We start from the raw sequence: 72,089 nt of genomic DNA on the forward strand, positions 1-72,089 counted from the left end.
ATCTCATCGGGGTCTCTTCATCTTTTTGTGGTGCAGATGTCCAATTTGATAAAGGTTACCATCGCTTAACAGGTCAGTCACATGTTGGGATCTATCTCTGCTCCTACTGCATATGCAGCTGATCTTCCAATGAAAGATGCTGCCTTCAGACAGAATTCAGCAGCACGCTCTTCTAGTTCAGTTCATGTTACAGCAGGGATGATCCACGTAAGTGGCATGACACTTATTGATAGCGATAAGATTTGGTCATTGGGAAAGAGTGGAAAAGCAGACCTTCTCCTTCCATATGGCATGACAATGAGTAATGTGAATTTGATCAGCAGCTCCTTTGAACCAATGGGCAACACACTGTCGAGCAAGGCTACAGCGGTGATATTTTTCGCAGTGGCTTCTATTTCTTCTTTCTCTGGGTCATGCTTCTCTCAATGAGCTGCAAAATTGGAAGCTACATCTATACGAGATAATTGGTTTAACAGTTGGAGAGACTTTTCTTGCACTTCATATTATTATAAATAAGACTCCATTAAGTTTGTTTCAGTGAGGAATATGGATGTTTATGATATACAAGTTTATTCTAGAAGATTAACAACAACTTCAAAACAATGAAATTCAATACAAGATCACAGCAATCATGGTTTTGCAAATCTAACCAAACTCCGCAAAACCTCTTAACAACATGAGTACATGCATCACATCCACCCTGCTTCTAAAGCATAACACCTTACTTGGAAGATTCAAATAATGCATAGTATTTCTGATTTAAGTATCTTATACGCCAGATATAATTAACTAAAAATCAGAACGTTAACAATATGGATGACTTATTAGACGCCCTTTGAAGAATGCCAAGCATACAAGTGTTGATATGTATGCCAGATTATTACGCTTAATACTATGTCACGTGCTTACAATTATTAGAAAATCATCATCAGATTTATACAGTCCTAATCGTTGTTATACTGCCCATTGCAAATGGAAAACTATTATCCTGAGACGAGGTATTTCAAGTTCATTTGAAACCACATCTAATTAAGCATACACTTTTTTTTTTTTTTTTAATTTTCCATAGCTTTGTACTCAAAAATTGTATATGTAGCAGTTTGGCATTATAAGAACACATCTGAATTTTTGTTCTGCTTTAACTTGGTAATCAGGAAAAAAAACACGTTATTTTGGCTATAATTTGGGATCTGCAACTGATATTGAAGAGTCGGATGTTAGTGGCTTTGATGGGGAGGATACTTCTTGGATCTCATGGTTTTGTAATCTGAGAGGGAACGAGTTCTTCTGTGAAGTTGATGATGATTATATTCAAGATGATTTCAACCTTTGTGGTTGGAGCAGCCAAGTCCCCTATTATGATTATGCACTCGACTTGATTTTGGATGGTTGAATCACTTTTTTTTCCCCTCAATTCTCATCAACAAACTTGCTGATTATGTCAAACTGGAGCACGAGAAATCAGAAATCATTATTGAAAGTAAGTTTTTTATTCTCCTTTCGGTGTGTGCACAAAGCGTTGTTATAGAATTGTTAGAATGATTGCTAGGGCAGGACACTTATCTCACTACTCAGTAAAGATTCCTACCCCTCTTTGATAAATAATGAATCGGCCTTTCGACGGGTTTGATGAACCGAGAGTTGGGGGCCACACGAAACCTGAAAAGCGGAATTCCTATCCCTGGTATTCCCAGCTTGAAATATGCTCGAGGCATTTGTTTATTGATGCTTGATCTAACGTTATTTTGAAATGACGTTTTGTGGTTAAAGATGTTATGCTATGCTCTTCCAATCTTCTCCTCCTCATCATCATCACCTTCCATTCTCCCCCAATAAAGATTTCAACCATGATTGCAATGACACTACAAAAGGATCAATGAAGTTGGTATGTACACATTGGATAATTAATTGGAACTCGGAAACTGGATGCACATGCAATGGACTAACTTCAAAAAATAATTAACCGGAAATCAGAAACTGGATGCAAATACATGCATTGAACTAATCTCAAAGAATAATTAACAGAAAATCGAAAACTGGATGCAAATGCATTAAACTAATCTCAAAAAATAATTAAAGGGAAATCAAATACTTAACCTCAAATAATAACTAACGGGAATCGGAAAATTGATACAAATGCATCGAACTAACCTCAAAGAATAATTTATGGGAAATCATAAACTGGATGCAAATACATCGAACTAACCTCAATGAATAATTAACAGAAAAATCGGAAACTGGATGCAACTGCATTAAAATAACCTTAAAGAATAATTAACGGGAAAACAGTAATCTCAGAATAATCATAAACTGGATGCAACTGCGCTGAACTAACTTTGAAGAATAATGATATATCAAAAGTATTTAACAGGAAATCAGAAACTTGATGCAAATGCATTGGGGGGGGGGGGAATCAAAACTTGATGCAACTGCATTGAAATAACCTCAAAAAATAATTAATGGGAAATCGGAAATTGGATACAAATGCATTGAACTAACCTCAATGAATAATTAATGGGAAAATTGGAAACTAGATGCAACTGCATTAAAGTAATCTTAAAGAATAATTAACAGGAAAACGGTAACCTCAGAATAATCATAAACTGGATGCAATTGCGCTAAACTAACCTCGAAAAATAATGATATATCAAAAATATTTAATGGGAAATCAGAAACTGGATACAAATACATTGAACTAACCTTAAAGAATAATTGACGAAAAATCGGAAACTGGATGTAACCGTACTAAACTAATCTCAAACAATAACTAACAAGAAATTGGAAACATAATGCAAATGCAGCAAACTAACCTCAAGGAGTAGTTAACGGGAAATAGAAAATTGGATGGAAATGCACTGAACTAATCTCAATGAATAATTAATGGGAAATCATAAACTAGATGCAACTGCATCGAACGAATTAACCTCAAAGAATAATTAACGGAAAATCGCAAATTGGATGCAAATACATCGAACTAACCAAAAAATAATAATTAAATGTGAAATCGCAAATTGGATGCAAATGCATTGAATTAACCTCAAAGAGTAATTAACGGGAAATCGAAAATTAGATGCAACAACATTGAACTAATCTCAAAGAATAATTAACAAAAAAATGACAACTGGATGCAAATGCATTGAACTAACCTAAAAAAATAATTAAACTGGATGCAACTATACTTAACTTAACTCAAATAATAATTAACAGGAAATCGAAAACTTGATATAAATGCATTGAACTAATCTAAAAAAATAACATAGTTGTATTATATGTAGTGGGAATATCTCGACAAATATAATTTTGCATTGAAAATGGTGTTTATCATATTTTTTTTTCTTATGTTTGGGAATTCCTTGATTTTCAAGTAGCTTCAATGACAACAAAAAGAAGACCAAGTTAAGAGTTTTATCAAATGTGTGTTTTTTTGGGATTTCACGTTGGATAAAATTCAGATGAGTGATCAATATAATATTCATATCTCATAGTTCTACATAGTTTCTAATATTTTTCATAATAATTTAATATAACAATACCCGTTTGTAGGACGGGTTCGAAAACTGGCCTTATATATATATCGATTCTTCGGTATGAGACCTGATGATATTTTATACAACTACTTTTTCCAATTGCACAAAAACCGACTAATTGTGGAAGCATAGTGCACGGATTTACTGCTAAAGTTTCCTCTTATACATAGTAATGCATGCCTCTCAACTCATATACTTTATGTCTTTATATATGTTCTTTAATTTGAAATACCAATTGGGGACTTGGGGAAAGTGGGTCAGATGAGTTTCACATGATTTGGAACATAAAGAGGTGTCTTAAGAGCATTCCCAATGTAAGCCGTTTTGAGGGAAAATAACAACTTTTCACCTTTATGAGTCAAAATCAATGGCCCAATGCAAGGGTGACAATGAGGGTAGCATTTGCTACTGAGATAATTGTCGACTTGTGATATTCGAACGAAATTTTTTATTCCGTCTCGCGTGTTTTTTTTCGTTTTTTTTTCGGATGTTTCATTCCTTCCAGTGAGTTTTTTTCTTTTTTTTTTCTCGGACGGGATGTTTCATTCTGTCACACATACCGTTCCGTGTGTTTTTTTTTCCCGATATTTTTCATTTTTTATATTTAGACATAATAAAATATTCCGTTCGAATTTTAAAATCACATTTGCATTGGGCAACCACTATTAGCTTCTCACCAAGAAGGTACTATGAGGGGAAATAGTCCTATGCGGCGCCTATGTGGAGGTAACAAGTTGTTTGCATTGGGAATGCTCTAAAGTTTAGAAATTTTCTACACTAGTGTGATTGCTTCGTTCTCCATACTACCACGTGGAAAATATAACTTGATACCACCATAACTAGTTCCAAGCAAAATTTAGGACAGAAAAAAGAAGAAGGAAAGTGCAGGAAAGTAAACAACCGCCTCTACTAGATTGAGCACCATCTTCTCCAACTCTCTACCTTCTCTCGTTTGCTCTCCATCATTATATTATTTTTGTTATTGTGGCAATCTCTCTCTTTTTCTTTATTATTCTATCAGATAATATCATTTAATTAGAAAAAAGTGCAACAAGTTTACACCCTAGGCCAATTCATAAATTTAACATATTTTCTAACTTCAATTTAGAACTTAGCAAAAAAACAAGGTTTTTCTTTGGAATTGAACGAATTATTTAAATATTTTGTTCTAACACCCAATTGATTTGAAATTCTCACATTAAGGACTCAAATCTTTGTTTTAACATCACAAAATTTTATAGTGGTGGTGGGTTAGAGAGGAGAAAATGATTGGAATGAAGAAGAAAAAAGAGAAATAAAAAACAAACAAAAGAAAAGGAGGTAAAGGAAGGGAAAACGATTGCGGCGGCGACGACAACTAATTGGTATCTTAGTGGTGGCCGGTGCTTATGGTCTTGTGGAGAAAGAGGCTTTTTTTTTATTGGTTTATCAATTTATCCAGTTGTTTAGGTTGTATTCCACGTGGGCTATTTCTATTGGCCTACACTTTGAGTGTCACACCTTGTGTTACAATATAATTTCTATTGTAAAAAAGTTGGCCTTAATTTTATCCGTGGTGACAAACCCCAAATTGTGTTGGGCAGACCCTTAACAAATACAGGCACGTGGGCTATTTCTATTGGCTTGTGTAACACTAATGTCACACCTTGCATGTGTTACAATATAATTTCCATTGTAAAAAAGTTGGACTTAATTTTATTCAGGGTGACAGACCCAAAATTGTGTTGGGCAAAGCCTTAACAAATATGGGGTCTGCAATTGTTTTGGGCACAACATACGGTTTAATACAACCCCACAAAAAAATCCAACTAGAAAAAAAAAAAAAAAAAAAAAATGAAAACTGGTTATAACCGATTTCTCTTCTTCTCTTCGCCTCCTATTCTCTTTTAGCCACCATTTCCCAACGACGCCATCAATTCGCACCAAGCACGTGCAAACAAGGGTGCGTCGTTATTGTTGTTGTTGTTGTTTTAACATAATAATGGTTATGTTGTTGTTATTAAAGATTTGGAGGCAGAAGAAGGAACTCATCCGTATGCCGAAGATTCATAGACATCCATCCTCCTCTAGAGTTTAGTTTTATATATATATATATATATATATATAATTTTTGGGAGACTTGTTAGTTGTAACCATAGTTTGGAATTTCAGAATTTTTGAAATTCCGACAAATCTAAAAACCGAAATTCATTAAATTTCAACTCTTATCATATTCGGAATTTCGGATATTTCAACTCTATATTCGGAATTCCGTTTTTTTGAAAAACTGATATTTCGAACGGAATTCCGAAATTTCGTTCGGAATCACAAACTATGGTTGTTACTGGTACTTAGAAAATTAGTTCTTAGGCTAGTAGCAGTAAAAAGGATAAACGGTGTCCTCATAACACGAGTCGATTCAAGGTTCTTAGAGCATTTGCAATGCAGGTGATAGAGAGGGGGTAGTGATAATTATCACCTACTTGGGTCCAAAACTGCTGTGCAATGCAGGGTGATAATGAAGGTGATAATTATCCCCAGTTCAAAACGAGGTGAAACCAACCACCGAGTTTTATCACCGACTTGTTAACCGGACGGGGATGTTGGATTCCGTCTGATTACAAAACTCACCGTGACGGAATCCAACATCCCGTCCGAGTCCTAACGGCTACCAACGGTCAAAAAGTCAGAACGGTCAAAAAACGGTCAAAATAAAAAACTTTGGTATATATACAACATTTGTTTCATTTCAACTCACACTTCCAACAATCATATATCATATTTCTTCTTCTTTAAAATCAGTTCTTAAAAAAACCAAATATCAAATGGCATCAACTCAAGCATCTCAAGCAAGTGGTAGCACTCAAGCAAAAGCGAGAGCTCACTTTAGCATGTCCGATGATCAAGCTCTATGTCTTGCTTGGATAAAAATTAGTGAAGACTCTATTGTTGGTGCTTTCCAAAATGCAAAAGGATTTTGGAATCGTGGTAACAAACGAAGTTCAATCAAGCACGGGTCGGATAGGTCTCGATTCAATTAGCGGAAGGTGGAAATATATTTCAAAAAATGATGAACAAATTTGTTGCAATTGTGAATGCGGTGGAGGCTCGACATGCAAGTGGTACAACAATACAAAGCCGGTAATTACAACGCGTTGTCAATTTGGAATTTATTGATTATCTTAGTCTTAGTCTAATTATTTCCGCCTTCGCCTAATTATCTTAGTGTATTTATTATTTCCATTTTAGTCTTAGTCTAATTATTATCTTAGTCTAATTATTATTGCAGTTTAATTATCTTAGTCCTAGTGATTATTTTAGTCTAATTACCACCATTTTTTTTTTTTTTAGTTGTCCGAGGCAAGGATGACGCACCAACTACAAGAAAAAATCGCTTTTTTTCACTTGATCATTGTTACGTTATACTCAAGGATAATCCAAAGTGGAGTAACGCTTTTTGAGGCAAGGTCAAGCCGCCCCACAAAGGGAAAAGGTCGCAAAAATGATGGTGAAGATTCAACTTCTAATTCACCAAGTGTTGGTGGAGTTGAATTGGAGGGTTCTCAAGAAATAGAGCGTCCAAAAGAAATGGAGCGTCCTCTTGGATCGAAGAAAGCCAAGTCCAAAAGGAACCAAGAAAAATCATTTGGTATGTTGGAGGGTTACTTTACACGTTTAGAGGATACATTTGCACAGGATGCAAATGAAACACAAAAATGCTTAGAACTTAGGGAAAGGGAACTTGCATATGGTCAAAGAACTGTGATGGCAAGAGAAGAAAAAAATCGGATTCAAGCAGAAAAAAATCAGGTTCAATTGGAAAAAAATCGGCTTCAAAAGATGCAATATGAAGCTAAGATTTTAGCGACCGATACAAGTGTCCTCCATCCCGATACCGCTTTTATAATCGAGCAACAACAAGCTGAAATACGTGCTGAATGGGGAAGGGCTAGAGGTGGTTCTAGCTCTAACTAAGCTTATGTATTTTAATTATCTAGTATTTTATTTTAATTAAAGCACTATGTATTTTAATTTCACTGTCTTTTTAATTAATGCACTATGTATTTTAATTTCATTGTATTTTTAATTAATGAACTATGTATTTTTATCTAACTGTTTTTTTTAATTAATGCACTATGTATGTTCTGTCCAATATAATTATTTTCATAGAAATACAATTACCAATCAAATTAAAATACATTGTAATATAGTTCATTAAAATACAACTGATTAAATACGTTGGAACTACATAGGAAATACATTAGGAAATACATTAGGAAATACGTTGGAACTTAATAGTTCACGTTAGGAAATACATAGGAAATACATAGGAAATACGTTGGAACTTAATAGTTCACGTTAGGAAATACATAGGAAATACATAGGAAATACGTTGGAACTTAATAGTTCACGTTAGGAAATACATAGGAAATACATAGGAAATACGTTGGAACTTAATAGTTCACGTTAGGAAATACATAGGAAATACATTTTCATTTCCATTTTAATTTTCGCCTCCTTCTCCCTCATCTGGATCCGACCAATTTGGATCATAAATTGGTACCGGATCTGCTGTTTCTTCAATGCCAGTCCAATTAAAAACATGTTCAACTAAGTCCTTTTGAAGATTAGTATGTGTAACTTCATTTCTGATCTTATTTCTTGCTTCAATCATCTGATAGACAAAATGAAAACCATCATCTTCCCGAAGAGAGCGGGTATTGTTTCTTTCCTCGACCTTTCCAATTCCAAACTCCACTTTCACGCTTCATTCTCAACAATCATATTATGCATTATAATGCATGCCTTCATTATATCTCCAAGAACAACAACACTATGACAACGCCAAGAAGCCTTAACAATATGCCATCGTGCTCAAAAACTCCAAACGCCCTTTCAACATCCTTTCTTGCAGCTTCTTGACGTTGAGTAAAGATCTTTTCATGCTTATTTCTTGGATAACGAATGGCTTGAACAAATGTGCCCCATTTTGGGTAAATACCATCAGCAAGATAATATCCCATATCATAGTCATTACCATTCACATTAAATGCAATCACCTTGCTCTAATGATTCAAAACATGAGAACGATGAAGCACGCGTTAATGTCATTATCTCGAACCCAGTAGGCGAAGAAGCAATGCCGATCCAACAATGTTTGTCTCAAGCAACGGCTTCAAGTATCAAAGTTGGTTCCTTCTTGTACCCTACATGTGTTCCAGCCCATCCACTTGGGCAATTCTTCCACACCCAATGCATACAAATCGATTGATCCAAGCATTCTGGAAAACCCCTTGCTGCATTTTCAGCTAATATCCTAGCATTCGCCTCAAGTACTCTTCCTCAAACGCCGTGATAATTGCCTTGCACCAACGCTTCATAGATACATTTGCTGTGGGAATCTCCAATTTGTAAATACTCATCCGTTGAATCGGAAAGAACAACCGGTTGCTAATTGTGCAACCGCAGCCTAGTCCCTTTTGTAACCCGAAATTGCTTGCCGACCCAATCCATCCACCTTGTCTTTAAAGTAATCGTCGAATGATGCAACAAGATGCAACATATACATAAAAGCTCTCTTGTCATCCTGTACCCTTCGCCTAAACTTATGAGGAGGCCACCTACAAGGTGTTGTGAAGTAATCCCTCATTATCTTTTGTTTCTTGAAATCACCACCATCTCTAAACGTGTACTCTAATCCATCCACCGCGTTTGTCTCAGATCCACATCTTCAATTTCAATGGCTGCTTGCCCCAAAGGATAATAATAACAACCTCCTCCTCCTCCTTCGCCTCATCATATCATTATGCTCATCTCTTACTCTTTCCATGTAGTCATCTTCATCAGAAGTACCAGAAGACGACCCGGTGAAACCAGAAGACGAACTATTACTACTAGATCCTCCCCATAACCTTTGGTTATATGTAATTCTTTCTTCTCTAGACATTTTTCCTATTTTTAGCTTGGTTGTGGGGAAGAAGATGGCTATGTTGTTTGTTTGATATAAAAGATAGAAGAGTAAAACTAAATATGAAAGGTAAGGTCACATATGATAAGGTCACATGTGATACTTTGATTTTGGTCCACTTACCAATTGACAACACATTTTATTAGATTTTTGTTCACTCTCCAAGTGACAACACATTGTATCCAAATGTCTATCCATGTACCCTCAATAATTCCAAATGGGCCACCATCCATAATTGCATTGTTTGGAATAGTAAAATGCGCAGAAAGGAGGGCTTAAAAACCGGGCCGGGATGTTACATTCCGTCTCGGTCTAAAAACCAGGGCGGGATGTTACATTCCGTCTCGGTATCCCCATACACTATATTCCGGCTATAACTGGCCGTAACCAAACCACCTGCAAAATGAGTGATATTCCAAACTAAAAATTTCTTTCAACAAACAATGACCGAAATTAGTGAAACAAATGTGAACGAAAAACGAATGTTCCATTTTTGGAAACATACTTAACTTATAAGTTTTAATTTTTTTGGCCATAACCTCATTTGTTTTATTGACATATTCATATAAAAACCTGCTAATATACTTTGAAAATAATAAAGAAGACAAACAACAATCATGAACAACACCCAAGTCTAACACGTAAACTTCGGTAAAAACTAACTTATAATTTCTTAAAAAATTGGACATAACCTCCTTTGTTTAATGACATATTCATATCCAAAACTCATCAAAGAAAAACCTGCTAATCAAAAATTCATTACAAACAACAATCCCAAACGCCATAAGACAAGTAATGGCGCACGGTTATTATTAAAACTACAAAAAATATCTATCGAGACCTCCTCCCCTACGAAGGCCGGTCAAGAGCTCTCCCCCACGTCGTTGTCGCCTCTACGGTTGAGCTTGAGCTTGAGGTACTCCACTTCCAAAGATTCTCCAACTCTTGCACACGCCTCAAGCTCCAAAGTTCGACACGCGTTCTTCTTGTAAGTACTCAAAACTGCGACGAGAGGACTCCATGAAGGACTCACGATAGCATAAGTGAGAGAGTCAGTAGTTAAGGAGCTCGACCTTACTTCATCCCGTTTAACAAAACAAATGCAAGTTAGGGGTTATAGTGAATACTAATAATAACAAATCATAAATAAATTCAAATCATACTAACCTCGGCTAACCGCCGAATCAGATCGACAAATCTGCTACCATCATGGCATCATCGGTGGAATAGGTATTCTCATATCTTGCCCCCGAAAGTAATCATGCTCCAATGCCAAAGGTCATCATCATCAAATATCTCGTGGAGTTCTTTTCGGCATCCGAATATCATGAAACACCCCTGGCCGTGGATGCGGGCAACTCCACTCCTCCCGAAATGAATGTCGGGCCTCAATGCTCCGTAGTAACCCCTTCAAAATTGGTGCCCCGTATAACGCACCCTAGCAAGAGACCTCGACCAACCCTCTTCCAATATAAGTCATAGTCAGCCGTGAAAACCGAAAAGTCGATGCGTCGGCCACTCATTTGGGTTTGCTCTATAGTGTGAAAGAACGGCGGGAAGAATATCGAGGTCATTATATCCATAGGTGGTGGGTAAGGTATAACAATCTCTCCGGATACTTGCCGCCAACATCCGTCCCCAAAGGTACCATGCGTTGGCCGACCCTATAAGTATCATTCAGCCACGAGAAAGAAACCTTGCTCTATGACACATATATGATAGTCTACGGTATTTTCGGTGTTCTCTGGAACATCCGGAATATCCGCGATAAGGGTCCGAAAGATGAAGGACTCGCCCGGGGTTGCCACTTCAATTCGACTAGCTCCTAAAAGCTCAATCTGGCGACGAGTGTTATGAATATTATGTGATAGGTCCCCATACCCCTCGCCTCACGATGAAGCCCCCATGCTTGAATACGTGGAATCGGTCATGAGTCTCATCCTCTTCCAACCTCTTCAACACAGGATGCATCACACCTAAAATGCTCGCATTTTACCAATCTTGTCATCAATAGATAAAATACAATATCAATATATATATAAACATGTCAACATTAATAATTAGATAAATAAATGAAATGAAACAATAACTTAATAAATAAGACTTACCGGTATAATCCAAACAAAGCCGCTTCAAATTGCCTTTAGCGGCTTTTCGTCTCAATCATGAGGTCTAGCCACCAAAAGGTATGCTAAGATGGATTGACCCGGTCCATAATCCCACATCCTCTACGCCCGAGACAAAGACCATCCACCCGATACGTAAATAACTATCGGCATATCCAAATAATACCGCACCAACAAAGTAGAAGAGGAAGGCACGCATACTTACGTGGATCGACTCCTCACCAATATGATAGTCTTTCGGCTTCTCCTTGAGTCTATTCAAATATCTCACCGTAAACCAACTCATATTTATAGCTCCTCCCTTAAACTTAAATTCGATAATCTCAAAAACTTCGTCTTGCTCATCATCTTCAACCAAATCAAAACATTCAAAGAAACTCATCGCCGTAGTAAAACCTCTAAAGTTTCATCAAAAAGGAACGGCATCTCCATAACCAATTGGGATACCCGTGAGCATTGTGAAATCAAGAGGGGTAATCCCAAGCTCACCCCATGGGAAATGAAATGTGTGGGTAGTTGGCCACCACCGCCAACTATCCCAAACAACAACGCCTCGATCATTTTGTCCCAAATTACAATTAAAAACTCCCAAATGGTGTGGCCGGATATAATATCGGTAATCGTGACAAAATTAGGATCCGTTTTTGATTTCATACAACGCCACCACGACACAACATTTGAAAGTGCACAACGACTTTCCATAAGTGTACTTCCTACATTCAACAAACACGCAATACGATAAAATTCAAACTAAAATAAACTAATATAAACTAATACAAATTCAAACTAAAATAATAATGACAAATTCAAACTAAAATAAACTAATATAAACTAATACAAATTCAAACTAAAATAATACGACAAATTCAAACTAAAATAAACTAATATAAACTAATACAAATTCAAACTAAAATAATAATGACAAAAATTCAAACTAAAATAAACTAATATAAAAACTAATACAAATTCAAACTAAAATAATAATGACAAATTCAAACTAAAATAAACTAATATAAACTAATACAAATTCAAACTAAAATAATAATGACAAATTCAAACTAAAATAAACTAATATAAACTAATACAAATTCAAACTAAAATAATAATGACAAATTCAAACTAAAATAAACTAATATAAACTAATACAAATTCAAACTAAAATAATAATCGACAAATTCAAACAACAACAAACTTGATATAAACTAACATAAATAATAATAATTAACTTAAAAAAAAAAATCAAAAACTTACTTGAGATTCCGCCACTCGATTTGCTACGTGGGACCGATGTTGACGCTTAATGGTGGGTGGTCCTCGATTTTAACGCGGTGGAAAATTAAACCCAAGTTCAATTTCGTCCCTCCTCGCCCACATTACGCGTTCTCGACGACGATCCCTTTTGCCCCTTTTTTGGAAATTTTGACATTTCCAAACCATCTGAATGCTCTTGATGTGGTGAGCTTGGTGGGGATGGGTTGGGGGATGGAGAAGTCATTATGAATGGAAATTTGTGTTCAAAGGTTGTGAATGGAGGCTACAAAATCGAATTTTGGGCTGGAAATGAAGTGAAAATGGAGCCCGCTCTTGGTCTGTTGGTATTGAGCCATCGGGGCGGGATGTTACATCCCGTCTCGTTATAAAATATCAGACGGGATGTTACATTCCGTCTCGTTATAAAAACTCCAGACGGAATCTAACATCCCGTCCGAGATGTTTTTTATCACCTTTGCATTGCACAGCTTCACCTTGTTTATCACCGGGTTGGTGATAGAGGGGGTGAAAAGTGAGGAGGTGGCGGTGATAGAGGGGGTGATAGTTATGACTTGCATTGCAAATGCTCTTAAGTTAGATTTTGGGACACCTAATAAGTCGATGGAGATTCGAAGCCTGGGGGATCACTCTCTGTTTGTGGGATATAATAATAGTTCCTTCTTCTTAAACAGTGCTCCTGTTTTTTCTCTTTTTAAAACAGTTTCTATTTTTTGGCCATTTTTATTGACCAAACGACTTAGTAATGCCGCTTTAGATTCTCCCAGACGATTTGGTTATATCGAACTGACTTTTTGTTTTACCAAACAACCTGATGGTGCTGCTTTATACCCTCCTAGACGACTTGGTGATGTTGAACGAAGACTAGACCAACGACTTGACAGTGAAACATTTTTAGGTAGTGAATTAATAGTGAATTGTTGGGAAGTGCTTCAAGTGATCTAGCGAAGGCGATGGGAATTGCTTCCAGCATATGGTGAAGTCGGTGGGAAGTGCTTCCTACGATGTGGTGGCCCAAGCCAAAACTTTCAGGTGATTTGCCTAGCTTTGTGGCGAGAAAGATAAGAAAATTGGATTGGGTACCACGTCATCGAATTGAGTCCAACAAGATAAACTAGTTTGTACAAAGTTGATGAAATTGTCACTTATCTTCAGTCTAATTTTGTTGATTAAAGAATATCAAAACGAGTAGAAGAAACCTTGGAATCTATGCAAAGAGCAAAAAATTTTACTGCTTCAACTTCTAAGGACAACAAATAATGTCTTTAGATGAAACGATGATGATGACATGAATAACCCGCCTTCTAGAAGCCCGACTCGAAAGAAGCATAAGAATAATATTGATGATAAGGAAGAGAAATTACATCAAAGCTAGAGAATTGAACACATTAGGAAAAGGCAAAAAGATTGCAAACTTCATTCTATCGCTAGAGAATTGAACACATTAGGAAAAGGCAAAAAGATTGCAAACTTCATTCTATCACTAGTTAGAGTTTAGTGGGTGTATGGTGAAGGGCTAGAGGAGGTTGCAATAGGTTACTTTGATGTAGTTAGAAGATGCCCAATACAAAACATGATTTTTAGGACAATGACAAACTTGTAATATATATAGGGGTAGGTTCCGTAACACTATTTAATTTTCAGTTTTCTAGCTTTACCTACCTACCCCCCCCCTCCCCCCCCAAAATTTGTAAAAAGACTTCATTGTCTTTTGTCCTTTTAATAGTTTTCTAATTTTACCCCCCAGAACTTAGGCTAATTAGTTTTATCCCTCCCAGTTCTTTCATCTAGAGGTTTACCCCCCATAACTTAGGTCAATTAGCTTTACCCCCCTAGTTCTTTCATTTAGAGGTTTACCCCTCCAAGACCACAACACATCCAAGTCAACTGAGTTTGACCGTAATATTTTTGGTCAATACAAATGAAAAGACTCTAATGCCCTTTTTTAGGTATAATTACATAAATAGCCTGTGACTTTGGCAAATACAAAATTTAAATTCAAATCATCTAGGACACATGTCACGATCTTGTGAACTATATCCGACGGCTATACACCATCACTACCATCTAGGGGTGCAAAACTAGAAAACTATTAAAAGGACAAAGGGCAATGAAGTTTTTTTACATGCATTGACCAAAAAAATAACAGTTAACTTGGATGTATTGTGATCTTGGGGGAGTAAACCTCTAGATGAAAGAACTGGGGGTTAAAAGCTAGAAAACTATTTAATTTTTATGTAACGTTTTATACAATATCCCCACCGAACCCTTCAAGATGTTTTAAGGGCTAATTTTTAGTGGATGAGATGTTCTTACCATGGATATGACCTCCACAAAAATTCAGGTCTATTGTTGATTTTTAAGTTTGCCAAAATAGGATTACAAAATTGATAGTTTTGGACCGTTGATAAAAATTCATAAGTTGAGAACAATTTTTCTCATGGTTAGGAGTTTTCAAATGAGTATATATTTTGTGGAGATGATCACTATAGTGTGAAGATCATATCTACAAGGAATCAAGGCTTAATTCATATTTTTCAAAGAATATTATATAAAACGTTATATAAAAAGTGTTGTAAACGGATATATATAAAATGGAAGGTGCCTATAGCGAATATCATTTTATCCCTTAAGGGCAACTTTCAACAGGTTTTTTTATGGAGTCCAAATTTGTCCACCAGCTAGTTTTGATGGTAGAATCTACGAGTCCGAATTTGTTCACCAACATATTTGTTGGTGATATTTACCAGCGCTAAAATTAGCCCACGTGTCAGCGAAATCATTTAATAAAACTCTTCATTTAATTTTTTTTTAATTAACAGAAAATATTCCAAGAAATAAATATTTCATCCAAGATTTTCTCCCCAAACCCTTCGTACTCTCTTCCACTTCTTTTCTCCCAACTCTTCCTCTTTTTCTCCACGTTTTAATAATTTTCTTTCTCCCCAAACCCTCCATACTCTCTCTCCCACTTCTTCTCTCTCACTCGTTCCTCTTCTTCTCCACTAGTTTTAATAATTTTCAACAAGGGGGTCAAGCAAGAAGATAGGAAACTACTATGATTTTTCCTTTCAACCACAAACAAAATCTTGAGCCTTACACATGGATTTTTGTTTCTTGTGTTACTACTCTTTCAGTTACTATTTTTATCTCAACCGACTAGAACAAATTCTTTCTTGTATCCAAGTTACTATTCTTTCAGTTACTGTTTTTATCTCAACCTACTAGAACAAATTCTTTCTTGTCTCCAAAGAAGCCGAGAAAAATGTCCTCATCTGGCCACTACAAGTTACATGCCTAATTTAGTACAGAGTACAAAAACAGAGGATATTACTTTGTTTTCAGTAGGCATTATACTTCAGGATAAATCTCCACCATTATAATTGTACTCAAGTTATTAGACATATTAGCTATTGAAATAAGATGAATTGATATCAATACTAGAACAAGAACAAATAACATTGCATAAATTATGAGCATGTTTAACACTGTTGAATGTCATTCCAAATATTGGTTCCATTAAAAAAAAAAAAAAAAAAAAAAAAAGTAAGTACTCGTAGAGAAGAGAGAGGGATGGAGGGAGAGAACAGAAGTTGATGGGAAGTGGGAGAGAGAGTGCTCCAATATTTTGGAGAGAAAATCGTAGAGAAAATAGTTATTTCCTTTATTAGTTTTTTGCATATCTATTTTTAATTAGTTTCTCTAAAAAAAAATAAAAAATAAAAAAGAGTTTTAGTAATACACATGGACAGCGCTGGTGGATTTCACCCGCCAAATATGCTGGTGAACAAATTCGGACTCAGAATCTACTATCGTCCCTAGTGGCCCCTAGTGGCCACGTGTAAAGAAACATTTGTTAATAAAACTTTTTATTTTTTATTTTTTATTTTTTTTTTTTATTTTTCTAAACGATATATATGGAAATAATTAAAATAAAGATGTGCCAATATTTTCACCCACAAAAGATGCACTCTCTCTCTCTCTCATTCTTCATCTCCTCTACCAGATAATATCAATAAACAAGAACTAGGAAGATGATATCATTATCTTGAGTACATCAGATAATTGATTAGTCGTTACTATTAATCTTTAAGTAGTTAAGACATTGTCAAACACTATTTCTGGAGGCGGAAAATTCTTACAATTGCGTACTTTTAATGGTGCTGAGGATTTTTTAGTTTGACTTGCACGCAATAAGATGTTTTGGCTTTTAGGATAACTTTGGGATGAATTCTCGCTTGTATGTGCTTATTAGAAATTTGGAATTTGGAATAGATGTTCGCTTCTAACCTTCTTGCTTCAGCCATTAAGTCTTATATTTCTTCGTCTTCTAAAGCATGACAGTGTAGGGGTGCTGCATTAAATTTTTCCTCAGATTTTCATTAAATTTCTATAGACTTGGCCTTTTCTAAAGTGCAACTTAAGTATCAGCACATTAGACAAAGTTGGGTAGTCGAGAGAGTTTGAAACTAACGACGGTCCTTTCTTCCTTTCACATGGTCTCAGGCAATGAGGCAAGTGTTGAAAACCAAAAAATGTGTTAACTTAAGGTACTTCAATATATGTTGTACACTTTTAGAAAGTATGATTTCCCTATATGTGCATATTCCCGCCCTCTATGTTTCTAACTACTTGTCTTTCCTTATACTCAAAAGTGGAAACCTTGTATATATGTGCGAGTAAACCATGAGTGGAGAACAGAAACGGGGAGAGAGAGAAGTTGTAGGGAACTTCTTTTGTGGAGAACGCAAGAATTAACGGAGAGAATCTTGGAACAATTTGATTTGTTAAAATTAATAATAAAAGGAAAAATGGAAATTAATGATAGCTATGACACGTGGGCTACTAGAGGCCTGGTAGATTCTACCGGCATAAGTGCTGGTGAACATATTCGGTCTCTTTCTTAAGGGGGTTTAAAATGCTGTTGAACCACTTGAACCAACTTCTATGTTTCTCTCTGTTTTACTCTTATGAAACTTCTTCGCTTGGAGACTTGAAAATATCGCTATCACATATCAAACTTCAAGTCCTGAACTAGCAAAGCTTCGCTGTAATTGTCATATTCAAACCTTAAATTTCTGGTACCAACTATATGATGCTAATTGCTGATTATTGCCCACTTCTACACATTTTATTCCTGCTATTTCCCCTGAATGCTATGTGGTAAACTGGTAATTGGCCTTTGAGGTCGGCAGGTAGCACGAGTGCAATTCTGGACTGGAGTTGCTTACAAGCAATTGGCAAGTCACACATGTTCCTTATTGTGAGCAATAAATGGCCTACCAATGCACTCTATGTTTGTCCATCGATTTAGAGCAACAAATGATTCCACCAGGGACCAACAGAAAGACATTTTAGGTCTATCGGTCTACGACCCCTTCCCCTTCCATGATAAGGACCATTATGAACCGTCAATCAGCTTCCCAAGAGATGTATGAAAAAATAAATAAATAAAAATTGCCTGTGCCAAGCACATTTCATTCGTATTGCCAATTTGACTTCAAAATATTGACACTACAAAATAGCTCAAGTTTTAGCAGACATCAAAATATTGACACTACAATATTCTAAGATATCATCATATCAATGCAACTACTATTTTAGAAGACGCAAATGAAATATCATGGCCGTTGTTAAGGAAACTCGGCGATGCCTCAAAATATAAATGCACGATATTTTGCAATTTGTAGTGCTCAAGTGCTCAACTACTCAATTTCTAAACTATCCTTAGCTTGGTGGAAAAGACTTCAGTCCTCAGCGTTTAAGACCAAAGTCTGTCGGGTTTTGGTTGGTTTTTTATGTTTTTTTTTTAAAAAAAATTTCATAGTATTATTTTTATGAAATTGCTGATGTGGAAAAAAAACATTTGTAGTCCGAATTGCTGAGGAGTGGAACTTTTCTCTAGTTTGGACGAAAAGCTTCCAGCCCATTATTAGTATGATTAGGGCTGTCAATGGATCGGTTTAGGTCGGCTTTTGGAAAATTCGAACCTGAACTGATAAGAAAGTTAGGAATCCGAAACCAAACCAAACCAATAAGAAAATTGAGAATCCGAAACCGAACCGAACCGATAAGAAATATTGCAAACCGAACCCGAACCGAAAACTATAAAATCAATTAAATTTTAAATTAAATCAATTAATTTCAATCACATAATTGATAAACATATACAAAATTAATCATAAATATTACTAAAATGTCATCTTATCGGTTTGGGTTCATATCGGTTCGGTAGAGGGCAAACCCGAAACCAAACCAATATCTTATCGGTTCAGTTCGGTTCGGTTTCAGGTCGATAGAAAATAAATCAAATTATCCCAATCCAAACCGTTTTTTATCAGTTTGATTCGGATCGGTTATCGGGTTATCGAAACCCATTGACAGCCCTAAGTATGATATTCATCATCAGTGTTTTTTTTTACCTATCTTACCTTCATTAGAACATATTTAGAAGTGATATCAACCTAGCATCAAACACCAAATTTCCAACAATTTGGTGTTTTTTCAACTTCAGGAGAGTCACATGTTTATGAAAATACCAAAAAAACACCAAACCAAATACCAAATCAGTCAATATTTGGTTCTAGATTTGGTGCTGTATTAAATCACTCATGCGATTTTACCAACACCGCGTGGGCTTGGGCTTCTAATTGGGCTTATATAGTGCGGTTTTGTGAAACCACGCTAGAAATTGGGATCGCAGTTTTGCCAACACCGCGTGGGATTGGGCTTCTAATTGGGCTTATATGGTGCAATTTTGTGAAAATCGCGCCAGAGATTGGGAAAGAAAAAAAAGAAAGAAGTTTATATGCGATACATGACGCGATTTTCTCAAAACCGCGTGGGCTTGGGTATGTCAGTTGGGTTTTAGTGGAACTATATGGCGCGGTTTATCCAAAACCGCGTAGTTTGATGTCGAAAATTTAATATTGCTCCTAAAGTTGCTTTGTGTTTTTTTGATTTGGTGTTTTTTTTGTTCAAAATTTTGGTTTTTTTTTTTTTTTTTTTGTAGTTCTCTTAAATATGCTCTTAGTTGCCAAATTAAGTTGATACTTCATACTTCCGAAAATGAGAATTGTTTTATATTTCACTTTGAAGTCTGACCTGTTTTTCACTTTTTCTTCCTTGTAAGCTGTCCTACAAATTCAAACGGCTAGTTGTCGGATAAAATAGTTTATTATGTCTATGTGTACTTTTTATTATTGAACTATTTTAGTTTACTATTATTCTCACAGAGGAGCACAACTCACAAGGATATCAAAATCAATTTATCCTAGTACCAAGTTATAGTTCTGTCCAGGGCAAATTGGCTAATGGCAATATGGCATTGAAATTGAGACTACGCCAAAACATCCAGGTTAATTGTATAATACTACAGACCTAAAGTTTCATTTGAACACTTCAACCATTCGAATTTCATATATAAAAGTGATTTTAAATTAGCTAGGCAACAGTTGTCAGATGTTCATTATTTTGAACTGTGTATTTCAACATGGTATTTGTGGAGTTACAGTTTAAGCATGAACTTACAATCTCAGAAAATAGGGTTTGTATAATATGTTTGACTGAACTCAGATCGGTGTTCTGAGTTGCATACGTATCCAGTTATCTGATGAACTGGAATCAAGTCAGATGTAGTTCATATTGAGTGATTGAGTGGGAAATAGAGACAATGTCAGCCTCCTTTTTGGGATGGAGAAAACGCCTCTTTTTAGAGGCGTAGATCCCCCTTTTGTGGTGTTTTGATGATTGGTTTTACTCTTTTCGTTACGAAGTAATGAAGTGTCATTAATGATGCTATTGAGCATCTTGCAGCGGTTACATTTCCTAGGTCGTATGCACGACCTGCTTGTAGTCTGGACATGTGGTCTGCCACGAGTGATTGAGAGTAGAGGATACTGACATAGCCCCCTTTCTTTATATCAATGTTTGTAGAATAATGGTGTAAAGAAAGATAATAAATGAGACCGCGTGTCTTACTTGGTTGGAAATAGAGATTGCTGCGAATTTAATTTTTTTGTGTTTGTAAACTGGATGTCGTTTGTTACTTAGAGCTTTGTTGGGAGTTTGATGTGGCAGGTCCTACGTTGTAGTGCGCAGATCGTAGCTTGTAATGCGTAGATCGTAAATCGTATGTCGTAGCTCGTAGTGCGTAGATTGTAGTTTGTAGATTGGTTTTGACTGATAATTAATTAGCCTTTGAGTGGTAATTACAGTTAAATCAAGCTTAACCCTGGCGTTGGTGTTAAGTTGATTGTACGCCTTTTGGAGGCATCACTATAGTTTATAGCTAGCTTTTTGGGGGCGTCACTATGATTGATATCTATCCTTTTGGGGGAGTCACAATGATTGATAGCTAGCCTTTTGGGGGCGTCACTATAGTTGATAGTTAGCGTTTTGGGGGTGTCACTATGGTTGATAGCTAGCTTTTTGGGGGCGTCACTATGGTTGAATCAACATTAACCCTGGAGTTAGTGTTAAGTTGATTGTTCGCCTTTTGGGGGCATTTTTGTTGATAGTTAGCCTTTTGAGGGCGTCATTATGGTTGATATATAGCTAGCCTTTTGGGGGTGTTACTATAGTTAATAGCTAGCCTTTTGGGGGCGTCACTATGGTTGATAGCTAGTCTTTTGGGGGCGTCACTATGGTTGAATCAAACTTAAGCCTGGTGTTGGTGTTAAGTTGATTGTACGCCTTTTTGGGGCGTTTTTGTTGATAGTTAGCCTTTTGGGGGCGTCACTATGGTTGATGGCCAGCCTTTTAGGGGCGTCACTATAGTTGATAGCTAGCCTTTTGGGGTGTCACTATGGTTGAATCAAGCTTAACCCTGGCGTTGGTGTTAAGTTGATTGTACGCCTTTTGGGGGCGTCACTATGGTGGTTGTTCCTCGTTGAACGTCCTTGATTGCGATCTGACATCGTAGTGCGTGGTTCGAACTTGATCCTTAATAGGGCCTCAAACTGATTGGTTGATAACTTGCCTTTTGGGGGCGCTATTGTTGTCATAGATGCCATTTGAGCTGGCTGATTAGTAAGTCTTTTGGGGGCATTACTATGACTGATCGTTAACTTTAGCTAGCGTGCTTATCACTAACCCCCAGTTCATAGTAGAAGCAGCCCTTTGTGGGTGTTAATGTTGTTTAGCCCCAGTGAAATAACTTGTCCCAGTTCGGAGGTGGCTATGGCTAGCCCCCAGCTTGATTGGCTTGCAATAAACTGCAAGGGAGTGAGCTTCCATTTTGCAATTCGAGTGAGAGCTGACTTAAGGACAGCATGTCTTGAGGACGACTTGAGCTGAGGATTAACTGATCTGAGGATGAGCTGTTTTGAGGATGGTTTGTTTTTAGGATGAACTGATCTGAGGATGAGCTATTTTGAGGATGGTTTGTTTTGAGGATAACCTGAGCTAAGGATGAGCTGAGCTGAGGATGAGCTATTTTGAGGATGGCCTGTTTTGAGGACGACCTGAGTTAAGGATGAGCTAAGATGAGGATAAGCTGTTATGAGGATGAGCTATTCTGAGGATGAGCTGACTTGAGGAGGGGCCTGTCTTGAAGACGACCTGAGCTGAGGATGAGCTGTTTTGAGGATGAGTTGAGCTGACTTGAGGACGGCCTGTCTTGAGGACGACTTGAGCTGAGGATGAGCTGTTCTAAGGATAAGTTGAGCTGAGGATGAACTGACTTGAGGAGGACCTATCTTGAGGATGACCTGAGCTGAGGATGAGTTGAGCTGAGCTGAGGATGACCTATCTTAAGGACGACCTGAGCTAAGGATGAGCAGAGCTGAGGATGAGCTGATATGAGGATAAGTTGATCTTTAGCTAATTGGAGTAAGTTTGTATGTGTTTTGGTATTTTGGCCATAACTTTGGCTACAGTTGTCAGAATCATGCGTGTGAGCCCAATTCGGAAAGATCTCGGCGGCTCACACGCTGTCACCACCTAGCTTTGCTCCGTGGTGGCCATTTTCGAGGTCAAAATCCACTGTTTTTCCCTCTAAAATCACTTTTTTCTATTTTTGTCCGACCTGAGCTGATGATGCGCTGATCTGATGGATGACCGGGATGAGGACGACCTGGAGGAGGATGACCTGGCTGAGGATGACCTGAGCTGAGGATGGCCTGAGCTGATGGATGACCTGGCGGAGGTCTTTGCATGAGATTTGGCTGAGGTTTTGATATAGCTTTGTGATGAGTTGTGTTGTTGTACGGGTGTGCGCTTCTCCTCATTGATATTAACATGCTCTAAAATTTTTGTTTGAGAGTGGTTAAATCAGCACCTTAGTTGACCTGGTAAGGAGTGACCTGTAAGCTGGATTCCTGGATCTGTATTGTCACCGATTCGCCGTAAAGGAACGTGTGATATGGTGGTAGTTGCGACCACCGGGTTGGTAATTGGATTGATTTGCAAGTGATATGTAAATCTGAAATATATCTTGCAACATAGAAGTGTGCACAGATTATCCGAATTGATCTAAGATTAAAGATTAGTATAAATGAATGATAGTTGAATGTAAACTTATCTCTTAGAACGCTGACTTTTCGCTTACTGCCATTGATAGTTGAATGGAAGAATGTTGATTGTTCTTCTCTGGTGGTTTTACCAAGTTTTGTGGGCTTGAGAAAATGATGTGAATGCTTTTTCTCAAGAAAACGAACTGGCAGACGACGCCAATGTGGAGGTACAGTTTAGGCATGACCTTACAATCTCGGAGAATAGAATTTGTATAAGATGTTTGATCAACTTCGTGTCGGTGTTCTAAGTTGCCTCACGATCCAGCTTCTCGATGAACCGAATCAAGTCGACGCGTAGTTCATGTTGAGTGATTGAGTGGGAGATGGAGACAATGTTAGCCTCCTTTTTGGGATGGAGAAGACGTCTCCTTTTATAGGCGTATATCCCCCTTTTGTGCTGTCTTGATGATTGGTTTTACTCCTTCCGTTACGAAGTAATGATCTGTCATTAATGATGCTGTTGACCAGCTTGCAACGGTTACGTTTCCTAGGTCGTATGCACGACCTGTTTGTAGTCTAGACACGTGGTCTGCCACGAGTGGTTGAGAGTGGAGGGTACTGACAGTACTGAAATTTGAAGCCCTAGCTACTATATCCATACTATAAAATATCGAGATATGAGTATTTATCGATACTCAATTTCTTGATATGTATTGTGGATATATTTTTCTCTTTTGAAGTATTTTACATTGTTTCACATGTAAATATCGTAGATATATCCAACATATAAATAAATTTCATAGATATTATATATATTTTTTGATATATCACGATATATTTTTTGTATTTATTTAAAAATAATGGTAAATATTAAATAAAATTATTATACTACACAAAATATCACTAAATATCTCCAAATATCACAATATATCACAATATTGTTGATATTATCAAAATATAACTGATATTTACAGTATTATATATTTCTATATATATTGCGATATTTTTGTATCCATCACTGAAATCTCAATAGATATCACGATATTTTGTGCTATGACTATATCTATCAATATGAGAGTATGAGACAAAAAAAAAAAAAAAAAAAACACGAATCGAGCAACTTACAAGCTCATACCTCACATTACACATTTACACAACATTTAACATCTCGATCGAAAAATTGGTGACACAAACCAAAAATAAAATACGGAATCCAGTGTCCGATTTAAAATTACACCACATTTAAAATATCTGATTTATAATATCTCTACTATTCCAGGTACCAAAACAAATTTGGGAACAAACAACTCCAAAATTTAAACAATTTTAAAAAATTTGAACAAATCTCGCTGAGTAATTAACTAATTTATCAACGGATAGTTTGATTTGTTTATCACTAAAAGAGTGAAAATCAACGGATACTTTTGAATTTTTGATAGTCAGGCAGTCAGCACACTTCCATATTCTATACACCACGTAGTTACTTCCATATTCTACTAACCGACCATATTCAAAACCGCGTCACAGACTATTTCACAGCTTAGACCACGTTGTGTCTTCACTCTTCACATTAAACAGCTAAGACTTTTAAAACAACTCCGTGGACTACACGATAACGCTTTACTCGTTTTTCTCACATAACCGACTTTCTACTCTACTTATATAAACCCCACCTTCACTACCAACCTCCAACAAAAAAAATATCTCTATACTCAAATTTCTCTCTGTAGTTTCTCTCTCACAGTTCATTATATCCTCTACAGTTTATAACAAAGATGGCCTTTTCAGTTTCTAGCGTTGGTCTGTTCTTGCTCTTTGCAATGTTTACTGGATCTGTTATAGCACAAGGTCCAACCAGGGCACCAGGTGCATCACCAAAAGCGTCACCACCGTTGGCTACACCCCCAAAGGCTTCAACCCCACCACCAGCAAAGGCACCTGCTCCAGTTACAACTGCTGTACCCACACCATCAACTGCTCCTTCAAAAGTTCCAGCTAGTTCTCCACCATCACCTCCTTCTGTGGCTCCAGTTGGATCTCCTGGTACTGGTTTATCACCTGTTGGATCTCCTGATGGGACTCCTCCTCGTCCTAATAGCGGTGCTGCTTTGAACAGAGTTGCTTTGGGTGGATCTGTTTTAGTTGGAGTTTTTGCTTCTGTTTTATTGATGTAGATCTTGAGATTTTCTGATCTGATGAGATTTTTAGAATAGGGGTTATTATTATTATTTTTTTAATTTCTCATTTTGTTGAATTTTTTTATTTATTTGGTGTGATTGTTATGGTTGTTTGCTGATGATGATGAGACAGTTGTTATATTCGATTAAATCTAGTCCGTTTATTTTGCATTGAGATTCACATTGCTATAAGATTTTTCTATTTCTGTACGGGTTATCTTTCTTTTCTGTGTGTGGGTTCTGGCATGTGCTCTCTTGGCACACGATAGCAATGTATTTGGTGAGGAGGGTGAGGGAAAGAGTAACACGTGTTACTGAGGTAGTTGTCGTTTTACTACCTTTTGGGCTGGAAGTGGGATGGGGAAACGAGAGGACAGCTGGATAGTGGGGGCTGTGATGAGTTGTTTGGTTTTTGTTTGTTTGGAAAGTGCGTGAAGGAAGCTAAGCATTTTTGTGCATGTGAGCACGTGGTTTTCTGTATCTTTGTTCTACAGGTGTCCCATGTTTGGTGGCTTCTTTACAGGATGGAAAGAGACTATAAGGGTTTTGAACTCAACGAGGTTCTTTTGTTTAGTAGTAGGTTTTACCAATTGCGTCTAACCGTGGAATTGGACTAGGAACTAATACGAATTTTAGTGGCTATCTGCGAATGGAGTTTGAGTCACTATATCATAATTCAACCCCAATGTGGCAAACCTAATAATAACAAAATATGGATTTGGTAATAAAATCGACGAGGATGATTTAGTTCGTTAGATGAACATGGATTAAAATTCAGCGATAATACATGAATACATGAATACATGATGCATTTTAAGCTACATTTTTCAAACTTGGTTGGATCGTGAATTGAGTTTAATTCAGCACTTTAGCTAGCTAGTTATTTAGTACGATGAAACTTTAGAAACTTTAACGGGTACCATAATGACTTGGTTCCATATATATATTAAATCGGAGAGTTCCAAAAAAAAAAACACTTTGAATAAAAGTTATTCGTTTGCAGTTTTTAGCACATGGTACAGATAACAGATGTACAGCCGTAGCGCAGTTTTCAAAAGTATTACAGTATTACCACGCCCGGCTTTATTCTTTGCCTTTTGAAAGTATGAACTCACTCACCAACTTAAAAGTCCGTCGAGGTATTCTTAATGAGCCCGATAGAAACGTATTTTCCTAGACGTAAACCGGGTAATTTTATCTATACACAATTTCAACGCACGCATGCTTCCTGGACACGAATTCAGGCCAGAATTCAAAGGCAACTTCGATAAATTTTGTAGAATCATTTGATGATGTTTAAGTTTTTCTTTACTAAGTGAAAAGTTGTAAAATTAGCTGATATTGGTAGGGATGATCTTCAGAATTTGTAGGCAACCCCAGCCAGGTGGAAAGAGATACAACAATACAATGTTTAACGGTCAAGTTTGTATAAAAAAGAATGTAAGGCTAAGTCCAATGGCATTGTGCGCTATCCCACTGTAACACAATAGCACAAGGATAATGTTAGTGGGATGGTGTAAGTGGCACCTAATGGTTTCTAAATCATCTCCCAGTGCCAAAGGCGTGAAGAAAATATTCGAATTTCTATCCATCTCTCCCAATGGCGTGTAGCCCAAATCAAGCGAGTATTACCAAAGACCACTTCTAGTGGTGTACAAACACTTTCTACCTGCCATTTGTAGTGGTGTGCTAGCAAAATATATTCTACCCGTCTTTCAGAGTGGCGTGTAGACTATACGCCATTATGCTAAAACTCGCGCTATGTATAGGTAAAATAATAGTGATAGTGTTAATGGGTTGGTGTTTTGACAATCACGATTTTTGCCATATTTGGTGGGATGGCGCACTATTGGGCATAGCCTAAAACAAACTAAAATCACCATCTTTAACGGGTATAAGTTGAGCCTAGCTACTTTGGGGCTTGGGCTTGGACTTGGGTTTAGGGTTGGTTCTCATTTTGATATCTGTAAATGTGTGTTGCATGGGTACAGGTACGAATGTTGGGGTTGGACACAAATACGACAATTCGAACACAGCGAGGTCTGAAAATCAAGACACAGGGACACAACTAATATTATAATTTTTTTTTTATCTAACTACTTTAATGAGAATGATTCGGTGAACAGTAGATGTTTCCGATTATATCCCTATCCGGTTTCGATTATTACGGTTATGTTAGAATTGAGATTTGTAATAACATATGTGAGGGAGGGATAAAACCATCAATTTGTACAATAAAATTCAGACACTTCTTCTTGGATTTATCACACTGTCCTCAATTTTACAAACAACTAGCCTTTAAGCCCGACCATTGCTGGCCTGCTATATCTATAGTTAATTATCAACAGTTATTTTTTTTCAACATAAATACAAACTACATCAATATAGAAAGCCAATAGGCTCGTCCCCACACTTTGTGAGTATCGCTGCCCTTTTCACCAAATATATATATGTAAAAAGAAGATAATAGATTGAAGGAAATGAGGAGAAAAAACCCAAGAAAAGAATAATGAACTTGATCGGTTTGCCAGCTTCTACAAATTTAGTTCTCGACTTTCTAAACTTCTTCCCGTGTTATGATATGTTTTCCTGTTTTGCTTCTCTCAGAGCTACTGTGTAATTGAAAACATTGACTTAAAAAAAATCTAGAGCGATGAAGTGAAAAAATAAATAAATAGAAAAACAAATAATGAAGACAACAAAGAAACATAATTTATGTGTTCTTTCTAAGATTAAAAGAAGTATGTGTGATAGGTTACAGGAACTACATATTGTATGTTGCTTCAAGGATATTGCATTGGATAAATCAACTTCTACTGCAACAGTTAGATCTTCCAAGTAGAAATATCCATTTTTCTAATTGAGATATTGAATCCATATGATCCATATTCTTCTTGTGTGTCCAATCAAAGACTGAATTAGCCATATTTGCAATAAGAATAAAACATATTGTTCTCCATTAAGCCTACAATTCCATGCATCAATTCATATTTAAAATTGTTTGTGACTTTTACTTTTCACAGTAGTAATACCCTACGCCAGTTAGAGGACACACCTCTTATTGAAGAATACGCGTTCAATTTATAATTCTCCGAAGAACACCCTTCTTCCATCTTCAATATCAAGTGTGATTCTAAGATTAAAATAAGTATGGGTGATAGGTTACTATGTCGAGCTTACTTAGCTTGTCAACTATGTCTTCATTAATTGTACTCAATTATATCTTCCCTTCAAGAACCAGATCACATTATTCCTTTTAGATTATCGTTGTTAGAAAGCTATTAGAGCAAGACAATAGAACTTAAATACATGAAGCTCCAACAATTTATTGATTGGAAAATATGAATAACCCTAGGGATACAACATCAGCAACTTTGTTGTCATTCCACTGAGAAAAAATGTAAGAAATAATCCCAGGGATACAACATCAGCAACTTTGTTGTAGCCCCCAACTAATACTTCAGGGCTATATAAAATGGACTGCCAACAGTCCTATGCAAACTTTGCTTTGCTAAATGAAAACCAAATTGCTAAAGAGACGATGTCTATGAATTATAAATAACAATGAAAATTAGTCAAAAGTACTTGATTTGATGGAGGTAGCAAGGCTAAATTGTCCACACGTTCCTGAAGTAAATTGTCCAACTTCTATTTCCTGAACATGGCAACCACCATAGCAATAATCAAAGGCTTGTACAAAAAAATATGTCCCAACCAACACAAATGCCCCGACCACAATTTTGTTGTGTTTGTCTCGAAATAATTGCAAATAGGAATAGTAAGAAAAGTAACACTACGTAGTAATCTATAGAAAGTCTTAGTATGGACTAAGAAGTAAGAAAAGAGAGACTATGGAGAATGTACCTGATCGGGTTCAATATCAACTTTTGCTTTACCCACTGCAACTTTCGGATGCACCAAGCTTTGTTTGCACAATGGTTGCCACAATAAAACCATCTATTGGAAAAGCCTCGCAGAAAATTACTTTGAAAAACAAAAATATACTTAATCAGTTTTAAATGTTGAATAAGATATAAGAGATGCTTCATTAACATTAGCACCGTGTTCAATAAATAGATGAAACCATGATGACATCATACCAACATCTTCATATTACACTTATTGCCAATCCTAGAACACCCTTAGCCTGATCCTTCAACTATGGCAAAACACATTTTAAAAAAGGGGAAATGCTTATGGATCATGAGGAAGTCTATGGTTTATATGCTGGCATTAAAACTGAAATAGAAAACTATATGACCTTATTCAAATATGGCCTTGTTCTACATTTGATCAAGTTTCAGTTCTTCAAAATCCTTTAAAACAAATACAAAACTAAATCACTCAAAGAAAACATAAATTTTGAAAGTTTCTTCCGAGAAAGTGGAGAAACAATCAGATATTTACAAACATCCGAAAAATTAATTGAAAAAAGAAATCTGAAATCCAGAGCGTAAAATCAAAATCAGTAATATTCAACTTACTTTTATCTCACGCACTAAGTTAAACGCTAGCGCAGATTTACTGCACATGGTCTCAAGAGAATACTAATAGAATCCAAAACTATCATTAGAAAACACAGAGACATAACTGAAAGTCAGAGGCATGCCTGAAAATCAATTGTTAAACAATAAAATCATTACAAAACAATAGTATGCATAAATCGATTTTAGGAAATATTGTACAAAATTAAAACCAAGATTGAGACTGAAATTGAGAAAGAGAAGACACACACATGAAGAAAAGAGAGCGGAAACTGAAAAGATTGAGAAAGAGAGGTCCTCCAAAGTATCTTTGTTGTTTGGGTGAACTAGTGTTACCCCCCTACTAGATGAGCCAATTAGGATTTCCCCCCCACTAGATGGGAAATTAGGGTCTCCCCCCTAAACACACACTCAACTTGGTTTGACTGTTAACTTTCAAGTCAAACAACTGAAAATGACATAAATGCCCCCACCTAATTAAAATTGAATATTTTCTTTTTGAAAACAATGAGGGCATTTGTGTAATTTTCAATTATTTGACTTAAAGTTAACAAATAAACCAAGTTGACCGTGGTGTTTAGGGGAGACCCTAATTTCCCATCTAGTGAGAGGAAATCCTAATTGGCTCATCTAGTAATAATACTAGTTAACCCTTGTTGTTTTCACATGAAATGGTCCATCAACATATATGTTTTCGAAACAGGGGCATTTTCCACATAAAAGTGGCCTGATATGATAATACCCAATTCCATGAGCATCACTACTAATGTAATGCACCCAGATATATAACATAGTGATACTTATGATGTGTACCGGAAATTATTCAGACGGACTTTTGTAATCAACCCAATGCTAGAGATAACTTCGTAATAACTATTTATATATTGCTCACGATAAGTTTTTTAGTTCGACTTCTAACTTGAGATCATTGCAAACCAGTAGAACATCACCCATTCACCTGAGATTGCGATCAATACCCTGAAACAGAAAAAAAAAACATAGTTAATGAAAACTAACAATGTTGTTCACTGAATATCTTGTTAAGTCAAGGTCATAATGCATCTTGCTAATTCAAGGACATAAAGAAGAAATTCAGAGTAGGAAAATTTGTTAGTATCATACCTGAGTAAAAAATAGTGACTTTTCGCCATGCTACTGTCATTGAAATTACATAAACATTATTACGTAGGAGGTAACAATAATGCTAGTAATAGGGAATAAATTTATATTTTCATTTGAAGCAAGCATTTCGCGTTGTACACAAAAAAAAAGTAACATGCTATAAGACTTAGTCAACTCCCACAACCATTTACAATCTCCCTGAAATGTAGTTTTGATAAACATGAAGTTGTGTCTCACCTACATTTCAATGGGAAAAATTCGAGAAACAAAAACTGCAGTATAGAGCTTTGATGTAGACAGGCAGACTCCACAAATTTATTTACAGTCACGTATACAAATCAACAAAATACATTTTAAACTAAAAATATATGAGAGAACTCAATGCTTTCAAATTTTACCATCAATGCATCTATAGAAGCTTGGATGTGATGGTAGTACCGAGGACATTCTTCCTCGCTAAGGCAGTAAAATTTATATAGCTCCCTTAGGACATTCTTCCTCGCTAAGGCAGTATAATTTATATCATAAGTTGTTTTTATGTTAAATTTTAGCAGTTGCTATCACACAAATATCTATACCTCTAAACCTCCAGCAATATAACAAATATAGGATTTGCACTACCATGATAGATTAACTCAGTCTCGCCATTGTTGTTCCTAATATTCCCTTCATACCCATTTCCATTTGCATTTACTAAGCTTCCAAATTTCTTCAGGTGGTCTAGCCAACTTCAGTAATAATACAAATATACGGAAAAAAAAAAAAACAAAAGCCAATATATAATAATTTTAACCTGAAAATCCCAAATAAAATTAGGAAAAGCACTTACAACTATTTAGGTTTGTGAAATTTCTTTTGCGTCTGCAATATAGATTATACCTATATAATATGTAACACCTAGGTCCAAATAAATCATTTGTGCTTTCATGAGATGAATCAATTAACACAAACTACAAACTTCTGCTTGTACTCGATCAAGAGAAAATTCACCTACACATGCCAATCAAGATATTTGTGCGGAGAGTTGTTGTTTGTTTGTTTGTTTGTTTTTTTCCCCCATGAAGGTATAAACCCTAAGATATCTGTTTTCTTTCTTGGGGTTTTGTTTTTTTTTTTTTATCTTTTTTTTGGGTTACGAACAATTGAAATTGTAAAAAAGGGCGTGTATTTCATTTTTTTCCTGCCAAATCATAGTAAAAGCTGAGGTGGCCACCTTAGAGAAAAAAAGGGACTAATGTGGCTTCTTGGGAGCATTCTCAACTGCTCAGTATTAATGGTCCCTTCCTAATCATCGACATAATAAAACAACTGAAATATTCTTCACTATGAAATTGTCTTGCATATAATAAAGTGAAAGAATAACTTGATTATTAAAGTTTAGTTTTATCTGATCAGAACAAATTTAGTGGATAACCATGGCTGTATTATTAGCACATATGATTGTTTTAAGATCAAAAAATAGTAAAAGGGTAGAGTGTCAAATTCCAAGATACCACCTTAAGATTAATTAAAAGCTCATAATTTTACACATGATTATTGCTACGTACTTTTGTGGAATAGATTATTAGAGAAGTATACTATCCTAGTAAAATATTGATGTTGAGACAAAAAAAGATTTATGAGACAATACTACAACCTTACATGGGCCAATACTAACATGAACATGGAGGATGAAGGGAACCACATATCAATCTACTTATCATCCTTCCTTTGAAATAAATAGAGCATAAAAGGGTATTGAAACAAAAACTCACCGGAAGTCAATGAGTACACATTCAGAGACAACTGTCTATGTCTAGGCACATTCTTCAACCCTCGGCTTAACTCATTAGCTCAAAAGTAGAATATATTGGTCTGTTGAGTGAGTCACATCATTCTTTTGCAGCTGCACACACTTTTCTAAGGTACTACCACCTTGTATTTCTTAACAGTGCAACATGCTAGACATGTTGATAATAATACAGTAGTTGAGTAAGAACCTACACGCTTCATCCAAAACACACATAATCAGCTAAAAGAACAAATTAAATGCTTCTTTATCAAACTGAATGAAATCGTGATAAGTATGACAATTCAACAATTAATAGCCATCCGGTCAAAGAAGAGGTTAGCAATCTTTACAAAAAAAAAAAAAAAAAAAGTGACTAATGATCCATTTAAACACTTTGTGTATTATTCTTCTTTAAATAAATAAATCAAACATCTCGGCATATTGTTGTGGGGAGAGTTACCAGATGGGGAACCGTTTCAAGCAAATGCAAGTACACAAAACACTTATCAAATTGCTAATAGCCTTTAATATAAATGTTCAATAATTAGCAATAAACGATTATCACCTTTCCCTCTTGGTTGTTGGATATATACTCAAATCCACACTGTTTTCTTTACGGTTTGTTCTTGGATGTATACATACCATGTCAATCCATCCAACTGATTGAGAAGCTCAAGCATGGTGCGTTGCAATTCACTGTGGCCATTGCCACTCCTAGATTCCATTCCAGCAGATCCAATGCTATCAATTTCAGCCATAAACATGATTGAAGGGGGATGTTCTCTATTGGAATATTAAAAGAACGGGAAAATATTTATGCATATAACCCATGGAAGATATATTATGAACACTATAAAGAATTGAAAGAGAGGGTGAATCATGTTCCAACTTTTAATCACAGAAACACTAAAGCTTGGTGATTAACTCGTTATAGATCGAAGCACCCAGATATCAAGAGTGATTGTTATTCGAACAAAACAGCCAATTTCACGTTTACCCACAATTTACATGCTATTATCAAATTACAAAATATAATGCAAATTTCAAACACATTGCGAATTTATTAAGATGGATAACTTGCAATACCTTGATTCATTCCAGTTAGCCATCCTGTTACGAAGATGAGCAATAACAACCTTCTTGGTAGCTTCAGTTGCAATAGGAAACACTTTAGATAAAGAACTGTGATTCTGAGTAGCCATAGAAAACCCCGTTTAGGTGATTGTCAACCAAATGTCAAGTTGATAACTAACACAAATAAGACAAAAACGACATAATAAAGTTTGGCCAGTATACAATGGGTAAGAGAATGTAACACAAAGGTAAAGAATCTACGACCTACAATAGTAATTAATCATTACTCGAAATATTTGTTCTATACATACACTTGCGAATGACTATAACTTGAAACTCAGTGGTAGGTATATACAATAGATTGATTTATGTACATATGAAATAGAAAGATACATATGAAACTTCAGGGAACTGTGTCATAGATATAAATAACGTCGAAAAAATCATAATACGTATCACACAGAGTGAGGTTGCAACTGAGCAAAAAAAAATTATGGTGAGGCTTAAATTATGCACCTTGAAGTAATCCCCATGGCAAAGAAAGTTTAAGATTAAAAAAGGACGAAGTTATACATATATTTCTTAATTGCCATGAGAAAAACTACATTCAAAGAGTCGAGTTCTAAGAAATTGGTGAGTTCCAAGAAAAGCTTGAAGCGAAACAAATAATGAATCTAGAGACACAAAGATTCAAGGTTTTTATCAAGGTACAATAAAATCAATTTGAGGAGCCAAATGAAAGTCTAAACTAAAATTGTAGCAAATAGGTGCTAACTAAAATAATTAGCATGAAGTGAGGACTGTTATTTAACGTTAAAAAAGTGAAAATGGATAGATCTAGTGAGCAACCCACACATTGGAAATTTTCTCCTATTCAGTTCCCTTTCAACTTAAGGCAAAGTCATTTCACTCGAATTATTTTGTTATTGCTCCAAAGAAAAGAAACAAATCCGAGAATGTAAAAGTTTGTAGAGTGGCAGTCTAAAAACATCCGATGTTTAAAATCAAATTTCTACAAAAAAAGAAAATAAAACAGATGTCCCAGTGAAAATAACTTCTTTTCGTGTAAATAGACTGTAATAATCAAAGATTGAACATTAACACACTCCATAGACTGTGAATAGCCAAATAATTTGAGGGAGTACTTGTCATATGTCAAGCAATTAAACCTGGCAGTCAACATTAATAACAACACCGCGCCCAGAATGTCTATTAAAAAATCCACCATTAGAATACACGGAAACCGTGGTGTGCAAACAATTCGAGCAAAGCCCAAAATCTAAGAGATTGTGTTTAGAAGGTTGCAAACCTATGTTACATGGGCACTCCATATTATAAAAAATAATCTGTGTTGAATGTGAATCCACGTATTTGCATCTAACACATATTTTATGTGATATACTTCAATTTTTTATATTTCACTGTGTCAGACACTTCATATCCATATCAAATACATACACACGTATTTGTGTCAATGTAACTTAGTTGCAAACAATCTTATAACACATAGAAACCTTAATGCCGAAAATTGAATGAGATAATGGGAAAAAAAGGAAGAATCAAAACTACCTAGTCTTGACGCCTTTTGTTACTTATATATTTAGCAAGATTAGGCCTAGGCCAACTCCCGCCCGTCCAATCATGGTGGCTGGTATAAAAATTTGTATATCATAGAGGTAAAAAAAAAATGAGAAATGGAAATACAAAATCAAAGTAATTGTTCGGATGAGAAGGGTACCTATTTTAGTACAAAAAAGTTTGCACTTGAACCCTCATTGCATAAACTCAAACTTGCTCTTGCTTGACGTTAGTTTACATATGCTACAATTCAAAATGAAAAGTTTGTTAAGTGATTTAAAAAAAAGGTAACAGACGACTAACACATAAGACCTATAATTAAAACCACACGATTTACAAACAACAACCATATCAATCAAGTGACAAAGTCTCCCAAAAAAAATTATATTTGGAGGTAAAAATCAACTACAATAAAAAAGAAACTCCTCTTCAAAAAACAGGATTCTCCTCATTTTCTCTCCACGTCTCTCTCAGTGACATTTCCTCAAACACTTTCCAAACAAATCACCAATTCAACAACAATAAAGAATTTTTAATGCCATTTTTGTAAAAATAAGATCTTTAATTTATGTATGATGTGATTTTGAGCTCAATGGTGGTGGGGAAATCAAGTAATGTTGAGGCTAGTGGGTTTAAGTATATGTCTATATTACATACACAACAGAAACATATGTGTTTGAGGTTTCAGAGGAAGCAATTGTTTTCACTTTCGTTTAATTGTGGATTAATGTTATTTGCATTGGGTTTGATTTCACTTTTTACTGGACACATTGCTTCTCATCTTGAGTATTACTCCTTTCAGTTCATGAAAGGAGCTTTGTCTACAAAATTGGTAAGGGAAATAGTATTTAAGAAAATTAATCACCTGTGTTTTCTCTTTCATGTTTGAAGACAAACCTAACTACAAATTTGAGAACCTTAGGGTTGAACATTGAAGAGTCTTTCCTTGTTAAGTTTATTATGAATACCTTGCCTTCTCAGTATGAACCATTCCAGATCCATTATAACACCATTAAGGAGAAATGGAATGTGAATGAACTGACCAGTATGGTTGTTCAAGAGGAGACAGGGCTTAAGCAACAAGGATTGGAAAATGTTCATCTCATGACTCAAGCCTCAGGATCAGGACATAAAGGAAGAAAGCCTCAAAATGGCAAGAAAAAGGCACCTCACAAGGATAAACCTGCTCATGCTCCTCAGGTTCAAAAGAAGGAATATGACAATAAGTGCAAATTTTGTAAGAAGGAAGGACACATTCAAAAAGATTGTCAGAAAAGAAGGGAATGGTTCGAAAAAAGAGGTATGTCTTCTTTTGTATGTTTCGAATCAAACCTTACTGAAGTTCCTCCTAATACTTGGTGGGTTGACTCGGTGCTATTGTCCATGTTTCTAATTCGATCACGATTAGCTTCTGACCCGAATCACAAACCCAAATGAGAAATTCATTATGATGGGGAATCGAGTCAAAGCTCCTGTTGAAGCTGTTGGGACCTTTAGACTTATCTTAGATAGTGGTTTTCATTTGGACTTATTTCATACTTTATATGTTCCATCTATTTTCAGAAACCTTATTTCATTATCTAGACTTGATGCTGATGGTTATTCTTGCTCATTTGGTAACAAATGCTTTAGTTTATTTAAGAATTCATGTATAGTTGGTTCTGGAATATTATGTGATGGTTTATATAGGATGAAACTTAATAACCACTTTGCCGAGACCTTTATGATTTTGCATCCTAAAGTTGGAACTAAACGTAGTCGTATGATTGACATGTCCTCTTTCTTGTGGCATAAAAGATTGGGGCATATCTCCAAAGAAAGAATTCAGAGATTAGTAAGAGATGGGATTCTTAAGAACCTAGATTTTACTGATCTTGGAGTGTGTGTGGATTGTATTAAGGGTAAACAAACCAAACACACTAAGAAAGGTGCCACAAGAAGCTCAAGTCTCCTTGAGATCATTCACACTGACATTTGTGGACCATTCACCACTCCATGCCTTAGTGGGGAAAAGTACTTTATCACTTTTATTAACGACTTTTCACATTATGGATATATCTATTTGTTGCATGAAAAATCTCAGTCAGTGGATGCCCTTGAGGTGTACGTTACTGAGGTCGAAAGACAATTAGATATATATAGAAAGGTGAAAATCGTAAGGTCTGATAGAGGTGGTGAGTACTATGGTCGCTATGATGAGTCAGGAAAACACCCTGGTCCATTTGCTAAATTTTTAGAAAAGCGTGGCATATGTGCTCAATATACAATGCCAGGAACGCCTTAGCAGAATGGTGTTGCTGAAAGGCGTAATCGTACACTCATGGATATGGTTAGGAGTATGTTAAGTAACTCTAGCTTAACCGTTTCATTGTGGCTTGAAGTTCTAAAGACCGCTGTGTACATTTTAAATAGGGTTCCCATTAAGTCAGTTCCAAAAACTCCTTTTGAGTTATGGACTGGAAGGAAACCTAGCTTAAGGAACCTGCATGTTTGGGGATGTCCAGCGGAAGTTAGACTTTATAAACCACAAGAAAGGAAATTGGATTTCAAGACAGTAAGTGGTTACTTCATCGGTTACCCAGAGAAATCCAAAGGGTATAGATTTTACTTGCCTAACCAAAGTACGAGAATCATGGAAATTGGTAATGTCATATTCTTTGAGGATGGTGAAATTAGTGGGAGTGAATTACCACGTCATGTGACTATTGAAGAGAATAGGACACAATCAGGAAATGTGGTAAATGAGGAAGCTATGGTACGAGTAATTTTACCTTTAGCTTATAGAAAAGTTGTTCCCAATGTTGTTGATCATAACAATGACAATGAACAACAAATAAACGACCAACCACTCCATAACGAAAATGTCTCCAATGAACCTGTTGTAAATGAACCACAAGGAGTTGCATTATGAAGATCTCATAGAGATCGGAGATTTGCAATTTCGGATGATTACGTGGTATATTTACAAGAACATGATTATGACATTGGGACTAATAATGAACCGGTTTTGTACGAACAAGCCATTAAATGCATTGATTCTTCTAAATGGATTGACGTCATGAAGGATGAGATGAAATCAATGGAACATAATGAAGTCTGGGAACTTGTTGAATTGCCTGAAGGATGCAAGAAAGTCGCGGGAAAGTGAATCTTTAAGATCAAGCGTGATAGTAAAGGCAATATCGATAAGCATAAAGCCAGATATGTTGCTAAAGGTTTCACTCAGAAAGCAGGTGTTGATTACACAGAGACCTTCTCACCTATATCCAAGAAGGACTCATTTAGATTCATCATGGCATTGGTGGCCCATTTCGATTTGGAGTTACACCAAATGGATGAAAGACCGCTTTTCTGAACGGAAATTTAGATGAAGAACTTTACATGGATCAGCCTAAAGGTTTTGCCGAAAAAGGAAAAGAACATCTGGTTTGTAAGCTTAAGAAATTAATATATGGACTTAAACAAGCTTCTAGACAATGGTATATTAAATTTCATAATACCATTACCTCCTTTGGGTTTAAGGAAAACACTGTTGATAAGTATATATACCTGAAGGTCAGTGGGAGTAAGTTTATTTTTCTGATTCTGTATGTTGATGATATCTTACTTGCCAGTAGTGATCTTGGTTTATTACATGAAACCAAGAAGTATCTCACCAAGAACTTTGACATGAAAGATATGGGGGAGGCAGCCTATGTGATTGGCATCGAAATTTTTCAAGACCGTTCACAAGGATGGTTAGGATTGTCTCAGAAAGCATATATTAACAAAGTTCTGGAGAGATTCCGCATGGAAAATTGTTCAGTTGGGGAATCTCCAATTCAAAAGGGGGATAGGGTTTGCCTTATGCAGTGTCCAAAGAATGAATTGGAACGTAAGCAAATGGAAGCAATTCCATATGCTTCAGCTGTAGGAAGCCTAATGTATGCACAGACCTACACCAGACCAGACATTAGCTTTGCAGTTGGTGTTCTGGGCAGATACCAGAGTAATCTAGGGATGGAACACTGGAAACTCACCAAGAAAGTTCTAAGGTACTTGAAGGGAACAAAAGATCACATACTCACATTTAGGAAAACCGATCATCTTGAGGTGATTGGTTACTCAGATTCAGATTTTGCTGGTTGTCCTGATAGCCGAAAGTCCACATTTGGATATGTGTTTATGTTGGCTGGAGGGGCTAATCCATGGAAAAGTGCGAATCAATCTATCATTGCTGCATCCACCATGGAAGCTGAGTTTGTGGCTTGCTTTGAGGCCACAGTTCATGGCTTATGGCTGCAGAATTTTATCTCAGGGCTTAGAGTTGTCGACTCTATCTCTAGGCCATTGAGACTTTACTGTGATAATGCCGCAGCAGTCTTCTTCTCCAAGAATGACAATATTCTAAGGGTGCTAAACATATGGAGTTGAAGTTTCTTTCTGCAAAGGAAGAAGTACGGAAACAACGAGTGTCTATTGAACATATTAGCACCAAACTTATGATTGTTGATCCATTAATCAAAGGGCTCCCACCAAAGACATTTAATAAACACGTTCTCACTATGGGGTCTTGGTTGTCAAGCTTGACTATGTTTCGGTTATTTGGATTGAATGAATTAAGTTACCTCTCATTACGATAGACATTTTGAGATCTCATGTAATTTGTTTATGTTATTTCCTATTTCCATTATATGTACGTACATTTATGAATGGATTTTAGGATGGACATAATTTAGGCATTATTATTTGCCTGCACTTCTCACTTATGGTTCATGTCATTCAAGTTACTCATATTGTGGTACATGGAAGGGACTATGCTGTATCAATGACACACTACCGCCATGACTCACATAAGTAAGTTGTTTTGATTATGACATTATAATAACCAAATTATGCAAAGGCATGTATTGGATATTTTTCAAAAACGCGGTCGCAATTATGTTGTTTTATTGTCAACTCACATGAGTTGTTTTAGAAAATATTTTGTAAATAAAATCAATGTTTAGTTTTGTCATATAGACCAAGTGGGAGAATGTAAGATATGATATAATAGTCCAAAGACCACTATATCATATCCTCCATAAAGTGGTCAATAAGTCAAAACTTTATAGACTTTTGGTTTCTAAATTGATGTGTGGATTACTTCTAAGTAAATATCCTATTTACTCATGCCTTAATTACATTGGCTAATTAAGAGAAGAAGGTTACATTTTCTATTTTACCTTTTATGGGAAAGGGAGATAAAAAGACTTGGAAGATTAAGAGTGTAACCACCGTCCTCTCTCCATCCTTTATATAATAGTGTAGAAACCCCATTTTTCACACTACAACAATTAACACAATAAAGAATATAAAGGTTTGGAAGAGAAACGGTGTTTGGCTATCGGATTCAATGCATCACTCTTACAATGGATCAAGATACAATTTTATTGTTTTATTATTTACATTCTTTATACAATGTGAAATAATCTATGATTCATGATCCTCTAAATACTATTAAATTAGTATTACACTGCATAGCGGGGATAACTGGTGCACTCTAGCTTCTAGATGACAACTAAGGCTGTCCAGCACTCCAGCTGAAGGAATGGCAAGTGTATGCATTTGTGATAGGCGATAAACATCCATGGCACAGGTGAAGGAAGACAAGTTCGCAACCCAGCTTCAACTCTGAAATAGGAATTGACCAACTGAAATAACCAATAAATAACATTGACTATAAAATTCGTGTCAATTATGGAAACCAAGTAACAGGAAGCTCACCGACTGCCCATGAGAATCCCATAAGCTAATGAAGTACCAGAAAACACTGCTTTGTAATGTGGTAAGATGATTTGTCATGAAACACATCTTCATATGAGTGAAGCATACGACAATACTAATCATGAAAATCAGGTGGCAAAACAATAAATAATTTACTTAAACCATTTAGAACCAAGACTCATTATTCACTTTTTAATAAGTAATAGATTAAGTGTCCTGTCGCATCATAGCTGATTAGGTTCCACATGAGCTTTGAAATTGTTTGAGGAACCTCTTACAGCTTGAAACTCGACAATGGATTGTTTCACTCATTCCACTAAGAATTTTCTCATGATCTCCAAAATACTTTCTTCCAAATTTAAACAAAATTAATAAAAACATAAAGAGAGATATTGCTAAGGATTAAGAAAAAGAAGATGGGGGTCATACCTTAAATCTCAATGGGATTATTTCGGATTTTTTTTGAGTACTGGGTTTCTCTTGTTTTGTTAGAGAAGGGATTTGTTTTTATTTGTTTTCTTTTTTCATCAAATTGAAGAGGAAGAGAGAGAGGTTGGGAGGGCACATGAAGGTTTTTCTTTTGGGCTTTCTTTTTTTAGGTTTATTTTTCCTTTACAAACGTACGAACAATTGAAAAGGGTGTGGATTTGCCTTTTTTATCTGCGGAAGCTTATGTGTCCGCCTCATAGAAAAAAAAGGGATGACGTGGCTTCCTGGGAGCATTCTCAACTACTCAGTATTAATGGTCTTTGATTACGAAATTGCCACTGATCGAAAATTGTATTTTTGTGCTGCCTTCCCAAACTAACTGACTGCACAAGTGGCGTAGACACGTGCCAGTTAGCTAGTCTTGTTTAATAAAGAAATTTTTTTAATTATAAAACATTGAATCTTGAAAAACACAGGGCTTAAAGGCATTTGGATTTTGGATCATAAATGATAATGTTTGAAATTGTAGTAAAATTTTCTTGTATCCACAGAACAAGGCCGGCCCATTGGGCACTGAAAGTTTGAACCAATTAATTACTAGTTTGAAGTTTGAACACATATTCTAAAAAAGCCTAGTCCGTATTATTTGTTTCAAGGGGCCCACCCCATTATTATTTCCACCAAATTTAAGTCATTTGGGTAAACTTAGATCATCTCTAGATGGTGGTAGTATCACTTGTATGTTTGAGGCCGAAATTTGAAAAAAATATCCTTAAATTTTGACCAACTCTAGGTGGAGGCAAATATCAGTCACAAATTTGGAGTAGGGTCTACCATGCAACATTACCACTGTCGCCCCCCAAGTTGAAAAAAGTTAAAAAAAAAAAAAAAAAAACACCGCACAACATTCCCAATCAAATGGAAATTGAAAAAGTTAAAAAAAAGAACCCACGCGACATTGTCGCGCTGCATCCGCATCCAAAATCACAAATTTGCATCCACGGATGCGGCTAGATAGGTGATAACTTTGGATTTGCCTCTACCTAGAGACGGTTTTTTGGGAAATTCCAAATTGTAGAGGCAAATTTGGAGGTGATACTACCACCCAGAGATGCTCTTAACTGCATCTTCTTCCTTTTATCTTACATAACCCTAGATCTGGTTGCCATGAAAAAACAAGGTAGAGAGAGAAGAATGAAGACCAAAGCAAGAGAAGAACTTTGTGCAAGGGAGACTAACCAATCAATATTTCTACCTCGCCTCTCTAACTCACTGAAAAAGTGTATTCGTTTTGTTTTGTTCTACTCAAATCACAAATCTGTATCGTGTCGGTGTTGACACGACACGGGACACGGAGGAAATATCAGAGTACCAATGCAACCAGGGGCAGATGTATGATTCTCCACCCGGGGGGGGGGGGGTCACACTACTATTTCTTTTTTGACCTTTTTGGGAAATAAATTATGAACAATATTACCACTAATTTTTTTTTTTTTAGCAAAGTCAGGGGGGCTATGGCCTGAGTCAGCCAACTCCTAGATCCGCCCCTGCATGCAACACATTGTCAATGGTAAAAACTATGTGAAGAAGTGGCTACACTCAGTTCTGTGGAGCTGCCTACGCGTATATAGTTTTTCTTTGATAGAAATAGAATCAAGGCAGTCGTAGTTCATGAGATCCAGTTTGGGAGATGATATGGGAGATGGAGGGGATGGAGAAGATGGAGGAGGTGGAGCGGATCCAAGCTCTCCTGAACAAGATGGAGCCCTTCTGATTTGGTAAGTCTCCTCCTTTTATAGTGTTATGCGTGACTCTTTCTCTTCTTAGGTCTTCCACTCAAGACCTAACTATAAATGTCATTAATGTCTTAAATGTGCATCATCAATGTCGTCGTATCCTCCTGGGCGATCTTCTCCTGTGCCCTTTGAATGTAACCATCGTCTGTCATTAATATGATAGAGCTAGGATGAACGACCTGCGTAGGAGCGACCTGAGCAAGCCTAGGTCTAGGTCTACTTCTTATAAGGCCAGCGTAGAATGCTACTTGAGATTCATGTTCTGGATGGAGATTGCTTAGTAAGAAAATGTGATGGACACGTCTCATGTATTCATTGGATATGAATATATATGGTAGTTATAATTATCCTAGCTTCAATCTATCGTGTTTCATTCTTTTTGGATAAATGATTATACATATGTCATTGGTAGAAACTTTATCCTCAAAGACAGTTCACCATGGTAGATATTGAGAGTTTACCTGGCAACATTTGATCAGAGAAGTGTTTTGAGGTATTGGGTTTTTGTAATAATACACCTGCACACGGCTACACGTCTTACACCACGTCCACAAATCACTCGCAAGAAGTGCATTCGTTCAATAGAAACTTAGCTGCCACCTCAAAATTATAAGATTGTCCGATTGCTAACCGTGTCAATAACGAATGAGAAATGTGCAAAGAACTGACCAAGCACTCCCCTGGTTCCTTGAAGGGGGTGGTCTAGAATCTAGACTCTAGATTAATGGTTGGGATGCTGCATTTACCCCTAACTAGGGTGTCAACGGTCCGATTCTTTGTGTTGTAAGAACCTAGAATCATTTAATTTTACGTTTTTGGTTCTGGTTTCAATTCTTTGCGGTTTTTAAAATTGTAGAACCATAACTATAACCATCGGTTTTTAGCAGGTATTTCCGATTCCGGTTCTTCATTTCAATTATTAAGATATGTACTATTTACACTATTTTTTATTGGTTTTATTAAAAGATGTGTACTAAAAATACAAAAATACCACACGAACGAGTCATTTTTTAAATATTTATATAAGTAATTATGTCATTCAATAATAAGTTAAATAAAACTATATATTTAAGGTTGTAAACTATATTTTTATATTATTTATAACATTAAATAGTATAAAAACTACATATTACACTAATAAATAAAATTTAGTAATATATAAATAAACGTTTTGAGTTTTTATATTCTTTATTTCGATATTTTTTATGTTAAAAGCACGATAACGTTGGGTTCCAGTCCGATTCCAATTCTGGTCCAAATTTTTTGTTTAAATAACCATTCTGTTCGGTTCTATATGATCCGGCTTTTTTTAGTCATAAAACTAGATATAAAACCCTGATTCCAGTCTTTATTAGCTTAAAATCCATTGACTTTATTAATTACAGCTAAAGCCCACCCAGTTTTTTGAATTGTGAAATAAAGGTTCCAGTTTCGGTAAATTTCGAGTTGGGTCTTTTCTTTGTGTTTTATTTTTTCAGAATGCCCATTTTACCCTTTTCAAGTTTTTCCTCACAAACACCTCTCCTCTCAAAATATATCTTCATCACCGCACTCCAACATACACTAGTTGTATTCATCTCATCTAGGGAGGAAGTTACTTCACTTCTCTTCTTTCTTGGAGAACAGTAAGGTCTTTTATCATTTCTTTTCCTTTTTTAGCCATTTTTGAAGATAAGGTCCGAACCTTATCTCTTTCTTGGAGGGAAAATTTCCATTTATATAGGTTGATTGGCCACAATGGCCGTTGACTGAGCCCTTACGGGAGTTTTAACCGGAGTTTTTTCTCCTCGATTCGACTCTAATGGACAAGCAAGGTGCTTTTTGTCCTTGGGGTTTCTTAGATGGTTCATGTGTTTCTTCAAACACTTAAATCGTACTTGTCGCAACAAGTAATGGAAATGAAACTGATGCAACAACAACCAAATCATATGCGTCAATAGCTAAAGTTAGATATGGTTGAGAGATTGACACCTAAATACTTCCAATTCCTGGGGAGTATGGAGGTTTGCCATTAGTTCACCTGATTGATGAGGAAGTAGAAAAAGGAAGGGACTTTTGCAAGTTCTCTTTGGTTGGAAGACTGGACCTATATAAGATTACACTAGAGCAAGTAAGGAGTATGGTAGCTTCCCTTTGGGCACCTAAAGGAACCTGGTCTATTACTCCTCTTAGGAAGGGCTTTATGATGTTCAGATTTGAGGATATTGAAGATTACCAGAAAGTATGGAACCAAGGATCTTGGAATGTGGACAACCAAATTCTGAGACTCACGAAATGGCCTCCCAACTTCTGTATAGAAAGGGAGATCCAATCACACGTAGCACTATGGGTTCGTTTCCCTGGCCTTAGTTTGGAGTACTGGGAAGTTAAGAACCTATTGGCTATGGGCCGAGCACTAGGAAGACCAATTCACGTAGATGAAACTACGGCCAAGAGAGAACTGGGTTTCTATGCGAGTGTTCTGGTAGACATTGCAAAGGAGTAGGCCACACCATTCGGTTGGGAAAGACTCCGGAATTCTGTTCACATTGCAAAGGATTAGGCCACACAGTTGCAACTGTAAGCACTTACAGAAAGATCTTGCCAAAGCCAAAGGTAAGACATTGGTTGTTGATAGCACACCACCTCCATAGAACACTAAGGTTGCAAATATGTCAAAAAATCAGAAAAAGCGATGGAGAAAGAAGAACAATACTTGTTAATTCAACAGAGTGCTACCATTTAGGCAGAGAATGTAGTAACTATAATAGATGATCCGACAGCCGACAAGGATACAACTCTAGAGGTTGAGAACCTTTCGATGGCTACTGAAATTAATGGAGAAAATACTGAGCAATTGGTAGAGAAAAATGCGGCTGACAATGAGGTACTCACTACTACTGAAGTACTCACTGATATTGGGGAAAATGTTGTAGTAGTAATTGATTCGGTGGAAAAGGCTGTAAGTATTGGTGAGGTGGTGGAGAATGTTGTAAGTGTTGGTGAGGTGGTGGAGACCGTGGAGACCTTTGAAAGCACTGTTGTCCCTTTTCTAACACCGACTGATATGCTTTTCCAAATACTATTACCTCCCATACAGCAAAGGAATAGTATGGAATGTACACTGCCACTAGTTCCTATTGAGGTGTCTATTGAAACATCAAATGCTTTTGCAGAACTGGATATAGAAGAAGATACAGTACCAGCTACGCAACCACTGCTACAAGAGATTGGGGCAGTCACTGAGGTTTGGGAAGGTCAGACAACTATTATCAGAAGGAGGGGAAGACTGAGAAAAGACAAAGGATCGGAGTTGTTAAAACACCCTCTGTGCCCCTCCCTAGCACCACACCTCTTCATGAGGTAACAACTACACCTCCATCTCAATGAATGTTATTTATTGGAACATAAGGGGTGCCAGAAAAGCAAATGCCATGGATAGCTTATGAGAACTTACTACTTCCCATAATCCTGATATAGTATGTATAGCAGAGCCAATGATCAGACCGTATACTAGCAATATAGTTATCTTAATTCCTAACTGCTTTGCTACTCACTTCATTCACAATGACACTCTAGAAAGGATGGGTAATCTTTGGATTCTTGTTAAAGAAGGTACTGTCGTATCCACCATCCACTCTTTAGACCAACATATTTCTGTCCTTATAGATGATTCAATGCTCTCCTTTGTACATGCCAACTGCAATCTGGGCCACAAAAGAAGACTATGGAATGAACTAGAGATACTCAACCCCACTCAACCCTGGATGGTCATTGGGGATTTCAACTGTGTACTCAGATATGAAGAAAAACAAGGTGGGCGACCACCTAACAGGATGGCCATGAATGAATTTCACTCTTGCATTAACACATGTTAGTTGATTGAAAGTTTTTTTGATGGTATGGAGTTTACTTAGTCTAATAACCAAAAGGACCATAGAAGACAGGTGTCCAAACTAGACAAAGCTTTCTTTAATTCAGCTTGGAATAATAAATATTGTGGATGGAAATACAAAGTGGGTTCTAAGAATGCTTCAGACCACTCTCCCTTGATTGGTATACACTCTTTGGTTTCCAAACTGAAGAACTTTCTTTTCATATTTAATAAGGTGTGGAGCACTCATCCCACCTTTAGGGATTTGATTCAGAGCAGCTAGAATAAAGAGTTAACTGGAGGTCCTATCATTCAAGTGATGAAGAAACTGCAGAGGCTTAAAGCGGAGATTAAAGTATGGAACCGTGAAGTGTTTGGCCATCTTGACACTAACATTCGTAAGGCATAAGAGAGATCAGATCAACTCCTACATGATTTATCTTTACAAAATGAGATGACACAGAAACAAGAACTCCTTGATACAGCCAGAAACAACAGAGCAAGCCTATGGAGACATAAAAGTAGATTGAAATTTGATGAAGTGATGGATTGTAATTCAGAATACTTCCATAACACTTTGAAGTTCAGACAAGGAGCAATGACTATCACTGAATTTGAAACTGAAGAGGGGGTTTTGTTATCTGACCAACAACTATAAAAGACAATATCACCCACTTCTATGAAGAGAAATACAAAGAAATTCCCACTGTACAAGACGAGCAAGTTCTGAGCTTGATTCCCAATCTTGTAACGGCTCAAGACAATCTCATGCTCACCATGATACCCAGCTATAAAGAGATAGAGCAGGTGGTATTCTATGAACGCAGACAGCTCTCCAGGGCCGGACGGTTTCTAGGGACACTTTTATCATACATGTTGGCCCATAATCAAGTTGGAGGTATGTAGAATAGTTCAGTCTTTCCTCATCCAAGTGATAGTGCCAAAGGGTTTAAACTCAAATTTTATCATCCTGATTCCCAAAGTGAAAAATGCGAGTAAACTAAGCCATTACAGACCCATCTGCGTTGGGAATTTCCTGATGAAGATTATTTCAAAGCTTCTACAACTAAGACTTAACAACATCGCCGACAAGATTATCACAAAAGAACAGACAGGTTTTGTTCCTACTAGATCAGCCCAGTCTTCCATTGGCTTAGCTTCTGAGCTCTCCAATGAGATGAAATTAAAGAGACGTGGTGGAAATGTGGCTATTAAACTTGATATCTCGCAAGAATATGGTTCAATGAGCTGGAACTTTCTTTATCAAGTTTTGAAGAAACTGGGTTTTTCAAATACTTGGATTAAATGGATCAATGTAATTATGAGATCTGCCTTCATTTCGGTGATGTTCAATGGTGGCCCTATTGGTTTTTTCTCCATGGGCATGGGTCTTAAACAAGGGGATCTTCTTTCTCCCTTGTTATTTGCTATTGCAGAAGATGCTTTAGGTTGAGGTTTTCATTACTTAAGAACTCTTCATCTAGTCAAACCAATGGTTACTTTTAAGGATTTTCAAGCTCCGAGTCACCTCCTTTTTACGGATGACATCATCATATTTGTTAATGTGATTTAAGAGGATTGAGGCATATCAACAATTTGTTGGGATATATCCGCTTCCCACGGGCGATTAATCCGAATAAAGACAAGTCCAAGATCTTCATGAGTGGGTTTAGACAATTATGATAAGAGAGAGTTATACAAGTTCTTTCCATTCCCGAAGGCTTCTTACCAGAAAAATACTTGGGTGTTTCTATGGTTCAAGGCAAAATAACAAGACAGACGGTTACTCCTGTACTAGATAAGATCATGAAGAAACTCACTTGTTGGAAGGGTAGAAATCTTTCTTTTCAAGGAAGAAAGATTCTCATCAAATCAGTTTTGTGTAGTATTCCAATCTACAATATGGCAGTTTATAAATGGCCGTTGTCTATCATCAAGGAAGCAGAGAATCATTCGGAATTTCTTATGGCTAGGGGACCCCTCCAAGAGAAGAATCACAACGGTGAGTTGGGAAAAAAAAATGTAAACCTATCCAAGGAGGGATCATAATTAAACAGTTGAGAGAAATCAATCTTTCTATGCAGATGAAACTAGCTTGGTCGATTCTTAATGGTACTGATGACTTTTCTATGCTCATGAGATCGAAATACACAGGGAGGAATGGAAGGTTTATTCATGATTATAAACCATTGTCAATATGGGCAGGAATTAAGGAAGCACTCTTTGAGGCCACAACTAGAAACCAATGGATAATTGGAAATGGCAATAATATAGACATCTAGAGAGATAATTGGCTCGGTGATTTTTCTCTCCAACAACTCATGCAGTTGAGTGATCAAGATATTGCAGGCCACAACACGAAGCTCTCGAGTATGGCCACTAAAAATGTCATTACTATTCCTCAGAGCCTCACACACATATTGGAATATCTAGGTGTCAGCCCTCGATCCCCAATTATTTGTAGCCCTCAAGATAAAGATTACATAATATGGTGCCTTGATGTTAAAGGTAAGTTTTCCACTAAATCTGCCTATCAAAGCATCAGGAGAACTCGACCAAAAGTGAGCTTGTACAAAAATATCTGGAACAATTTCATACACCCGAGAACTGCTGCTACAGGGTGGAAGCTTCTTCATGGGTGTGCGGCAACTGATGACAGAATACAAAAGTTGGGTATTCGACTAGTTTCTGCTTGCAGGTTATGTAAAGTAGCTGATGAGACATTAAAGCACCTTTTATGGGAGTGTAGTCTGTCTATCCAATTGTGGGTATGGTTAGCTTCTTGTTTCCTTATTCAGCAACCAATTCTAGGTTTTCAGGAAGCGATGATCCTCTCCAAGACTTAGAGCCTGATGATGAAACAGATTTGGAGTTCAGGAGTGGTTGCGGGAATGGTAAGCTTATGGAACATGAGGAACAAGGTATATTTTGAGAATAAAATGTCTAACCTTATAGGACTGCAAGATGTTTGTTAGAGTTCAAATCTCATGCATGATCCACCACAGTAAGGCATACAATGGGAGTAATGGCTGGGAAGCACAAGTACTGAAAAATTTGGAAATAACTCCAAGACCAAAACAAGCACCTCAAATGAAAACTTGTTTTTGGATTCCTCCAGAACCAAACATCCTGAAGCTTAATATCGACGAGAGCAGTTTTTGGAAGTCCAGGGCCTTTTGGAATTGGGATATGTTGCAGAGATTCGGAGGGTGAGTTCATCTTCACTTTCTGCAAGAGGTTAACCAATGGTATTATCAACAGAGCTGAAGCACATGCAGTAGTGGAAGGGGTTGAAATGGCTACCAATAAAGGGTTCTACCATCTTTGGGTGGAATCAGACTCTCTATCAACAATTATTTCTTTCAATTTAGGAGATATACCATGGTAATTACACCTAAGATGGAAGAGGTGCATGCAGAAAATCACTTCATTCAGGTGCACTCACATTTGGAGAGAAGCTAACATCTCTGGAGCTGCACTGCAAATTGAGGGCTCTCTAGTTTTTGTAGGCAAACCCAACTGGTTACTGAAATGGGAACACCCTTATCAGCAATTTAGTAGATTATGTTAATGCACCACCTAGATGTGTATATCTATGGATGGGTATGAGCCTGTAACTAAGAAATTGCCTTCGCAAGATCTCATAACCATTCTTTTGTTTTTCTTTTAATATATTTTCAACTTACTGAGCAAAAAAAACAAATACACTAGCTGTCGACCTTCGCATCTCCCACAATCAAGGTAATCACCTTGCCTCTCCATCGTCTTTTCTCCCCACTCTCTTTTTTTCCTCTAATCGTTCAAAAAAAAAAAAAAAAATGAGTGCTTTTATTATTTATGATTTTGGGTTTCAAAATAACCTTTGAAATTTGGTATTGGTTAACATTTTGGATTTCATTACAAATGAAGCATTTCCTTTTTATGTAGATTAGTTTTATTGCATACTCTTGTGATTTCAAGCAGTTGCTATATATTGATTGTTTAATTTAATATCCGATTTTCTTTACTTTGAATTATTGATATTGTTACTACATACTTTGTGAAATTATACGTTGAATACATTGTGTAATATTCCAATTGTGTTTTCAAGGTCATTTAACTCGTATTGTCTTTGGCACTTGAAGAACAATGTTGGTTTTGCTATACAGAAAGAAGAAAAATGTTGGTTCTGCTATACAGAAAGATAACAAGTTGAGGAAATATGTTGTGAAACTATTTTCTGATTGTGCTTATGTAGCTTCTCATTATGAAATTTTGACTTGTTGTGAAAAGTTGAAGAAACATGGCGGTCTTCCTGTGCAAAGGTTTTTGATAGATATTAGATTGGAAAATTGGGCAAATGCATACTTTTGCAGTGCTAGATACGGTGAGATGTGCTCGACACTAGCTGAATATTTCAATGCATGATATGGATAACTAAGGAGCGTTTCCTGCCTATTACTCCTATGCTTTTTGGAATCATGGAAAAGATGATAGAAATGACTTGGAACAGATTGGAGGAGTCTATGAAATGGAATTCCATTTTATGTCCAGAAATGGAATTCCATTTCTAGTTACAAGGACTTTGAGGGTGGTTAGATCCAATGAAAATCAGTTTCTAGTTCATAGCGACATTATTCATTCAGTTGATTTGATGAATAGATCATGCACTTGTAACTATTGGTGTATCGATAATTTCCCTTGCATACATGCTATCGCTTGTATTGGTTGTAAGGGTGATTCCTTTTATGGCTACATTGATGAATGATATACGGTGATCACATTCAAGCAATGTTACTCACATTCTATCAAGCCAATTCCGAATGGTTATGCCAAGACATATGCCTGATTCTCCTACGGTTTATCCGTGTAATCCGAAGATTGGTCCTGGTAGACTCAAGAAGAAAAGAATTGAAAGCACCGGTGTGATTCGTTAGTCTGTGATCAGTTTTGATGTTCTCGACAAACCATTTTTTTTTTGTTATCTTAATTGAGATTAAGTTTGGTTTTCTGACATTTATTAATGAGAAATTGATACTCATTGTATACTTTTTATTGAATATTGATACTTATTTGAGATTATTCGCTAGTCGTTTTTTATTTTTATTTTTCATTTGTTATAATGGAATTTATATCCTGTGAAATAATTCATGTTGCAGTTGTAATTAAGAGTGCAACATTCATGTTGTAGTCGTAATTGATAGTGCAACATTCATATTGTCATAATTGAGAGTGCAATATTCTAATTGACAATGTAACATTCATGTTGCAGTCGTAATTGAGAGTGCAACATTTATGTCGTAGTCGTAATTGATAGTGTAACATTCTAATTGAGAGTGCAACATTCTAATTGAGAGTGCAACATCCATATTGCAGTGGGATATTGTACAAGAATCATGCGTGAGACTTACTTTTGATGTAATGCATGAGACTTAATGCTAGAACCATGCGCGAGACTTAATGCTATATATATATAAGAATCTTGGTTTTGAACCACCATCCTCTTGGGATTCTTCTCCCAAGCGCTCTACCTTTTCGAGCTAAAAATCCATTTTTTTTATGTTAACTTTATCACGACAATACTTATAGTACATTTGAATCAAAAGTAATAAGTGCACTTTCTATTATGTATAGTCATTAAGTTCTTTAACATTCGTATATGAGTACATGTAATTTCAATTATTTGATGTCAATGTAACAGTGCAACATCCATGTTGCAGTGGCAATTAACAATACAACATTTGTATTGCAGTAGGAGTTGACAATAATTGACTGTGCAACATCTATATTGTAGTGGTAATTGACAGTACAACATCCATATTGCAGTGGTTGTTGGAATGGTAATTAATTGATTGTGCTACATCCATGCTGCAGTGATAATTAGTAGTGCAACATCCATGTTGCAGTGGGAGTTAACAGTGGTTGATGGAATGGTAATTGACTGTGCTACATCTATGTTGCAGTGGTAATTAATAGTGCAACATCCATGTTGCAGTGGGAGTTGACAATTGAAAACAACATATAAAATCAAACAACAAACATAAATAATTAAGCTTCATGTTCATCTAAGTAAGAAGCAAGTTCATTCAACCAAAACACAAAATAAAACTGAAATTAAACATATATATGAAGATTTTAAATTTAGTTATCACATTTGTAGTAGTTGGTTGTTTTTTGTTTCGAGTAGATCTCGGTTTTTATTGCACAAAATCAGCAGAATCTTCATTAATTTCTTCATTTCGAATTTCCATATTGCACTTTTCATTTCAATTTGGGGGAACTAAGGGGGGTTTTTTTTTTTTGATCTTTTTACATATTTATTTGGGGAAGATAGGGTGAAAGACAAATTTGTAATATTAGTAAAAAGTCAACCGGGTGGGCTTTTAACATAATTACAAAAGTCCATGTATTTTATCCATAATTAATATGGGACCATGGGCTCCAGGCCCAATCTCAGTTTTTTAGCACCTATTTTTAAATAGTTCTTGTTCCGGTTAAATGGGTACCCATTGACACCCTTACCCCCAACTTTAATCTTTTCTCCTCACAAATCTTTGAGAATCGTCTCTTGAGGTGGACATGTAAACCAAATGTTGCCCATCAATGACATGTAAAGAAAAGGATTCTAAAGTCCAAACCATTTCCAGGTTACAGCAAACCAACTATTTTTTCCTTTCTTTGCTACAAAGTTATTGTGACTTTTAAACAACCGGACAACATACGTAAAATCAAAATGCAAACGGGAGGTGGTGACAAAGGAAGATGCGAAGTGACAATGACTCAATGAATTTGCTAACAACTCTCTCTGCTTTTCAAACCTGGCATTGCTTTTCTTATTTATCCTCCCAAATTTTCAAACCATCCACAGTTATATATATAACGGACTCCTCTATGGCTCTATGTATCTTTTCCTTTTAATTCCTTGGCGGAAAAATGCTAATAGGCAACAGTCAAAACTAATGTATATATTTACCGAACAAAAAAAAAAATAATAATATATTGGACTTCAAAAATGATGACAGCGGTCGGTCAAAGCTTTTAAGTGAAGCAACAGTGGTACTGCATTGGATATTTGCCCCGATGTCATGATTCGATGTGATTTTCTAGAAAGGTGATAGGGTCTCTATCATATCATCTGTAGATGCTGTGCTTCCCTGGGGAAAAAGATCGGACCAGTAAGAATGCAAGATTACAGACCTAGTATGATGGAATTGGGCAGAACAACAGCGAAAAGGAAAATGAACTTTCAAGGTGCAAAACAATTGTTCAATGTTGTATGCATGCCCTACATGGCTACACGGCAAAGGATTACAATATAATAAAACCTTACTACCTTAGGTTCAAATAAGCTTCCAACGAGCTTGTACGTTGATTTAACACTGGATTCTTATAAATGTTTCTAGTAAAAATGGCTCTGAGGATAAATTGATGAATATTTCTAGAAATGTTTCAGCTTATCAATCTTAAGTACTATGTGGTAGAGGTGTGAATTTCTAATCTCTCAATTGCAATATAATGTGAAGATCATATTTACTTGTGTCGGAGAGATTTGTATAGCGAGGCAATGCATGTCACCAAATTCGAGCCCCTTTCAAAATATATTTACCAGTGGTCCCATATTAGTTAAATAATACAAATTAAGCATGCCCGCCCACTATCTAGATACATTGTTGTAATAAAGTTTATATATGACTCTGTGAATTAGCCATCGGATCGGAGTACATTTTCTGCTTGGATGACTTATTTTTAATATGGAATGCCAGCAAGTAGCTTAGTGCATTGCTCATGCACACAGACACAGTGAATTGTGTAGAGTTATTTCTTGAAAAGCTAAAATCAAAGACAAAAATTGCGTCATTTAATAAGTGGCCTCTACGTAATGCACGAAATGTGTTGCTGCTAACTTTCCTCAGGGATATGTTGTATAGCAAAATTGCTTCAGAGAAATTATCTCGAGACCAAATGAAAAGTTCAAAAGGACTTTTTTTTGTTAAGTTGTCACAACGAAACTCTTCTTTGTTCGTTTCATCTTTTCTTTTCTAAATATTTAAATCAAAGGATAGAAACCCCAGCCACAATCTTGTTTATTGGTTAGAAACCAAAAGGTGATCTGACCATAATTCTGTTTATTGATCCATTAAAAATGGTTAGTGCCCTTAATAATTAACCATCCCTACCAGTGAGATCATTTGCATCATTAATCATTCTTAGTGTTTGATGATAACAACTAATTCATAATAAGATAACCGAACAACTCACCTCAGTTACACTAAAGTAACAAAAGAAAAGACAAGCATTCCCTACATGAACTAAAGAAACTTAAAACTAATAATACTCGACTTCAACACACTAGTAACAGGAGATTTCTGCACTGCCTCCACACTGGCTACTATGTGCAAGCTTAAGAGAGAGACAATCTGAGCACTGTGAACACGGTGACCACTACAGCCATGGACGGATAGATAGTGGTTGATGATGATGGTATGGTCGTTGTGGGGGTACCGGGAGTTCTAGGAATTGGCGTGGGTGTATTGCCACCGGAAGGAGTGGTTGGTGTTGTCCCGTTTCCTCCTACTGTGACTGCAAGCTTCATCCCACCAGCACAGTGACCTCCCACAGAACAAATGAAGTAATGTGGTCCTGGGGTCTTCAGAGCGATCGATGTGGCCCCGCTGCTATCAGAGCTTAAGGAGTTTACTGCACTGCAACTGGAGTAAGCACTTGAACTTACTTCTTCCACTGTATGTGCCCCTCCTCCATACTGGAACACTGTCAGCCAACGTTTGCAGAAAATAAACATAGTATTAGAACTTGCACGTACTAAAACGAAACATTAGTAGTAGTAACTAGTAAATGAGATCAAAGAACAAACCAAGGTTGTCACCAACTGCAAAGGTCTTCCCACTAGTCCATGTGCTATAATCAACGCCTGTACTCCAACCTGCTGTATCTCCTACAGTGTGATCCACAGCAAAGCTTCCCACGGCAAAACATAAAACTAGCAGAGCACAAAGGACTCTAGCACAAGCCATTTCACACACTGAAAAGAAAAGAAAGAGGTAGAGAAAAAGAGGGTTGTGTCTCACAACAATAGTACTATGAGGTCCTTATATAATGGAAGGAGCTAGTGGTTGGACTGTTGGAGATTTGGAGTTAGTAACCGTTGTTCAAGTAGCTTTAAATTGTAAATTCTTGACTAATTAAACTTATTCCATGAGGGGTATAACTTGAGTCAGATCCAATGGATAACTTATGTTAGACTCTAGTCTAATAGCCTACACCCATTATGAAAGTAAAGTGGGTGATGACCAACTCCTCATTTTTTGTTTCTGTTGCCTTTTTCTTGTGTGACATAGTGGTTATATCTACCATTATTGGCTGTGGTAAGACCGTAAGATACTTAGATTAGCCTAACTGGACCATGTTCATACTATACTCCAGAAGTCCAGAGAGATAGTGGGCCGTGTTTATTTTGTCAAAAAGCTCTTAAGCACATGTGTTGGATGAACAGATTATATGCGTTTTTAATAAGCAAGCCAAAAAGGAGGTTATGGAGGATATGTTTTCTCTTTTGTTAGTTGCTTGAGAATGAAGAAAGCATGAAAAGTTCTTATGATGCACTAGAAATTCTTATCAGAAGAAAAGTAGATACTAAAGTATATGTGATTTTTTACCATGCATCATTGCTATAGGTTCTTCCTGGAAAATTTTGTTAGATATCTCATATCATTTGAGGTTTATGTGATTTAGCATATACAATTGCATAACTAGCAATTTTCTTTTGGTAAAAACCAGGGAGCAGAAAAAGTATATAAACAGGTTATTGCTAATACTTGACGATGGTTGCCAATACTCATGAAAATACTAGCTCCCGCTTGACTGCTTGAGGGTACCATAACTGTGAAGGCCGAATCTTCGCTATTCTGTCTTTATTATAATTTCCAGGTTCAAACTACAAATTAGCGAAACTGAGCCATATAATCCCGCACATAAACATTGTTAAAAGTTTGAAAAGTTTAAGCCATTAAACTGTAAGTGTCAAGATTTAAGGTACTTGAGTTGGTGGTCAAATTGTAAGCGATATAAAAACAGATTCTGGAATAAGTTCGATTGTGATTTGTAACTGATTCTGGCATATTATATGAATTGTATCCAGTTCACATGATCTCTATTACCTTACAGTTTAACATGGACATTTTAACATGGTATGAAAGTCTGGATCTTTTAAAAACGGACTACTACAAGAGCAAAATAAAATGTGAAAGATAAAGGGTCAAAATGATCATTCCCATGAATTCTTTGCACTCCGTAAACAGAGGAGTAAAGGGTGAGAATGATAATTCCCACTTGTTTTCTTCGCATTGCATTTCGTAAACAGATGAGTGTATTCAGTTTCATATTTCCCAAAGATTCAAAGAAGGTGCAATTATGTAATTTGTGAACCTTTGTTCAAGAAGAATTATTTTGTTGTTCTAACTTTTGGTTATTATTCTGTTATGTAGTTCTCTGTTCCTTACAAACCTACTTAGAGTGGTTCTATTTTCATATTAAGTTGTTATTAATAAATAAAAACGTATATGATAGTATGTAGTATACTGTGTCTTTACTTGGACATCAATCCAAACAAATTGAGATGATTGTGGTATGAGCTGAATTTTCAAATTTCTATGACAAAAAACTAGGTGGTTTAACTTTTAGGACCAATCAAATGGTAATCTACAATTTTCATTACTAGAAACCAAACTAACGAAGAAGCCCAGTTATATTAACGTCAATAAAGTGTTTTATTACTTTTTTTTCAATTTTAAAAACGGTGCGTGATTCTCTCTCTTCTCTTCTCTGTCTTTGCAGCCATTAAACCTCTTCATTTGAAATAAGAGGTTAGAATACCCCATTCAAAGTGGTCTCCTAAAAAAAATAAAAGTGACCCATCTCTCTCCAGCTAACTTTCCATATATTTTAATGCACTTTTTCAAATCTACACGTACCTGCTAACATTGTTTCTAGTTTCTACATACATATAAAGGGTAAGGTTGTTAGTTGTTATCAAAATAAAATAAAAAAAGATTGGAAAAAAACTTGGAGAAGAATATTTATAGAAAACATAGTGAATTTACGCCTCCTCGAGTTAGTCTTACCAGGCTCCCTCTAGTTAATCTAGCTTTCAGTAACAAAAATTGTAGATTACCATTTAACTGGTCCTAAAAGTTAAACCACATGGTTTTTTGTCATAGAAATTTGAAAGTTCCACCTATAGGCAATTTTCCGAAAAAACAACATTGGGTCGAAATATTGATGATTCCAAAATTAGTCGAAATCAAAATATGACATGGGTTGAAATATTATTAATTTCGGTTTTCCAGATTTTCGAAATTCTGAAAATTCCAAAATCCTGAACTATGCTTCTAGCCTTCATTAGCCGAGTAGAAAACTAATATTTTCTTGGTTTACATATAAATTTATACCAAATAAGTTGGATGAACTTAAAGAACTTGCAAGAATAGTATTTCACCTATCGAACTGGACCAAATATACACATTGAAATATATATACAAAAACAGTGTACGTTCATAGCCAAGTACCATGGTCTGTGTGATTAGGAACATTGATCCCTTGTGTGTTTCAAAGTATAACTAACTTGCCGCAACAAAATTCCATTCAACTGTAAAATCTGGTTGATAGATTTAACTTACATTGCTTCAGTACTATGTGACTGTGAGACGAATTCAAAAGAAGTATCTGCTGCCAACAGCATAGCCAACGCCAGCAATGCCCAAACATAAAGCCAATGTCATGCACCACGGTAAACTGCCTACATTTTCACCATCCTCTGCCTCCGACGATCCTTTATCTCTTTCAATTCTGCTGTTGTAACTGCTACATGATGATTCCTGCTTCTTCAGCTTCTGCGACTTTAACTGTGAGACCTCAAGTTGAAGAAGTTTAACCCACTGACGATGTGCAAAAAATCGCAAGGATTCAGAAAGGAGCAAGGAAGATAGGTTGTCCCTTTCTTCAGCCATAACTGTGGCCTTTCTCTCAGCTGTTCTCGCTCTTGACTGAGAAAGCTGTAAGGCTTTCATGAGTTCCAACTTCTCGCTTTCGTTGGGAATTTTGGTACTAGAAAGCTCACGATCTTCTACTTCTTGACTAACCTTACTGCCAATTGAGAAATTTAAATCAGCAAAAGAATTGTTTCAATTACTACCTTATGAATCACTTATTCACTTCAACAACCTAAAAGCTGTTAGGCTGTGTTTCATTTTAAAAAAGAAAAAGTGGCAAACTCTAGCATAACTTCGATGATACATTGACACTACCAAACTACAGAATCGATCATTCTAATTTCCTCCACGCCATACTAACACAACAACTAAAAATTTAGTTCATTGTCTTTCGTTTTCTACCAAGCATATCCTACAAATCACTGTAGGAAACTTATTCCATAAAATATACTTATTGTTAAGTAAACAAGAAAATCAAATTGATATAACAAATATATCATGAACAAACCTTTAGTTCAACAAACAAACAAACCTTTTAGTTCAACTAATGAACTTAATTTACCAATGATTAAATCCGAGCCTAGTGAAGATTCACTATGTCCTTAAGACAGATTTCCCCCCTCACGATGCTTGAAGGTTGATGGGAAACTGACTCCCAAGATAGAATGGATTTCCTTCTATAGAAAGCTAGCACTTCAATTCTATAGAATCAACGAACACAACATAGTATTTGACTAAGAACAGAGGGAGAAGAGAAATATCAGAACTCTGTGTGATCTGGTGTGTCTTTCTCTCTAAATTCATCCACTATTTATAGGTAAGTGGTGCCTCTTCGAAACAACACAGTGACTCTAGGGAAAAAGTAAGCAACTCTTTGAAAAGTCACATGTTTCGAAAAGACACTATTTCGGCATAAAGCACTGTTTCGAACCAGTGCCTATTTCTAAAGGTTATACCTTTTCGGCATGATGGACTGTTTCGAACCAGTGCACATTTTGAAAGGTCACACCTTTTCGGCATAATACACTGTTTCGAACTAGTGCATCATTTTGAAAATGTTTTTCTCACTTTACGTACTGTTTCAAGATAAACCCATTTCATCTCAATATGGGATAACTTGGGAGACAAATTACTCATTCATATCTCAATGGATTTGTGCAAATCCATTTTTCTAATAATCACATGGATATGAATTGAATTGGTTCAACATAAGCCTTGTAATTCAACACCATGAGATGTTAGATATGGTGAATATCCAGTTGATTTGATAAAAAATGTGGTTGGCCTATAAGAGCATCTTTAATGGTGCAAGCTCAAAAACACTAAATTTTTTTATCAAACCAAATACCAAATAAAAAAAACACCAAACATCTTCAGTTCAGACATCAAAATTTCGGCACTAATAACGCTGCTTTGGATAAACCGCGCCAGAATAACCCACGCGGTTTTTGAAACACCACGCCAAAAAGCCCACAATACAACCCAAAGCTCATGCGGTGTTTCAAACACCACGCAGCTTTCGAAACAGCACGTCATATAATTTAGCCCAAAACCCACGCGGTTTTGAAGCCTATGCTGTTTTCTGAAAACCGTGTCAGAGAAGCCTACAACAACCCACAAGCCTGCAGGCCTGCATGGTTTTTCGCTTTTCAAACAATGTGTCGTACATTTGGTAAAAATCAAACCAAACGCAAACGCCCATTTGGTGTTTGGTTTGCTAATTTTTTTTTATATTGAAATGAATTGGTGTCTCCACTAAAGTTGGTTTTTAACCAAAATTTCAAGAATTTGGCGTTTGCATATGAATTGGTGTCTCCATTAAAGATGCTCTAAACTAACACAAGTTTGAAATAAAAAATAAAATGTATAAATCAATTTAGTATACTTGGGAATGTCAGTTAAGCGGTGCCAAAGTTTGATCGCAGTCCATTTTATTAAACTTCAGAAATTACAATAACAAGACATTTGTATATTATTTGGTAATTAGTAATGATTAATTTAATCTCCATTTTCCTACATGTTGACATGTTGTCCTATACCTTATTGCGGGTTATGTTTCATGCCGCTTTGATTCTTATCTTAATTCCCCACCATCATTACTAATAAATCCATTCTTCAACAATAGTTCGACACGTAGAAAATAAAAACTAGAAAAGTAAGACAATTCAACCAAGAAACCGAGTAACAGAACAACTACTCCAAAGAAGAGAATGAAGTACCTGATATGCTTTGGTCTAATAGAATTGAGAACATTTTTATCTGTTCCAGCAAAGACTTTAACTGGTGGAGGAAGATCACAATTTTGTAAAAGATTAGGACCAGACCATTTAGAAGGAGAATGAGAAAGCGGTACTGGTCCCATTACCACCAACTCCTCTTCTGTCATGTAACACTTGTTATTATTCTTCTTCTTCTCACTCAAACCATCATCTTTAGAACTGAAAGAAAAACACCATTGATCAAACAACCCTTTATTTCCATAAGAATCTGAATTCCACCCAGCAAGGGTGGATGATGGATCCATGCAAAGAAGTTGTTCTTCAGAAAGAAAGATGGATTGTTTACGGGTGCTTTTGGGTGATGATGCTAGAGGTCTGCAAACCACTTACTGATTCTCGTTTTAAAACAGGCTTGCCAATAAAAAAACAAAAGATGGATTGTTTTAGTGGGCAGTTTTAGAATGTTTTGAAAGTGGTTAAAGAAGAGTCTTATGAAATGAAACGTGGCTTATGCGATTTGGAGAGATTGAGTGGCGTTTTAAGTCTAGTATTCGCGTGCAGTGCACTCTAATGACATCTGTGTATCCGTTTTTATATGCTTCCATATTTTGCCAGGAAACCGTCGGTTAGTTTTCTAAGCAAGTTATAATTACACTAGCTCACAGAATATTGTGGGCTCTGTGGAACTCTGTGGGCAAAACATCTGTGGGCTTAAAGAGTCTGTTTCTCAGTTACTTCAGAACCAGTGCTTAATTATACCTTTTTTTTTTTTTTTTTTTAATCCTATCAGTGTAAGGAGATGCTGTGATTGAAGGGAAACTATTAAAATTTTTGTATCAAAAGAATTGGTTTGGGCACTTTAATTGCAATTTTTATTATATCAATAAATTGTTAGAAATATGTCAATTATGATTTTATACCAATGGATACATTTTTCACGGCATAAAGTTGAAATGCCCTTGTCGAAAAGACATTAACTACACAAACTTTGCAGATCGCACCTTGTTAAGACGAAGACTGTACTTACATTGAAAGCTATATGCAGTCAAAATTTGTGTTTTACTGCAGCTCTTTATCTGTTTATTCATATTTTTTTAAAGGGTTTCTTCTTGAATGGTTGACTTAAAGATTAGGACAACATAACCCGTTGAATATTGCAGAGATGATTTATTCCAATGCCGGATGTGGCCCCCACTTGTAGATTGTATGAAATACCCCTAATACTTTTCTACGTATTAGTGTTTTGTTTTCAGAAAAAATGATATATTATTATATGAATTTACATATATATCCTTAAACATCTCCCACCCGTTTGTCACATCTCTTCCTACTTAGTACATTAGAAGTTATTTTCTCTATCTTATTCCTACCCAAACAAGATGTCACTTCTTCTCTCTCAACAACTTACACTCCTGAGTGCACAGTCACCGAAAACTCTCTTTGTTCCCGCCCAAATTCCTTTCCCTCTCTTTTCTCCTACCATATTGACCAAATTGTATTGAAAATGTTTGGGAACTTCCCTATTGTCTTATATCTTAGTTTTGTTGGTGTGAAATGGAGTTCTTATATAGGAAATGTATGACAGGGCTACTTTTTCGTTTTAATCAAGATATGGTTTTGTTAATCCCTTTGTTAATCCCATTATTATAAGTATATGGCAGAACAATGTAGTTTTTATCAGTACAAAAGTATACCCGTAAAAAAGAAAGATGTGAATGCGACTGGTAAAACACGGTAGTTCTAGTTTTTATGTGTTGTACAAATGTATACCTGGGGTAAACACAAATATGTGTATGCCCAAAACTCAATATCGAAAGAGAGAAGTCAAAACATGTAGTGGAGTATGATCTTGCCAATATATAAAGTACCAATATACAAACAAATCTAAGAAGCACCACGTGAGTAGCTTCAATAATTAGTACTGGAATGCTATGAAGTTGTTTAGAAAATGGTAATATGAACAAAGGCATCAGAGATCAATTTATTTCCAAAGAAGGTTTATAATGTCTCAATGGTATTGCATGTTGTTTTAGTATGAAAAATAGATCACGTGGGAAAGAAAGATCTATATAAACTTTCAATTCGTGGCATACTCCAATTGACGGCATGTTGTCTTCATTTAGGTGAAGTTAGTAGTGTAGGCAAAAGTACTTAATTAACAAAGATTAATCTTAATTAAAGCAATTAAAAACAAAATCCAATAGCACGTAGTTTAGTTTGTCAATTCAGGGACTCAAGCATTGCATTTTTTGTGTTTTTTCACGATCAACCATGATTCTACCATTCCGTTCAACCCGACAAGCAGGTCAAGCCACAAGCAAGCAAGTCTTTAGCCACCGTATTTCTTATCATGGCCCCAGTCCGGGTGAAATTGAGATGCTGATTTCGCAGTAGCTGTAACGCCCGTATTTTTAAATACGTATTTTTATATTTATTAATTAATTTAATTATTTATTTTCAAAATTCGTTGGACCGGACTCGGGATACGTGGGCCTGATTTTTGGGCCCGAGTCTGTGTTGGGCTTGGGTTTCGGACCCAAGTATATAAACACTTTTTCTAGAAAATAGGGTTTAGAAGATAATAAAAATATTAAAAATGGAGGCAGAGATGAAAGCTGAATTTCTGGAGGGTGGAAGCGGCTCGGACTTCGGAGGAATTAATTAGGAAGTCGCTCGCAAGGTGAGTAGCTATTTTGCTATTTCACGGTTTGTAGTTTACATATATATCGGTATACTATTTCGTTTTCATCATTGCTCATTTTTCCTATTGGTTGGACTTTGTGCCATTGGTTTTACTAAACTTTGTTAAATTCGATTTGTATTAAACCGTCCGAAAAGCTCGACAGGCAGCCGTTAATAATGGCGCTTTTGGTGAAATCAATAAATCGTTATGTTTATATTGTTTTTTTGTGAACCGGACTAGTGGTTGTGAGTTGAACCGCTTTTTAGTCGATTGATGGGGCGGTGAAGCCTTGAACGGGCGTCGATGGCGCCCGACGCATACATCTTGGCTACCGGAAGGTTTTATATGTTTGTGGTTGTTGTTTGGGTTTTGGTTGGTGGCGGGTTGAACTTCGTTGTTGTGGTGTATTGGTTTGTGTGTGTGGGGCTGTTAGTGGGGGCTTGACGATTAAATGAGAATGGAGCCTCGAATCCGGCGTTAATGGCGGTGGCCGAACCAAATGTTGGGCTGATTTTCGGTTGGTTTCTCTTGGTTGAGTGATGGTGGGTTGGTCTATTGTTAGTTGTGGGTGTTTGGGTGAGTGGGGCTTGATAGTAGTCTTTGTCGATTTAAGCTTGAACCAAGCTTTAATGGTGGCCGATTTTATCTCGAGATCTAGTTTTGGTGAAATCGAAATTTAAACATTTGAAGTTTTTGTGTTTAGTAAAGTGGTTTGGTTTTTCCTTCTCTTCATTTTCGGTTTGATGGAAGAGGGAATGGTGGCCTACCGGTTTTGGTGGTCACGGTGGTGGTGGTTAGGGAAGAAGATGATGAACAAGCATTACCAAAAAGCCGATTTGGGCTTGGGCTGGGGGTGGTTTATTCGGGCCTTAGTCATTGGGTTGGGCCAAAAGCTCTAATTTTATGTGGGCGGTTCTATTTATTTGGTTGGGCCCGATTTTTAAGTATCTTTGGACCCGGTTTAATTAAGTCTAGTTTGGGCCCGCTTTAAGTTAAGTTTTGGGGACAGGTTTTCTTTGTTTGTTTTCGGGCGAACTTAATTGTTTTGGGCCGTTTCTAATATAGCTTTGGACCAACCCATTGGACTTAAAATAGATCTTTCCGGGTCTTCAATGTTTAGACTTTTCTGGTTCTAAGGTTTGGGCTTGCCAAAGGTCCCCGGGACCATTCACCGTAGTCATGAGCCTACGAGAGCCACGACCTTTGACCTTAGCCATGAACTATGGTTATGACCACGAACCCGTCGAACACCTGAAACGCATCGGTTTGACTTTTGACAATGATTTGACTTCGACCATGGCGTGTTGATTTTGACGTTGACCATGATGTGTTGACTTTGACCATGATGGGTTGACTTTGATTTTGATCATGATGTGTTGACTTCGACCATGATGGGTTGACTTTGATTTTGACCATGATGCGTTGACTTTGACCATGATGGGTTGACTTTGATTTTGACCATGATGGGTTGACTTTGACCGTTGACATTGGACTTTGACTTTGACCATGATGGGTTGACTTTGGCTTTGACCATGATGTGTTGACTTTGACCATGATGGGTTGACTTTGATTTTGACCATGATGTGTTGACTTTGACTTTGACCATGATGTGTTGACTTTGGCTTTGACCGTCGACCGTTGACTTTGACATTTGACCGTTTGACTTTGACCGTTGACTATGAAATGTTGACTTTTCCAGTTTTTCACATGTTTGTTTATATGGACAAATATAATAATAAAACGTTGTCGGATATTGTATAACTTGGTTGGTCATTATCTAATTTAGATTTGACGTGAGTAGTGTGTAAAGCATATATATATATTGGGCTTTGATTGTGGACTGTGGACTGTTTATTTGTGATACGTTTTATGTGTATATTATATGGACACATATAATAATAAAATCTTTGTGGAAGCTAGTATATATTTGGTTGTCATTATCTAAGAAAGATTTGACATTGATGTTGTGTATTTTTGACACGTGATGATATTGAGATGTTAGGAGACATTATATTCCTAATACGTTATAATAAAGATGTATACGATACATTGAAGCATTGTGACATGATATAATATGCTAGGATAGTTATATTAATGCAATATCTTGGAGAAATGTATATATACACTCCATTATTTTACATGTGAGATGCTAATATAGTATTGGTGAATATTTGCCTACCTGGTGTAGTGCAATAATATATTATTACGTGAAAGAATAAAAGTGACTATGAGATATAACTGAGATATTTCTATATATTGTGGCTTAGTACAATAAGGTAATTGACCTGCACGTGATATAGTAGAAATGTTTATGAGTCATAAACGTATGACACCTGAATAAATTACGAACGAAAATCCTAGAACCCCGACTACCACAACTCATGTGATTTGCCTTGTGTGGGCTTATGTGATATGATTGACCCATGTGTTGGGTGTATATATAAGATGTGATTGACCCATGTGTTGGGCAATCGTGAGCGAATAGTGGCTTTGATTATTCCGTTTCCTCAAAAATAGAACGATGATGCAAATATTTTATGCTTAATAGTGGCGATTCTTACATAATTGCTTCCGTGTGAGGATTTACGGTGTCGCGGCATCCCGCCTCCGGGTAGTTACATACGGAGTGGTTCATTATGTAAGGAGGCATGTGGATGTACATGTTCGGCTTTGGGTAGCGATTGTGGTAGCCAGGGAAACTAGGTAAGACATAGATACGACGTGATTTTAGGGACACGCAAAGAAAGCTTTAAATAATCTAATTATGGTAACATGCTTGGTTGGTTATTTGTTTAGTTAGAATCTAGGGCGCCTCGATGGAGGAACTACATGCCTTATTTATTATTGCGTATAGTTTGTTGTGTGGTTAGTGAGAAGTTAAGGCGCCTCAGTGGAGGAACTACCTGCCTTAATTATGGTGCTTAAGGATGTTGTAGTAGTCGTTGAAAGTTAAGGCGCCTCGGTAGAGGAACTAACTACCTTATGGATTGTGTTTATATTTGTATAAGTATATGTTGTTTTTAAGGGCTACTCACACCAGCATTGTTTATAATGCTGACCCGATTTGCATGTTTGCTTATCGGGTGTGTTCATTAAATGAACATAGTTGATAAGTCTTGACAGGTTTAGTGATGAAGAAGATTGGTTGCTGCTTGTGGTTTGCGTTAGCATTGTGATAAGAGCCCAAAACTGTAGTTTTAACCCCTTAATAATCATACTGTTAGACCAATTATGTGAATAATAAGTAAGAGTTAACACTGATTACGCGTTTTATGCATTTCGGGCTTCAAAGTCCATTAATGCGAAAATGTACCACTTTAGCGAGATACGAGGAGCAAAGTCAGTGAGAACTTCCGAAAGCCGTATCTTTGGACTCGGACCTCGAATTGGGCATACCTTATGTCAAAACGACCGGCTCGGAAAGAGCTTTGTAATGGTCCAAGCCTTGACCCAATCAGAGGAGCAGAAGTGGACGAAAAGTCTGTGGAAGTCAACTGCAGCTGAAGAGGCCTTTTGAATTTGAAAAGAATTGGTTTTGGGCGATTCTCGGCCCAACCCATGGCTCCAATCCCATGCACGAATTTTGGATCTGAATGTATAAGAACAAAAGCTTAGTTCATTGTTAAGGGTAGATAGTTAGGTTAGAAAATAAATTAGATTAGTTAGCCTCCATTAAACCTTAGTTCTAGATCTAGTTTTTATATTAAAGTAATTAGTTTTATTCTTGTTTTAAATTTAGTATTGAATGATTGTTCTCCCTTGAATTAGATAATAAAATAGTTGTTCTTGATTCAATTTCGATTTGTCAATTACAATTGTTAGATCTAATTTCATTTACTACTTGTTATTCAATGCTTAGTTGTTAATTAGATTTTTTGTTATTGTTTAATTTAGATTAGTTAAATTTCATAAAGTTAGAATCTTTATATTATGTTTAGTTTAGATTCAATGGGAAATGTTAGTTTAATGAATCAAGGCTAAAACCTCCATTAGAGGGTTGATGAAGCCTTGATGAAAACTTAGTTGTTAGTGTAGAATTGTTTGTAGATTCTATTCCACTCTAGAAAGTCGTGTTTAAGCCATGAGAATGGGTGGGCTGACTTCACATGCTAGTTAGTACTTTCGGTAGAAATGCCATGAACACTAGGGATTAGAACTTCGAATTTCTTGCAAAGAACGCGTGAGAATCGAGATACAAGAATCTATACTAGGTTATTAAGTTGGATTCGAGGTGGATTCAATTCCCCTCTAATCCTTTATCTAGATTCAAAAACAAGCATATTCCCATAGTATTCGTAGTTCAATTCAACGTAGACTCATTTTAGTTTCATCGTAGTATAACACCCTTCGTAAAAGCTCTCATAGACTTAAAAATCGACTAGTTAGATTAGAAAACATCCATGCTAGGGAACTAGGAGTGGAAACGAACTTCAGTACTCCATTTAGTGCAATTCGCATTGAGAGTAGAAGATTTGATAATAGATACGTAAAAGATGAAGTTTAGTTTACTTACGTTTGGATTCATCGTTCATTTCGTAGGTAAACTACTCATTTTACATTTATCAAATGGCTGCCATCTTAGTTGCACTTTAGCATTGTTTTTCTTTGTAGAAGTAGTCATTTTAAGTCCCATTAAACCCACCCACCCTTTGTTTGATTCATACCGTGGTTTATTCGTTTTATCGAAAAAAAATTCGAAAAAAATACCTGAATGCGCCTCACGCTTCAAGGAGAGCGCGACCAGCGCTATGTTAATGGAATTTCAACAATACACCGAAGCCGCCAGCCAAGAGCGACCAGCTAAGTTACTGGAATTTTCTTCTTACACACCGAACGGAGGAAGGCGACCAATAAGAGCCGCTTGGAACTTCGAATTTACACCGAAGCGCCACGTCGAAGTCGCCAGCTATTTTAGTTGAAATTCTGGATTTCCCGGTTTGATTCGAACCCGAGTTGTCAAGTTTTTCAGTGTTCTAATCTCTTATTTACACTGAACACGTAAACAAGACGCTTATTCAAACGCTGTAGCAAGGGAGGCATTCAGTACTCCTTCTTCCACTCCTGCATCTTACGTCGGAGGAGTTTTAATTCTAGTATAATCGGGGCTTGTTTTTCGTAGAAATAAATACAACACGCCTATCTAGAATTTCACACACTACACCTGATATTATGGTGAAGAAAGAGAGACCCTCTCTCGACTTTTATAAAGCTTTGAGCGATAGCCCTAAATCTTGCATCGTTCTAGCGGAATCTAACGGGGATTTTCGAATTCCCCAAACATATTTAATCATTTACCCGTTTTCCATGGTCTAGACCATGAAAAACCTTACCAACACATCGTAGGATTGAACAAGTCCTTACAACATTCCATCATCCTACCGTTGGTACGGAACAAATTAAACTCGGGGTATTTCCCTTCACCTTAGCCGATAAAGGCGTCTTGGTTAACCGCCCAAGCGCCTAATTTCATGGACTCGTGGGCCAAACTTGTTCACTATTTATTTAACAACATTTTACCCACCCCTAAAGACGGATGAGATGCTTTCCAAGATTCATTTTTCCCGACAAAATCCTCATGAATCATTTTCTCGAGGCTTGGAATCGTTTCACCGATCTGCTTATAGAGTGTCCACACCATAACTTAGCTAAAGACACGCGTTAGTTCGTTACCTTTTCAAAGGACTTCTACACCACCATAAAGAAGTCCTTGACATAATGAATGGGGTAGTTTCCTAAGTAAAGGAGCCAATGAGGCTTACAAATTTTAGAGGATCAAACTAAAGCGAAATAACAACTGGGGGTAGTGACGATTACTCCCTGCTCGCTAGTTCTTCTTCCACGCTTAAGGCTACCAAGATATGTTTGAGGTTAAACCCGATCTAGAACTTAAAAATTTAATCGAATCTCTAACTAAAAGGTTGAGGCCATTTCTGTACAACAAAAGCCTATCCCCTTCATGAATGTAAATTCAAATCCATGTAGTTTCGGTTGGAGTCCCGAAAGATCCCGACTCCCAATCGGCCCTATAGCCTATGAACATTCTTGTTCTATTAATAGTGAACCTAACGCCCCTTGGAGACAAAATCCCAACTTCGGTTGGAGAAATAACCAACAAGTCACACCTCCGTGGTACAATAATCAATATGTTAGGCCAACACACGCTTATAACCAAGCTCCTCCAGACAAGGATGTGTCGGGGTAATTATAATAATTATAACAACCAAGCACAACCCTCGACAAGGTCAAGCACAAGGTCAATATAGTTATAATAATTATAATACTAATAAAGGTATCGTTCGGTAAATAATAACTATCACAATCCGCTTTATAAATAATCAACGCTGACATAGTTCCAAATACACCACCCGTGACTATTACACCCACACAACCGGATCGCCTTGACACCTTCATACAAGTGAGCCAACAACTTTTCCAAACCATGGCTCAATCTAACCAACACATTCTACAACTGTTAATAATTTAAACCAACAGTTAGCCCAAGAGAAAGCCCAACCAAAAGGCGTGTTTCCGGCCAAGCGATACCCAACCCTAGAATACAAAACACGGCGCTTTGAGGTAAACGGTAATACTAGTAATGGAAACTACAAACGTGGGTAAGCTAAATGCCATCACCACTCTCCTCGCTCGAAGAGTGGTTGATAACAAAGTAACTATGCCTATAGTTACCCCATCAAGATTCTCTACAACGGATATCGAACTAGATACCAAATAGAAACTGAAGAGCCTACAACCGTAGAGGTACCAGGTTAAACCACAACCTAAGAAACAAAAGCCAAGGTTAAACATCCTGTTGATCCATATGCTAATTATAGAGAGAAAACACCGTTTCCCCAAAATTAGCCATGTTAACTAGGGATACAAATTATGAGGAGATTAGGAACGCTTTCAAAAATCTAACTATAAACCTTCCCTTTCTCGGCTATTAAAAAGCTACCACACCATGCTAAGTTTCTTAAGGAGTTGTGTACTACTAGGCGTAAGACCAATATACCAAAAGACGCTTTTTAACGTAACAATTCCCAACGCTTATCCGAAAATAATGGAATTGTTAGCAGTGACCGGTCGCCCCTACAGATAATGCACCTTAGGAGATTCTCACACGACGACCGCTTACTAGACACGGGGCTAGTGTTAACTTACTCCCGCTTTATTTGTATAAACAAATAGGCCTAGAGGAGATGCAACCTACTAAAATGACATTGCAATTACCGACGGCCTATTAAGATCCTATGGGGGTGGTTAAAACGTGCTAGTTAAAGTCCAAAATTTTACTACCCAAATTACTTTCGTTGTCCTAGACACGAGAAGTCACTAACGACTTGTACCTATCATTTTAGGGCCCCCTTCTTGCATCGCCAACGCTTCCATAAACCGCTGATGGTTCGATGTCCTTGTCCTTTTGCCATCTTTTCTCGTTGAGGTAAATGTTTTAAAACTAGGACACAGATCCTCTGATTCATCTACACATGGAGGTTAGCATGATCGAGAGCTTAGCTCAAGATTACTTCAAAACATGTTTCGGAGAAACAAATTAACAAATTCCTTTCCTTCGAAATTCCGACTTTTAACAATGACTCCCTCGGGTAGTAGGCGAAATCGAAGAAGAATTCCTCGCAACTCTTTTTGACCACTTCTTTACCACTTCAAGAGTCCCCTTTGCCAACAACCATTCATCCCTTGATGCTATGACGGAAGATGAATTTTTCAATCTTTATCCCAGTGATCCTTTTGACCCACCTATTGAGGAATGTCTTGCATATATCAAGATTTCTCATGATATGGACTTGAGAGCGTTAGCTGAGAATCATTCACCTTCCATCACCAATATTC

General features: G+C 36.5%; 3 protein-coding genes and 1 long non-coding RNA gene across 5 annotated transcripts; 1 reads left to right on the forward strand and 3 right to left on the reverse strand.

Annotated features, from left to right (window-relative positions):
* The first annotated feature begins 24,569 nt into the window (after positions 1-24,569).
* LOC147501990 (uncharacterized) lies at positions 24,570-25,710 on the forward strand. The gene has a single exon (XM_086606972.1). It carries the CDS (start codon positions 25,099-25,101, stop codon positions 25,495-25,497), a length of 399 nt encoding a protein of 132 aa, XP_086463098.1. The 5' UTR covers positions 24,570-25,098; the 3' UTR covers positions 25,498-25,710.
* A 7,156-nt stretch (positions 25,711-32,866) lies between these two features.
* LOC147501991 (uncharacterized) lies at positions 32,867-35,775 on the reverse strand. Its single transcript, XR_015220211.1, has 3 exons — positions 35,690-35,775; positions 33,964-34,067; positions 32,867-33,085 (listed from the first exon to the last, which is right to left on the reverse strand). It is a non-coding gene; the product is annotated as an uncharacterized LOC147501991 (long non-coding RNA).
* A 19,769-nt stretch (positions 35,776-55,544) lies between these two features.
* On the reverse strand, positions 55,545-56,663 carry LOC147501992 (blue copper protein-like). Its single transcript, XM_086606975.1, has 2 exons — positions 56,204-56,663; positions 55,545-56,100 (listed from the first exon to the last, which is right to left on the reverse strand). Exons 1-2 carry the CDS (start codon positions 56,361-56,363, stop codon positions 55,733-55,735), a joined length of 528 nt encoding a protein of 175 aa, XP_086463101.1. The 5' UTR covers positions 56,364-56,663; the 3' UTR covers positions 55,545-55,732.
* Positions 56,664-57,031: 368 nt separating this feature from the next.
* Positions 57,032-62,488, reverse strand: LOC147501993 (uncharacterized). Of its 2 annotated transcripts, XM_086606974.1 has the most exons (3): positions 61,556-62,488; positions 59,025-59,490; positions 57,032-57,283 (listed from the first exon to the last, which is right to left on the reverse strand). In XM_086606974.1, exons 1-2 carry the CDS (start codon positions 61,858-61,860, stop codon positions 59,058-59,060), a joined length of 738 nt encoding a protein of 245 aa, XP_086463100.1. In that variant the 5' UTR covers positions 61,861-62,488; the 3' UTR covers positions 57,032-57,283; positions 59,025-59,057. The 2 variants fall into 2 exon arrangements, with proteins under 2 accessions (XP_086463100.1, XP_086463099.1); XM_086606973.1 differs by lacking the exon at positions 57,032-57,283 and having other exon boundaries at positions 58,759-59,490.
* Positions 62,489-72,089: the final 9,601 nt, after the last annotated feature.

Source organism: Coptis chinensis, chromosome 4 (assembly GCF_015680905.1).
Source record: "Coptis chinensis isolate HL-2020 chromosome 4, ASM1568090v1, whole genome shotgun sequence".
Taxonomy (NCBI): Eukaryota; Viridiplantae; Streptophyta; class Magnoliopsida; order Ranunculales; family Ranunculaceae; genus Coptis; species Coptis chinensis.

What these genes read in the sequence shown, in the direction of transcription:
- LOC147501990 (XM_086606972.1), top strand. Translation starts at nt 25,099, where the DNA reads ATGGCCTTTTCAGTTTCTAGCGTTGGTCTGTTCTTGCTCTTTGCAATG.
- LOC147501992 (XM_086606975.1), bottom strand. Translation starts at nt 56,363, where the DNA reads ATGGCTTGTGCTAGAGTCCTTTGTGCTCTGCTAGTTTTATGTTTTGCC. An exon ending in TGCAGTTGGTGACAACCTTG is followed by an intron (nt 56,101 to 56,203) that starts GTTTGTTCTTTG and finishes GTTGGCTGACAG; the next exon opens with TGTTCCAGTATGGAGGAGGG.
- LOC147501993 (XM_086606974.1), bottom strand. Translation starts at nt 61,860, where the DNA reads ATGGATCCATCATCCACCCTTGCTGGGTGGAATTCAGATTCTTATGGA. An exon ending in ATTAGACCAAAGCATATCAG is followed by an intron (nt 59,491 to 61,555) that starts GTACTTCATTCT and finishes CTCAATTGGCAG; the next exon opens with TAAGGTTAGTCAAGAAGTAG.